General features: G+C 47.4%; 2 pseudogenes; one reads left to right on the top strand and one right to left on the bottom strand.

Moving 5' to 3' along the window:
- The first annotated feature begins 37,536 nt into the window (after positions 1–37,536).
- LOC125532844 (uncharacterized) lies at positions 37,537–43,253 on the top strand (annotated as a pseudogene).
- Positions 43,254–66,292: 23,039 nt separating this feature from the next.
- LOC147990935 (uncharacterized) lies at positions 66,293–67,093 on the bottom strand (annotated as a pseudogene).
- Positions 67,094–72,089: the final 4,996 nt, after the last annotated feature.

The following is a 72,089-nucleotide window of genomic DNA, read 5'->3' as shown; positions in this document are numbered from 1 at the left end:
GCATGAAGGATTGGCGGCCTTGGTGTTAGACCCAATAATAAATGGGTACCATTTCACACGAGTCCTCATGGACGGTGACAATGGTCTAAATCTGATATATCAGGACACAGTCCGCAAAATGGGGATAGACCCGACACAAATAAGCCACAGTAATACTACCTTCAAGGGAGTAATACCAGGCCAAGAGGCCCGCTGTACGGGCTCTCTACTGCTAGAGGTTGTATTCGGTTCTCCCGATAACTTCTGAAGCGAAAGGTCAACTTTCCACGTCGCTCCATTCCGAAGTGGCTATCAAGCACTACTCAGAAGAACGACTTTCGCTCGTTTTAATGCAATACCGCATTATGCTTTTCTCAAGCTTAAGATGCCCGGTCCACGTGGCATCATCACAGTTAGCGCAAATACTGAACGTTTTTTACGTACGGAGGAGGGTGCGGCGGCTTTAATAGCCACGAACTAAACGGCCTCACCAACCAGAAAAATGACTGGTCGTCAAGACCACGGACACGGTTAGACGAGTCCGGTGCTCCACTACATATACATGAGATTGGCCTGATGATCAAACCCTCCTAGACAGTACCAGGGGCTTCCCGCGCGTAATCAGGGCCAGCCCGGCTCAACTTGACTTATCTTGAATTTGGATAGTTCATTGATAATAACCAATTCTTGTTTTGGAACGGCAACTTTCACCTAAGTTCTTCCCTTTTACAGATGACAATCGTGCTACACCCGTCCAGGATATGGCACAACGGAGACACAGGCACAGACGTGCAACAGGGACCTGCCCAAAGGTTTCTTTTTAGATTAAGACCCTGCATAAACCTTTTTTACTGTCTCTTGTTGCTCACATCCTCTAGATACTACACACAACCGAGAAGGATGCTGACATTATTGGCATGTGGCCACGTCAGGATATTGCACGTACCTGGACACACGGGGTTTATTATTAAGGGCATTGTTCAGCCCGATATATGTTATAAACACCGAACACCTTAGGGAGTGTTCGGCGTCACGAGTTTGGCCTGAAGGAAATATGCCCTAGAGGCAATAATAAAGTTATTATTTATTTCCTTATAATCATGATAAATGTTTATTATTCATTCTAGAATTGTATTAACCGGAAACATAATACATGTGTGAATACATAGACAAACAAAGTGTCACTAGTATGCCTCTACTTGACTAGCTCGTTAATCAAAGATGGTTATGTTTCCTAACCATGAACAATGAGTTGTTATTTGATTAACGGGATCACATCATTAAGAGAATGATCTGATTGACAAGACCCATTCCATTAGCTTAGCACCCGATCGTTTAGTATGTTGCTATTGCTTTCATCATGACTTATACATGTTCCTATAACTATGAGATTATGCAACTCCCGTTTACCGGAGGAACACTTTGGGTACTACCAAACGTCACAACGTAACTGGGTGATTATAAAGGAGTACTACAGGTGTCTCCAAAGGTACATGTTGGGTTGGCGTATTTCGAGATTAGGTTTTGTCACTCCGATTGTCGGAGAGGTATCTCTGGGCCCTCTCGGTAATGCACATCACATAAGCCTTGCAAGCATTGCAACTAATGAGTTAGTTGCGAGATGATGTATTACAGAACGAGTAAAGAGACTTGCCGGTAAAGAGATTGAACTAGGTATTGGATACCGACAATCGAATCTCGGGCAAGTAACATACCGATGACAAAGGGAACAACGTATGTTGTTATGCGGTCTGGCCGATAAAGATCTTCGTAGAATACATAGGAGCCAATATGGGCATCCAGGTCCCGCTATTGGTTATTGACCGGAGACGTGTCTCGGTCATGTCTACATTGTTCTCGAACCCGTAGGGTCCGCACGCTTAAGGTTACGATGACAGTTATATTATGAGTTTATGCATTTTGATGTACCGAAGGTTGTTCGGAGTCCCGGATGTGATCACGGACATGACGAGGAGTCTCGAAATGGTCGAGGCGTAAAGATTGATATATTGGAAGCCTATGTTTGGATATCGGAAGTGTTCCGGGTAAAATCGGGATTTTACCGGAGTACCGGGAAGGTTACCGGAACCCCCCGGGAGCTAAATGGGCCATGATGGGCCTTAGTGGAAAAGAGAAGAGGCAGCCCTACATGGGCTGTGCGCCTCCCCCTTCCCCTAGTCCTATTAGGACTAGGAGAGGTGGCCGGCCCCCTCTCTCTCTTTCCCCCCTCCGCGAATCCTATTCCAACTAGGATTGGGGAGAGGGGAATCCTACTCCCACAGGGAGTAGGACTCTCCTGGCGCGCCACACCTTGGCCGGCCAGCCTCCCCCCTATAGTCCTTTATATACTGAGGCAGAGGCACCCTAGAATCCACAAGTTGATCCACGTGATCTATTCCTTAGCCGTGTGCGGTGCCCCCAGCCACCATATTCCTCGATAATACTGTAGCGGAGTTTAGGCGAAGCCCTGCTGCTGTAGTGAACCAAGATCGTCACCACGCCGTCGTGCTGACGGAACTCTTCCCCGACACTTTGCTGGATCGGAGTCCGGGGATCGTCATCGAGCTGAACGTGTGCTCGAACTCGGAGGTGCCGTAGTTTCGGTACTTGATCGGTTGGATCGTGAAGACGAACGACTACTTCCTCTACGTTGCGTCAACGCTTCTGCAGTCGGTCTGCGTGGGTATGTAGACAACACTCTCCCCTCTCGTTGCTATGCATCACATGATCTTGCGTGTGCGTAGGAAATATTTTGAAATTACTACGAAACCCAACAGTGGCATCCGAGCCTAGGTTATTTATGTTGATGTTATATGCACGAGTAGAACACAAGTGAGTTGTGGGCAATATAAGTCATACTGCCTACCAGCATGTCATACTTTGGTTCGGCGGTATTGTTGGACGAGACGACCCGGACCAACATTACGCGTACGCTTACGCGAGACCGGTTCCCCCGACGTGCTTTGCACACAGGTGGCTTGCGGGCGACTGTCTCTCCAACTTTAGCTGAACCGAGTGTGGCTACGCCCGGTCCTTGCGAAGGTTAAAACGGAGTCTATTTGACAAACTATCGTTGTGGTTTTGATGCGTAGGTGAGATTGGTTCTTGCTTAAGCCCGTAGCAGCCACGTAAAACTTGCAACAACAAAGTAGAGGACGTCTAACTTGTTTTTGCAGGGCATGTTGTGATGTGATATGGTCAAGGCATGATGCTAAATTTTATTGTATGAGATGATCATGTTTTGTAACCAAGTTATCGGCAACTGGCAGGAGCCATATGGTTGTCGCTTTATTGTATGCAATGCAATCGCGATGTAATGCTTTACTTTATTACTAAGCGGTAGTGATAGTCGTGGAAGCATAAGATTGGCGAGACGACAATGATGCTACGATGGAGATCAAGGTGTCGCGCCGGTGACGATGGTGATCACGATGGTGCTTCGAAGATGGAGATCACAAGCACAAGATGATGATGGCCATATCATATCACTTATATTGATTGCATGTGATGTTTATCTTTTATGCATCTTATATTGCTTTGATTGACGGTAGCATTATAAGATGATCTCTCACTAAATTATCAAGAAGTGTTCTCCCTGAGTATGCACCGTTGCCAAAGTTCGTCGTGCCCAGACACCACGTGATGATCGGGCGTGATAAGCTCTACGTCCATCTACAACGGGTGCAAGCCAGTTTTTGCACACGCAGAATACTCAGGTTAAACTTGACGAGCCTAGCATATGCAGATATGGCCTCGGAACACGGAGACCGAAAGGTCGAGCGTGAATCATATAGTAGATATGATCAACATAACGATGTTCACCATTGAAAACTACTCCATCTCACGTGATGATCGGTTATGGTTTAGTTGATTTGGATCACGTGATCACTTAGAAGATTAGAGGGATGTCTATCTAAGTGGGAGTTCTTAAGTAATATGATTAATTGAACTTAAATTTATCATGAACTTAGTCCCTGATAGTATCTTGCTTGTTTATGTTGATTGTAGATAGATGGCTCGTGCTGTTGTTCCGTTGAATTTTAATGCGTTCCTTGAGAAAGCAAAGTTGAAAGATGATGGTAGCAATTACACGGACTGGGTCCGTAACTTGAGGATTATCCTCATTGCTGCACAGAAGAATTACGTCCTGGAAGCACCGCTGGGTGCCAGGCCTGCTGCTGGAGCAACACCAGATGTTATGAACGTCTGGCAGAGCAAAGCTGATGACTACTCGATAGTTCAGTGTGCCATGCTTTACGGCTTAGAATCGGGACTTCAACGACGTTTTGAACGTCATGGAGCATATGAGATGTTCCAGGAGTTGAAGTTAATATTTCAAGCAAATGCCCGGATTGAGAGATATGAAATGTCCAATAAGTTCTATAGCTGCAAGATGGAGGAGAATAGTTCTGTCAGTGAGCATATACTCAAAATGTCTGGGTATAATAATCACTTGATTCAATTGGGAGTTAATCTTCCGGATGATTGCGTCATTGACAGAATTCTCCAATCACTGCCACCAAGCTACAAGAGCTTCGTAATGAACTATAATATGCAAGGGATGAACAAGACTATTCCCGAGCTCTTCGCAATGCTGAAAGCTGCGGAGGTAGAAATCAAGAAGGAGCATCAAGTGTTGATGGTTAACAAGACCACTAGTTTCAAGAAAAAGGGCAAAGGAAAGAAGAAGGGGAACTTCAAGAAGAACAGCAAGCAAGTTGCTGCTCAGGAGAAGAAACCCAAGTCTGGACCTAAGCCTGAAACTGAGTGCTTCTACTACAAGCAGACTGGTCACTGGAAGCAGAACTGCCCCAAGTATTTGGCGGATAAGAAGGATGGCAAGGTGAACAAAGGTATATGTGATATACATGTTATTGATGTGTACCTTACTAGAGCTCACAGTAGCACCTGGGTATTTGATACTGGTTCTGTTGCTAATATTTGCAACTCGAAACAGGGACTACGGAATAAGCGGGCACTGGCAAAGGACGAGGTGACGATGCGCGTAGGAAACGGTTCCAAAGTCGATGTGATCGCGGTCGGCATGCTACCTCTACATCTACCTTCGGGATTAATATTAGACCTAAATAATTGTTATTTGGTGCCAGCGTTGAGCATGAACATTATATCTGGATCTTGTTTGATGCGAGACGGTTATTCATTTAAATCAGAGAATAATGGTTGTTCTATTTATATGAGTAATATCTTTTATGGTCATGCACCTTTGAAGAGTGGTCTATTTTTGATGAATCTTGATAGTAGTGATACACATATTCATAATGTTGAAGCCAAAAGATGCAGAGTTAATAATGAAAGTGCAACTTATTTGTGGCACTATCGTTTAGGTCATATCGGTGTAAAACGCATGAAGAAACTCCATACTGATGGACTTTTGGAACCACTTGATTATGAATCACTTGGTACTTGCGAACCGTGCCTCATGGGCAAGATGACTAAAACACCATTCTCCGGTACTATGGAGAGAGCAACAGATTTGTTGGAAATCATACATACCGATGTATGTGGTTCGATGAATATTGAGGCTCGTGGCGGATATCGTTATTTTCTCACCTTCACAGATGACTTAAGCAGATATGGGTATATCTACTTAATGGAACATAAGTCTGAAACATTTGAAAAGTTCAAAGAATTTCAGAGTGAAGTTGAAAATCATCATAACAAGAAAATAAAGTTTCTACGATCTGATCGTGGAGGAGAATATTTGAGTTACGAGTTTGGTGTACATTTGAAAAATTGTGGAATAGTTTCGCAACTCACGCCACCCGAAACACCACAGCGTAATGGTGTGTCCGAACGTCGTAATCGTACTTTACTAGATATGGTGCGATCTACGATGTCTCTTACTAATTTACCGCTATCGTTTTGGGGATACGCTTTAGAGACGACCGCATTCACGTTAAATAGGGCACCATCAAAATCCGTTGAGACGACGCCTTATGAACTATGGTTTGGCAAGAAACCAAAGTTGTCGTTTCTTAAAGTTTGGGGCTGCGATGCTTATGTGAAAAAGCTTCAACCTGATAAGCTCGAACCCAAATCGGAGAAATGTGTCTTCATAGGATACCCAAAGGAGACTGTTGGGTACACCTTCTATCACAGATCCGAAGGCAAGACATTCGTTGCTAAGAATGGATCCTTTCTAGAGAAGGAGTTTCTCTCGAAAGAAGTGAGTGGGAGGAAAGTAGAACTTGACGAGGTAACTGTACCTGCTCCTTTATTGGAAAGTAGTACATCACAGAAAACTGTTTCTGTGACACCTACACCAATAAGTGAGGAAGCTAATGATGATGGTCATGAAACTTCAGATCAAGATACTACTGAACCTCGTAGATCAACCAGAGTAAGATCCGCGCCAGAGTGGTACGGTAATCCTGTTCTGGAAATCATGCTACTAGATCATGATGAACCTACGAACTATGAAGAAGCGATGGTGAGCCCAGATTCCGCAAAGTGGCTTGAAGCCATGAAATCTGAGATGGGATCCATGTATGAGAACAAAGTATGGACTTTGGTTGACTTGCCCGATGATCGGCAAGCAATTGAGAATAAATGGATCTTTAAGAAGAAGACTGATGCTGATGGTAATGTTACTGTCTACAAAGCTCGAGTTGTCGCGAAAGGTTTTCGGCAAGTTCAAGGGATTGACTACGATGAGACCTTCTCACCCGTAGCGATGCTTAAGTCCGTCTGAATCATGTTAGCAATTGCCTCATTTTATGATTATGAAATTTGGCAAATGGATGTCAAAACTGCATTCCTGAATGGATTTTTGGAAGAAGAGTTGTATATGATGCAACCAGAAGGTTTTGTCGATCCAAAAGGAGCTAACAAAGTGTGCAAGCTCCAGCGATCCATTTATGGACTGGTGCAAGCCTCTCGGAGTTGGAATAAACGCTTTGATAGTGTGATCAAAGCATTTGGTTTTATACAGACTTTCGGAGAAGCCTGTATTTACAAGAAAGTGAGTGGGAGCTCTGTAGCATTTCTGATATTATATGTGGATGACATATTACTAATTGGAAATGATATAGAATTTCTGGATAGCATAAAGGGATACTTGAATAAGAGTTTTTCAATGAAAGACCTCGGTGAAGCTGCTTACATATTAGGCATAAAGATCTATAGAGATAGATCAAAACGCTTAATTGGACTTTCACAAACAACATACCTTGACAAAAAATTTGAAGAAGTTCAAAATGGATCAAGCAAAGAAAGGATTCTTGCCTGTGTCACAAGGTGTGAAATTGAGTAAGACTCAATGCCCGACCACTGTAGAAGATAGAGAGAATATGAAAGATGTTCCCTATGCATCAGCCATAGGATCTATCATGTATGCAATGCTGTGTACCAGACCCGATGTGTGCCTTGCTATAAGTCTAGCAGGGAGGTACCAAAGTAATCTAGGAGTGGATCACTGGACAGCGGTCTAGAACATCCTGAAATACCTGAAAAGGACTAAGGATATGTTTCTCGTATATGGAGGTGACAAAGAGCTCATCGTAAAAGGTTACGTTGATGCAAGATTTGACAGTGATCCGGACGATTCTAAATCGCAAACCGGATACGTGTTTACATTAAACGGTGGAGCTGTCAGTTGGTGCAGTTCTAAACAAAGCGTCGTAGCGGGATCTACATGTGAAGCGGAGTACATAGCTGCTTCGGAAGCAGCGAACGAAGGAGTCTGGATGAAGGAGTTCATATCCGATCTAGGTGTCATAGCTAGTGCATCGGGTCCAAAGAAAATCTTTTGTGACAATACTGGTGCAATTGCCTTGGCAAAGGAATCCAGATTTCACAAGAGAACCAAGCACATCAAGAGACGCTTCAATTCCATCTGGGATCTAGTCCAGGTGGGAGACATAGAGATTTGCAAGATACATACGGATCTGAATGTTGCAGACCCATTGACTAAGCCTCTTCCACGAGCAAAACATGATCAGCACCAAGGCTCCATGGGTGTTAGAAACATTATGGTGTAATCTAGATTATTGACTCTAGTGCAAGTGGGAGACTGAAGGAAATATGCCCTAGAGGCAATAATAAAGTTATTATTTATTTCCTTATAATCACGATAAATGTTTATTATTCATGCTAGAATTGTATTAACCGGAAACATAATACATGTGTGAATACATAGACAAACAAAGTGTCACTAGTATGCCTCTATTTGACTAGCTCGTTAATCAAAGATGGTTATGTTTCCTAACCATGAACAATGAGTTGTTATTTGATTAACAGGATCACATCATTAAGAGAATGATCTGATTGACATGACCCATTCCATTAGCTTAGCACCCGATCGTTTAGTATGTTGCTATTGCTTTCATCATGACTTATACATGTTCCTATAACTATGAGATTGTGCAACTCCCATTTACCGGAGGAACACTTTGGGTACTACCAAACGTCACAACATAACTGGGTGATTATAAAGGAGTACTACAGGTGTCTCCAAAGGTACATGTTGGGTTGGCGTATTTCGAGATTAGGTTTTGTCACTCCGATTGTCGGAGAGGTATCTCTGGGCCCTCTCGATAATGCACATCACATAAGCCTTGCAAGCATTGCAACTAATGAGTTAGTTGCGAGATGATGTATTACAGAACGAGTAAAGAGACTTGCCGGTAATGAGATTGAACTAGGTATTGGATACCGACGATCGAATCTCGGGCAAGTAACATACCGATGACAAAGGGAACAACGTATGTTGTTATGCGGTCTGGCCGATAAAGATCTTCGTAGAATACGTAGGAGCCAATATGGGCATCCAGGTCCCGCTATTGGTTTTTGACCGGAGACGTGTCTCGGTCATGTCTACATTGTTCTCGAACCCGTAGGGTCCGCACGCTTAAGGTTACGATGACAGTTATATTATGAGTTTATACATTTTGATGTATCGAAGGTTGTTCGGAGTCCCGGATGTGATCACGGACATGACGAGGAGTCTCGAAATGGTCGAGACGTAAAGATTGATATATTGGAAGCCTATGTTTGGATATCGGAAGTGTTTCGGGTAAAATCGGGATTTTACCGGAGTACCGGGAAGGTTACCGGAACCCCCCGGGAGCTAAATGGGCCATGATGGGCCTTAGTGGAAAAGAGAAGAGGGAGCCCTACATGGGCTGCGTGCCTCCCCCTTCCCCTAGTCCTATTAGGACTAGGAGAGGTGGCCGGCCCCCTCTCTCTCTTTTCCCTCTCCGCGAATCCTATTCCAACTAGGATTGGGGGGGGGGGGAATCCTACTCCCAAAGGGAGTAGGACTCTCCTGGCGCGCCACACCTTGGCCGGCCAGCCTCCCCCCTATAGTCCTTTATATACTGAGGCAGAGGCACCCTAGAACACACAAGTTGATCCACGTGATCTATTCCTTAGCCGTGTGCGGTGCCCCCAGCCACCATATTCCTCGATAATACTGTAGCGGAGTTTAGGCGAAGCCCTGCTGCTGTAGTGCATCAAGATCGTCACCACGCCGTCGTGCTGATGGAACTCTTCCCCGACACTTTGCTGGATCGGAGTCCGGGGATCGTCATCGAGCTGAACGTGTGCTCGAACTCGGAGGTGCCGTAGTTTCGGTACTTGATCGGTTGGATCGTGAAGACGAACGACTACTTCCTCTACGTTGCGTCAACGCTTCCGTAGTCGGTCTGCGTGGGTACGTAGACAACACTCTCCCCTCTCGTTGCTATGCATCACATGATCTTGCGTGTCCGTAGGAAATTTTTTGAAATTACTACGAAACCCAACATGGCCCTATATGTATCAGCTCCGAATCATGTCTTTGGTCAAATATTGGGTTTGCTTGGCTCCCACGTTTTGGTACCTTACATTCCGCTATATCGGAAAGTAGCACTGGGAGAACTACTGCGATTGTGCCCTGGTTCATCCGTATGAGCACCTCAGTAGAGAAAGCCTAAAACTGACTGTCATGATATAGCGAGAGACTGGTCAACCACTCGATGACTTAGCGGAATCTTCGGGATTCCTCCACATTAACGAAGGGCCGTTTCCCGTTCATGTACGTACGCGCCCCGTATTCGAACTAGCGCAGAAGTACCAGGGGCTATATATTAGCCCCACCGTCAAACTCCTATGGCTAAGTGAAAGTGTTAAAGCAATATAGTCTGATTGCCTCGTTCGCTGCGCTACCACCTCCTTAATGGACCAAGACGTTGGATCAAGTGTGAACACGCATTTTTTCTTGCGAACACCCCCGCATTATGTGCGTGGGGGCGGAAGCCGACGAATGCAAACTTTCAGGTTATATACATAAACGGCCGCACAGGAGGCATCATAATACTTTCGGGTAAAAGTACAAACACAGCCTTGATAACTCAATAAAACATTGTTTTTACAATGGGAGTACATGTCACTAGAACATAATATTCTTCGAGCACTGAGCCTCTATCGAACGAGCGCCTTCAAGAACTTCTTCAAAGTAGTGCTCGGCAGCCACTCGGCCTATGGCCGAACCCTGTGTGGCAATAGTGGTGGCCTCCATCTCTGCCCAGTATGTCTTGACATGGGCAAAGGCCATTCGCGCAACCTCTATGCACGCCGATCTCTTTATAGCATTGATGTGCAGCACAACACCAAGGAATTGTTGCACTAAACTAAAGTAGCTATTCGGCCTTGGCCCTCCCGGCCACAGATGATCCACAACAGACCTCATGGAAAGTTCGGGCAACCTATGGAGCTCGGCCCACTCGGCCATTCGCTCATTCAACAGCAGCGGACGGGCTGGAGCATCAAACTGTGACCAGAACAGCTTTTCCACTTCGTGATCTTTTTGATCCTTGAAGTACTCGGCCGCATCAGCAGCACTTGCAGCCAAATCCACGTAGGCGTCCGCAGAACTCCATAGTCGGTCAAGAGGAGCATACTTCGGATCTCCGAACTTAGTCCGCAACAAGAAGGGCTACCCAGACACGATATCCGCAGCTTGATGCAGCTCCTCCTTCATCGCTCTAATTTTGGAGCGGGCTTCCTTGGCAGCTACCAGGGCCTTCTCCAGGTCCGTCGCCCTCGCTCAGCTTTCTTTTTCAAGAAGTTGGTAACGGTCAGCGGCATCTTTCAACTCTACAGCCATTTTGGCTATTCTTTCTTTGCTCTGGCAATGCGCGGCCTGTTCGACCCTCAACTCTTTGACCGCCTTTAGAGCGGCCACATTGATACTCCTTGCTTGTTCCTTGGCTCGGGCAAGCTCCGCCCGAAGGGTCTCCATGGTGGCAGCTCCATCTGCAGTGACAACATATTAAGGATACTGGCATCATGCTCCTCTTATTATGTGACGATCACCAGATAAATCACTTACCCCGTGCCTCGTCAAGCCCCTGGTTGAGAAGCACGATATCGACATCGGCTGCATCAAGTTGCCGCTTTAGCTCGGTAAACCCATCAGTCCGGCTAGCCAACGGAGCCTCAGCCACTTGCACATAAAGGAAGTTGGGTTATTACCTAGGACTATGATCCTCGGTATGCCGCCGTTCTCGACAACAACCAAAGTCTCAGGGGCTACTATCTGCATAGGGCACACATAACATGTGCGGTACTATCAAAAACATACACTATTTCACGTACCTCAAAGCCTTTCAACAGACTCATAAAAGCTTCATGCAATCCGCTTTCAGCGAACGAAATCCTTTCAATTACCGTACCCATTAGTGTACGATGCGCTTTGAGACAGCCGCTTTCCCCAGAAGATCCTTCAGTGCGTCCAACCGCACATGGTACGGTTTCGGACTCATGCTGTCGCTCTCCTTAGGAGCCGGATACTGAGGATTCCGGGTAGCCAAGGGGTTATCCTTTGGCCTTGGCGGATCAGGAGATACCCTCCGCGACGACACTTTAGGGTCGCCCGCCTCATGAGGCGGGGTGTCAGGGGGAGGCATTTCGCTCTCCATCATCTCCGGAAGAAGATCCCCCGAAGACGAACTCTGTCGAGAAGGGCTACGATCCGGACTACAATTTATAAGCATCGGTTATTGTCTTCGGAAGTAAGGTAGGATATTTTCACTATTAAGTACTTTTTGATTACTTACATCTCGGTAGAGGGCTGATCCCCACGTGGACATTGTGCGGCAAGAATACCCCCCGAGGCAGGTCCCTCTGGCGAAGATTTCTTCTCCCGTTTGGAAACCTTAGTTTCCGGATCTTCAGAGGTAGTCCTCTTCCTTCCCCGGGGAGAGAGAATGTCAGATTCTTTCCCTTCACGGAGGCGCTCATCCCCTCGGTTGGGACGAGTAGCGAGTGAGGCCCGCTTTCAGCTTCTTACCCCCCCTTCATCTTCCTTTGAGGGCACCTGATAAGGCACCGGCTCAAGCATTTTGTCTAGTACCGGATCGTCCAAGCCCTTAAGAAGGGGGCCCGAACACCTGATCATCTTCGCCTTTGTTATCCAGTCCCGCTCAAAGAGCGACTCTTTAGAATGATGTCATGATAAATAAAAGGACAGCGTGTTCGGCCATGGGATTACTTACTTGGGTATCAGGGCGGTTGCAGCTCAAACCCACATCCTCGGTGGTGTCCGGACACTCTATTTGGGGTCCGAAGAATGATTTGTACATCTCCTCGAGCGTCATGCCGAGGAAGTGCTAAATAGCTCGCAGTCCTTCCGGGTTGAATTCCCACATACGGAGGGGCCGACGTTTGCAAGGCTGGACTCAACGAACCAGCATAACTTGCATTACCATAACCAGGCTGAAGTCTCTCTCAAAGAGATATCAGATACGGCTCTGCAATATTGGCACATCCTTTGCCGGGCCCTAGCTTAGCCCCCGGCTGATCCATGACATCAGTTGCGGTGGGGGCCCGAGCGAAAGGTAAGGTATCGGTGTCAAAACCGGCGGATCTCGGGTAGGGGGTCCCGAACTGTGCGTCTAGGCGGATGGTAACAGGTGACGGGGGACATGATGTTTTTACCCAGGTTCAGGCCCTCTCGATGGAGGTAAAACCCTACTCCTGCTTGATTGATCTTGATGATATGAGTATTACAAGAGTTGATCTACCACGAGATCGAAGAGGCTAAACCCTAGAAGCTAGCCTATGGTATGATTATGTGTTGTTGGTCCTACAGACTAAACCCTCCGGTTTATATAGACACTAGAGGGGTCTAGGGTTACACAGAGTCAATTACAAGGAAGGAGACGTACATATCCGTATTGCCAAGCTTGCCTTCCACGCCAAGGAGAGTCCCATCCGGACACGGGACGAAGTCTTCAATCTTGTATCTTCATAGTCCAACAGTCCGGCCAAAGGATATAGTCCGGCTGTCCGGATACCCCCCTAATCCAGGACTCCCTTAGTAGCCCCTGAACCAGGCTTCAATGACGATGATTCCGGCGCGCAGATTGTCTTCGACATTGCAAGGCGGGTTCCTCCTCCGAATACTTCATAGAAGATTTTGAACACGAGGATCATGTCCGGCTCTGCAAAACAAGTTCCACATACCACCGTAGAGAGAATAATATTTCCAAAAATCTAATTTGCTGACGTACCCCGTAGTGTGACATCACACCATAGCCAGGTCTTTATTCGAATCGTTTTTCATAACCCATCTCAGCGTGTTTCGCGAGGCGGTTTCCTTGGAACGTCTTGTCGTAGCAGAGATCGTGCCCCCTTTATTACGGGATTCTCATCAATACGGACGTGGGTAACCCAACCGTGCCTATTGGTAGGACTCCTAGATCTTAGGCAAGTCCCAAACGGCCATGAGGAGGACGCTTGATATTCACCCTGTTTATAAAGGGGACAAGGCTTTTTCTTTTTTCCCTCTTGTGCTCAATCAAATCCTCCCCCTACCTTGAGTTCTAACACCCAAAACTCAGGTCAGGTGCTTCGGACCTTCAACTATGTCCGGATCCAACCTTCAAGGTCGGTAGATGCCTTCCTCCGTCATGGAGGAGGACATCAAGAGGTTGAGAGAGGCCAGATATCTGACCGCTGAAATTTCGCATCGGCTGCCAACCCGAGGGCAGGTCGTCCCTACTCCCGAACCCAACGAGAGCGCCGTGTTCATCTCCCAATTCCTCCGAGGACTAGGCCTCGCTCTGGATCCCTTTGTTAGGGGTCTTATGTTCTATTATGGGCTAGATTTTTATGATCTAGCCCCGGATTCCCTTCTTCACATGTCATCATTTATTGTCGTATGTGAGGCCTTCCTCCGTATCACCCCTCATTTCGGCATGTGGCTCAAGACCTTCGATGTGAAGCCGGAGATGATCGAGGGGAAGCACGTAGCTTGCGGAGGCGCTTTAGTAAGCAAAATTGTTGACGCTCCATCGCCTGAGGGTAGCTTCGTAGAGGTGTCCGGATTGTGGCAGCGGGAGTGGTTCTACATCACAGCTCCCCGAAGTGCCAAGTGGGTAGCTGCCCCTACCTTTCGCTCAGGCCCCCCACCACAACGGACGTCATGGATCAGCAGGGGGCTGAGTTGGGGTCCAGCCAAGGACGTGCCAATACTGCAAAGCCGTATACGAGACCTCTTTGAGAGAGATTTCAGTCTGATTATGGTAGTGCAAGTTATGCTAGTTCATCGAGTCCAGCCTTGCAAACGCCGGCCCCTTCGCATGTGGGAATTCAACCGAGAAGGACCGCGAGCTATTCAACACTTCCTTGGCATGACGCCCAAGGAGATGTACAAATTGTTCTTCGGACCACAAATAATGTGTCCGGACATCACTGAGGATGCAGGTCTGAGCTGCAATCGTCCGGATACCCAAGTAAGTAGCCCCGCATCCGAACACACTGTGCGTTTATTTATCGCAACGTTGCCCTAAAAAAGCCGCTCTTTGACCAGGATTGGATAGCAAAGGCAAAGTTGATCAGGTGTTCGGCCCCCCTCCCTGAGACCTCACCAAATCCCGTGCTAACCAGGATGTTGGAGATCGCGCCTTATCAAGCGCCCTCAGGAGAAGATAAAGGGGGGAACAAGAAGGCTAGCGCCTCCGCGAAGGAGGTTAACCGGGGAAGAGGAACTGAAACTTCCTCTCCCTAGGGAAGGAAGAGAACCGCCTTTGAGGACCTGGAGACAATGGTCTCCAAACGGGGGAAGAAAACTTCGCCGAAGGGTCCTGCCCTGGGGGATACCCCGGCCGCACTATGCCCTCAAGGGGATCAGCCCTCCACCGAGCTGTAAGTAAAAGGGTACTTAATAATGAAAATATCTCGCTTTACTTCTGAGGAAAATAATCGAAGCATTTATCTTGCAGTTCGGATCTTAGCCCTTCTCAGCAGAGCTCATCTTTAGGGGATCTTCTTCCAGAGATGATGGAGAGCGAAAACGCCCCCCTGCCATACCGCCTCACGAGGCGGGCGACCCCGAGGTGTCGTCGCGGAGGGTTTCTCCTGACCCGGCAAGGCCAAAAGGTAATCCTATGGCAACCCGAAGTCCTCAGTATCTGGCTCTTGAAGAGAGCAATCGAAAGAGTCTGGCACCGTCTGGTGTGCAGTCGGACGTACTGAGGGATCTGCTAGAGCAAGCGGCTATCTCAGAAGAGCACCGCACGTTGATGGGTACGGTGATTGAAAGGATTTCGTCCGCCGAAAGCGGGTTGCATGAAGCCTTTATGAGTCTACTGACGGGTTTTGAGGTACACGAAATGATGTACATTTTTGACAGTACCACACATTTTTAGATGTGCCCTGTGTAGATAGTAGCCCCTGAGACTCTGGTTGTCGTCGAAAACGGCGGCAAAAAGAGGATCATAGTCCTAGGTAATAACCAGAACGCCTTTATGTGCAGGTGAATGAAGCTCCAGTGGCTAGCCGGACTGATGGGTTTGCCGAACTAAGGCGGCAACTGGATGCGGCAAATGCCGACATCGCGCTTGTTAACAAGCGGCTTGACGAGGCACAGGGTAAGTGATTTTTCTGGTGATTGTCACATAATAAGAGCAGCATGATGTCAGTATCTTTAATATGTTGTGACTGCAGATGGAGCTGCCACCGTGGAGACCCTTCGGGCGGAGCTTGCCCGAGCCAAGGAGCAAGCAAGGAGTAGTAATGCGGCTGCTTTAAAGGCGGCCGAAGAGTTAAGGGCCGAACAGGCCGCGCATTGCGAGAGTAAAGAAAAAATAGCCAAGATGGCTGTAGAGTTAAAACCTGCTACTGACCGGTACCAGCTTCTGGAAAAAGAAAACCGGGTGAAGGTGACGGACCTGGAAAAGGCCCGGGTGGCTGCCAAGGAAGCCCGCTCCAAAATTAGAGCGACGAAGGAGGAGCTGCATCAAGATGCGGATATTGTATCTGGGAAGCCCTTCTTGTTGCAGACTAAGTTCGGGGATCCGAAGTATGCACCTCTGGACCGACGATGGAGTTCTGCGGACGCCTATGTGGATTTGGCTGCAAGTGTTGCTGATGCGGCCTAGTACTTCAAGGATCGGAAAGATCACGAAGTGGAAAAACTGTTTTGGTCACAGTTTCATGATCCAGCCCATCCGCTGCTGTTGAATGAGCAAATGGCCGAGTGGGCCGAGCTCCATAGATTATCCGGACTTGCCATGAGGTCCATTGTGGATCATCTGTGGCCCGGAGGGCCAAGGCCGAATAGCTACTTTAGCTTAGTGCAACAATTCCTTGGTGCTGTGCCACACATCAATGCTGTAAAGAGGTCGGCGTGCATAGAAGGCTCGTGGATGGCCCTTGCTCGTGTCAAAACATACTAGGCGGAGATGGATGCCACCATTGTTGCGGCACAGGGTTCGGCCATAGGCCGAGTGGCTGCCGAGCACTACTTTGAAGAAGTTCTTGAAGGCGCTCGTTCGATAGAGGCTCAGTGCTCGAAGAATATTATGTTTGAGTGACATGTATTCCCATTGTAAAAACAATGTTTTATTGAGTTTATCAAGGCTGTATTTATACTTTTGCCCGAAAGTACTATGATGCCTCCTGTGCGGCCGTTTATGTATATATGTATATAACCTGAAAGATGGCAGTCGTCGGCTTCAGCCCCCACGCATATAATGCGGGGGTGCTCACAGAAGATGCATGTTCACACTTCATCCAATGTCTTGGTCCATTAAGGAGGTGATAGCGCAACGAACTAGGCAATCGGACTATAATGCTTTAACACTTTCACTTAGCCAGAGGAGTTTGACAGGGGGGCTACTATATAGCCCCTGGTGGCTCCGTGCTCATCCGAATTCGGGGTGCGTACATGCCTGGCCAGGAAATGGCCCTTCGTTAAGGCGGAGGAATCCCGAAGATTCCGCTAGGTGATCGAGTGGTTGACCAGTCTCACGCTATATCATGACAGTCAGTTTTCGTCTTTCTCTACTGAGGTGCTCGTCCGGATGAACCAGGGCACAATCGCAGTAGTTCTCCTGGTGCCGCCTTAGCCGATAGAGCGGAACGTAAGGCAGCAAAACACAGGAGCTGGGCAAACCCAACATTTGACCAAAGAATGATTCGAAGCTAATGCATATAAGGCCAAACTCGCGACGCCGAACACTCCCTAAGGTATTCGGTCTTTATGATGTAAACTGGGCTAAACAGTGCCCTTTGTAATAAGCCCATGGTGTCCAAGTACGTGCAATATTCTGACGTGGCCACATGCCACTACGTCAGCATCCTTCTCAGTTGTACTGAGAATCCGGGGGATGTGTATCAACAAGAGACATTAAAAAAGGTTTACGCAGGGTCTTAATCTAAAAATAATCCTTGGAACGGGTCCCTGCTACACGTCTGCGCTTGTTTCTTCGTTGTGCCGTATCCTGGACGGGTGTACCACGATGGTCATCTCTAAAAGAGAGGAACTTAGTTGAAAAGTTGTTGTGCAAAAGGTAGGTTATACTAAATAAACCATGTACAGTTCAAGATGAGTAAAGTTGAGCCTAATTGTCACTTGTTTACACGCGTTGAGCCCCTTGTATTGTTATAGGGGTATAGCCATCAAACCTGTATCAATTATATATAGCTACACCGAACTCGTCTAACCGTGTCCGTGGTCTTAACGACCTGTCAGATGCTTTAGTTGGTGAGGCCATCTAGTGTGCGGCTGCCAAGGCAGCCGCACGGTCTTCCGCGCGCACGGAGTGCTCAATATTTCCATTTACTGTAATGATGCCACGTGGACCGGGCATCTTAAGCATGAGAGAAGCGTAATGTGGTATTGCGTTAAAGCGAGTGAAAGCTTCGCGTCCGAGTAGTGCTTGATAGCCACTTTGGAACGGAGCGACGTGGAAGGTTAACTTTCCGCTGCGGAAGTTATCGGTAAAGCCGAATATAACCTCTAGTAGCTGGGAGCCTGTGCAATGGGCTTCTGGGCCTGGCGTTACTCCTTTAAAGGTAGTATTGCTATGGATGATTTTTGTTGGGTCTATCCCCATTTTGCGGACTGTGTCCTGATATATCAGGTTTAAACTATTGCCGCCGTCCATCGGGACTCGTGTGAAGTGGTATCCGTCAATTATCGGGTCTAACACCAAGGCAGCCATCTTGCATGTCGGATACTTGCCGAATAATCCCGATGGTCAAAGGTGATCGGTTTGGACGACCAGTGGCAGAACCCCACGGTGATAGGCGCTGGGGCATGTGTCTCTAGGAGTGCCGCTTTGTTTCTCCCCTTCATCACGTGTAACACGTTTACTATTTTGACTTTTGGTGGGAATTTATTCTGTTCCCCAGTGCTTTGCTTGCGAGGCTCGTCCTCGTCTTCGCTTGGTGTATCCTGCCCCTTGTGTTCGGCATTGAGTTTGCCGGACTGCTTGAAGACCCAACATTCTCTATGGGTATGATTTGCAGGTTTATTGGGGGTGCTGTGGATTTGACATAGTTTGTCCAGAATCTTGTTCAGGCTGGACAGTTCATCTCTGTTACCTTTGGAGGGCAGCTTTTGCTGACCTGGCTGAGAGCTTCTGAATCCGGCGTTTACCACTGTGCTCTTCGGGCAGTCTTCTTTATATTCCGGCACTTGTTTTTGCTGCGTCGTGGCTTCCCGTTTCCATCCCTGACTTTGGATGTACTTGGGTCGCTGGTGCTACATCGGGCTAACCAGCTGTCCTCGCCCGCGCAAAAGCGGGTCATGAGTTTTGTTAATGCTGCCATTGTTCTCGGCTTTTCTTGGCCGAGGTGTCTGGCAAGCAATTCGTCTCGAATGTTGTGCTTGAAAGCTGCTAAGGCTTCGGCGTCCAGACAGTCGACTATTTGGTTCTTTTTAGTGAGAAACATGTTCCAAAGCTTTCGGGCTGACTCTCCGGGCTGTTGAGTTATATGACTTAAATCGTCTGCATCCGGTGGTCGGACATAGGTCCCTTGAAAATTTGCCCAAAAAGCATCCTCGAGCTCTTCCCAGCTTCCAATGGAGTTTTCGGGGAGGCTTTTAAGCCAGTGCCGAGCTGGCCCTTTGAGCTTGAGGGGTAAGTACTTGATGGCATGGAGATCGTCTCCTCGAGCCATGTGGATATGGAGGATGTACTCCTCAATCCATACCCCAGGGTCTGTCGTTCCATCATACGCCTCTATGTTTATGGGTTTGAATCCCTCTGGAAATTCATGGTCCAGCACCTCATCGGTGAAACATAGGGGGTGTGCGGCACCCCTGTATTTCGGTGTACCGTGGTGTTCGGATTTTTGTTGTGTTGCATTGCGTGCTGGAGCGCGCTTGCTTGGCCCGTAGATGGATCTGGTTGCGTCGTCCTTTTGATGCGAGCCCTCACGTGGATCGCGTACTGGCTTGTGTGCGGTGTCGTTTGCCGCTCTATGTTGGCCACGAGGTCCTCTATCCGACCGGATGGCTGTTTTGTTTTTTGATTGCGGGGGATCTAAGGCCTCCTCATCGAATTCAGGTAGCAGCTTTCCCTTCGGGTAGCTCTTAGTGTGGCGACTACCGCCGTACTTTGCTGCAGTGTTGAGTACTTCACTCCATCTAATTCTGAGTGTGTCTTGTGCAGCCCTGAGTCTTTGCTTCTGCTTTTTCAGACTCCTCGCAGTGGCAACAAGCCTTTCATGGGTATTCTGTTGCTTCGGGTGCCTGTCCGGTGTGATGTCATCCGGACTATTATCTTCGCCGGAGTCGGGTTGTTCGGTTTGATTCTCCGCGTTGCCGTGGTCGGACGGTGGTTCAATGCCGTGTTTGTCGTCCGCTGGCTCACCCTGCTCTATCGCTGGGTCTATATGATCGCTGTTTCTGCCGAGGCGGGATTTGGAGCGGCGCTTACGCCGGCGCTTTGATTGCTTCTCGAGGGAACGGTCCTTCGCTGCGTCCTTCCGTTCCTCGTCGTCTTTTTCTTTGGGTGTGTCCACCATGTATACATCATATGATGAAGTGGGCGTCGAGTGTCCTGTGGGCAGTGGCTCCTGTTCGTCTCCTGCATCGTCGTCCATACCGTCGATGTCTTCGGAGTCGAAGGCGAGCATGTCGGTCAAATCGTCGACAGTGGCTACTAAGTGGGTGGTGGGTGGGCGGCGAATTTCTTCGTCGTCCGCATCCTGATCTGGCCGGCCATAGTTCGTCCAGGACTCTCCTGACATGGAGAGAGACCTTAATGAGTTTAGTATGTCGCCAAAGGGCGAGTGCTGAAAGATATCCGCGAAGGAGAACTCCATGATCGGCGCCCAGTTGGATTCGATAGGCACGGGCGCAGGCGGTTCAGAGTCCGTGGCCGGGGAAGAATCTGGCAGTTCGGCGTCACGGCTCCCGTGAAGGGTAAGGTCAGTATTTGGCTCGATCGCCGCTGAAGATGCGGCCTCCGTGGCGGGGTCTATCCACCCGTCCTTGGATGGCGCAACTGGCTCCGAATTGAGGGTCGGAGTGGTCGCCGGTGCGATCTCCTGAACACTGTCCGATGGTAGAGCTAAATCATGCTCATCGTGACCGTGTGGCGCACTCAGCAAGGGCTCAAATCCGTCGAAGATCAAGTCTCCGTGGATGTCGTCCGTGTGGTTTATGCTTCCAAACCTGACCTGGTGGCCAGGGGCGTAACTCTCGATCTGCTCCAGATGGCCAAGCGAGTTGGCCTGCAGTGAGTAGCCGCCGGATACAAAGATCTGTCCAAGGAGAAAAGTCTCACCCCAGATTGCATCGCTATCAATGATTGAAGGAGCCATCCAGCCTAACGATGACGACACAGAGGAACTCTCAATGAAAGCACCAATGTCGGTGTCAAAACCGGCGGATCACGGGTAGGGGGTCCCGAACTGTGCGTCTAGGCGGATGGTAACAGGAGACGGGGGACACGATGTTTTTACCCAGGTTCGGGCCCTCTCGATGGAGGTAAAACCCTACTCCTGCTTGATTGATCTTGATGATATGAGTATTACAAGAGTTGATCTACCACGAGATCGAAGAGGCTAAACCCTAGAAGCTAGCCTATGGTATGATTGTGTGTTGTTGGTCCTACGGACTAAACCCTTCGGTTTATATAGACACTGGAGGGGGCTAGGGTTACACGGAATCAGTTACAAGGAAGGAGATCTACATATTCGTATTGCCAAGCTTGCCTTCCACGCCAAGGAGAGTCCCATCCAGACACGGGACGAAGTCTTCAATCTTGTATCTTCATAGTCCAACAGTCCGGCCAAAGGATATAGTCCGGCTGTCCGGATACCCCCTAATCCAGGACTCCCTCATAGGGGCTGCTACCCACTTGGCACTTCGGGGAGCTGTGATGTAAAACCACTCCCGCTGCTACAAACTGGACACCTCTGGGAAGGAACCCTTTGGCCATGGGGCATCAGCGCTTTTGCTTATTAAAGCCCCTCCGCACTCTGCGTGCCGCCCCTCGATCATCATCGGCTTCACATTGAAGGTCTTGAGCCACAGGCCAAAGTGAGGGGTAATGCGAAGGTAGGCCTCACATACGACAATAAACGACGAGATGTGAAGAAGGGAATCCGGGTCCAGATCGTGGAAATCCAGCCCATAATAAAACATAAGCCCCCTCACAAAGCGAACCAGAGCAAGGCCTAGTCCTCAGAGGAAGTGAGAGATGAACACGACACTCTCGGTGGGTTCGGCAGTAGGGATGACCTGCCCTCGGATAGGCAGCCTATGTGAAATTTCGGCGGTCAGATATCTGGCCTCTCTCAGCTTCTTGATGTCCTCCTCTGTGACAGAGGAGGGCATCCACTGACCTTGAAGGTTGGATCCGAACATGGTTGAAGGTCTGAAGCGCGTGACCTGAGCCTTGGGTGTTGGAACTCGAGGCGGGGGAAGGATTCGATTGAGCACGAGGGGGAAAAAGGGACAGGCCTCGCCCTCTTTATAAAGAAGGTGAATATCAAGCGTCCTCCTTGTGGCCGTTTGGGACTTGCCTAAGATCTAGGATTCATGCCAATAGGCATGGTTGGGTTACCCATGTCCGTACTAATGAGAATCCCGTAATAAGGGGGACACAATCTCTGCTTTGACAAGACGTGACAGAAAAACCGCCTCGCAATATGCGCAGTGTTGGTTGAGAAAAACGGTTCAGATAAAGACCGGGCCATGACGTGATGTCGTGCTGTCAAAACGTGTCATCAGATTAGATTTATGGAAACATTATTCTCTCTACGATGGGGTGTGGAACTTGTTTTGCAGAGCCGGACACTATCCTTGAGTTCAAAATCTTCTATGGAGTATTCGGAGGAGGAACCCGCCTTGCAATGCCGAAGACAATATTGCGCACCGGACTCGTCGTCATTGAAGCCTGGTTCAGGGGCTACTGAGGGAGTCCTGGATTAGGGGGCTTCGGACAGCCGGACTATACCCTTTGGCCGGACTGTTGGACTATGAAGATACAAGATTGAAGACTTCGTCCCGTGTCCGGATGGGACTCTCCTTGGTGTGGAAGGCAAGCTAGGCATTACGGATATGTAGATCTCCTCCCTTGTAACCGACCTTGTGTAACCATAACCCCCTCCGGTGTCTATATAAACCCCTGTTCAAGAATTCATCCGATTAACCAGTTAACTTGCCGATTAATCCCTACTCATAGGGTCCCCGAGTAGCCGATTACCCGATAAATCGTCCGATTAATTGATTAAATGGCCGATTAACTTGCCGATTAGCCTATTAATCCCCTACTCACCAGCCGACCGAGCAGCTACCAGTTAACGATTTCCTCAACAATGATATAAACCAAAGGGTTTAGTCCGTAGGACAACATACTATCATACCATAGGCTAGCTTCTAGAGTTAGCCTCTACGATCTCGTGGTAGATCAACTCTTGTAATACTCATATCATCAAGAACAATCAAGCATGACGTAGGGTATTACCTCCATCAAGAGGGCCCAAACCTGGGTAAACATCTTGTCCCCTACCTCATGTTACCATCCGCCTTAGACGCACAGTTCGGGACCCCCTACCCGAGATCCGCCGGTTTTGACACCGATAGATGGGCCCGGGCACAGACGCCGTGCCTAACCCTCTCACGTGAAGGGTCCTGAAGAAAGATGACTGGCGTGCGGCTCCCGCGGTGGGTGACAATCAAGCAGGTGATAGTCATAGATGGATTAAATATGGAAGGCAAACTAGCTCAGGTAAATGCATGAACGATACGTGCCACTGGGTCAGGCCCGAGCAGCTTGGGGATGATGCAGCCCGAGGGGCGCCCCCAGCAAGGTATAAACGATACGGGATACATGCCACAGGGATGGACCCACGTGGCCTAGGAATGATGCAGCCCTGATGGCGCTCCCAGCTAAATAAACTTGGAAAATGTCACCCGGTTCCGTTGCAGAAGGGGTGTTGAGGCAGCTGAAGATGATTGGCGCAGGGGTTGCTCCTCACGAGCCACTGGGGCCCTGAGCCTCGGGAGGCTCTGGAGGCTCGGGCGGCCTCCTGAGGACCAGCTCCATCTCCACTAGGACTGCATGGTGCCTGGCCTCCTGACCCGCCATGATGCTCAGCAGGTTACGCTGGAAGGCAGCAGCCACGCTCGGCAGGCCGAACGACATGCGAACATAGCTGTGAGGTGGACCTTCACAGCGCCCACCACGCGAAGGCCAGAAGCACTCCTGAGATGCGGCTCGGTTGAGCCCTGGTATGTCGATGTAGACGCGCAGCTCACCACCCTCGCCTGGGTGGGGAGCAGCGCCAGGCGGGCAGCGGTCACTGCGTATTACTCTTGATTCCTGAAGCTCCTGAGATACCTTGGTGATGAACTCCTGAGCGGCGTGCGCTCCTTGCCTGGTTTCCTCCTGAGGGAGACGTGCCGCGAAGCATGCCTCCAAGTGATTCCCTAGTGCCTCCCTCATGATGTTGGCAAGGTCTGAGGCCCTCCAGGAGAGAGCCCCCGAGCCCTTCCCGAGGAGGGCGCTGGGCGTGCCTTCCTATGCGATGGAGGGAGGCGCCCCAGGTGCGGGCGCTGATCCTGACGAGGTACCACTTGCGGTGCCACCCTCCTGAGGTCCGACATGGAGTAGCTTCTTCTTCTTCTTGGGGACGACCTCAGGAGGGTACCGAGCTGCATTGTTGTCAGGGTCTTTGATTGCCGCTTCTTGGAAGGCGTGCTCGAGGGAGCACACCGCATCTCTTTCTTCGCAGGGGACCGTGATGATCCCGCCGCTCCCTGGCATCTTGAGGACGTTGTAGCCATGGTGCATCACTGCCATGAACTTGGCGAGGGTCGGATACTCAAGGATGGCATTGTACGGCAGACGGATGTGGGCGACGTCAAAGTCGATGAGCTCGGTGCGGTAGTTGTTGCATTCTCCAAAGGTGACGGGAAGGCGGACCTACCCTATCGGCGTGGTGGAGCCCTCAGTCACTCCTGAGAAGGGCTTAGTGGGATGAAGCTGATCGTATGGCACTTGAAGGTTGTCGAACGTCTCGACGGACAAGACGTTGAGCCCTGTGCCGCCATCGATGAGGGTGTTGGTGACTTGCACGTTGTTGATGACGGGTGAACAAAGTATTGGGAGAGCGCCATCGATAGCCGCGCACTTGAGCTGATCTGCCGAACTGAAAGTGATGGCACACTTGGACCACCTGAGCGGGCATGTGGCCTCGAGCTTGGGGAGGACCGTGTTCACCTCGCGAGCAAACTGCTTGAAGATATGCTGTGAGGCTGGGGCTTGAGCTCCGCCCAAGATGCAGGCGATAGCACGCGGCTCCTGAAATCCCCCGGCCCCCTCGTCTTGATGGTGGTCGTCGTTCCTTCTTGGTGGTGGTGGCAGCAGAGGAAGACCGGGGTTGCCATGAGGGCGATCTTCGCGAGGCTGATCCCTTAAGGTACCCTCGCGAGACTGATCTTGCCAGTGGTCCTCACGAGGTCGGTCGCGCCACTCCTAGCATGGGCCACGGTCATCCCAACGTCCTCCGCCATGTCCTCCTCCTCGACCGAAGCCTCCGTCATTACGCTCGGGGCGTTGACCGAAGCGTCTGTCGCGAATGGCCCTGAGCTCTTGACAGTCGTCAGTATCGTGGCTGCGTATGTTGTGGAAGGCGCAGAACGGGCGTCTGCCCTTGGGTGACTCAGGATGGTCCTTGCCGCGCTTCGTGTCCGGCTCCGCCGCGAGCACGGCGACTCCCTTACGCTTCACATCCTTGGCCTTGGATTTCTTCTCCTCCGGGTCGGTAGCTGGGAGCTCGAGGAGGGAAAGGCGCCCTTCCTCAGCCCTTGCGCACTTGGTCGCCAGATTGAACAGCTCCAGGGATATGCACAGCTCCTCATGGATGGCGAGCTCCTCCTTCATCTTGACGTGACGGACGCCATCAGAGAACGCAGAGATGATGGCTTTGTCCATCACCTTGGGGATCTTGAGACGAACATTGTTGAAGCACTGGATGTATTTCTGGAGGGTCTCCCCTGGTTGTTGCTTGACGTGGCGCAGGTCGCCCGCGGCCGGGGGGCGGTCGCAGGTGCCCTGGAAGTTGGCGACGAAGTGGTCGCGCATCTCGTCCCAGGAAGAGATCGAGCCTGGAGGCAGGTTCAGGAGCCACGAACGAGCGCCGTCCTTGAGCGCCTTGGGGAACCAGTTTGCCATGACTTCCTCGTCGCTGTTGGCCGCCTCGATGCTCAGCTCATAAAGATGCAAGAACTCTGCGGGGTCGGGGGTGTCGTCGTAGCGAGGAGGTAGATCCGGCTTGAACTTGCCTGGCCAGGCGATGCTACGCAGCTCGGGGTGAAGGTGCGGCAGCTGGCCATGGTCACCGGGGCCTGCTGTGGAGGTGGAGCTTGATCTTGATCTTGGCGCCCGTGCGCCGCCACGACTAGCGGCGCAAGGCCTTGCCGCGGCAAGCGATCCTGATGTGGCGGTGTGGGGAGCGGTGGAGCATTCTCTTGCAGCTGATGAACTTCTTGACAACTTCTTTCTTCACGAGTGGGTGCTTGACGTAGCGGGTCGCGCCACGGAGCCGCACGCCTTGGCGTCAAGACGCCGTCTTGGTGCAGGGGTGGTAGAAACGCTGCATGAGCTGTGTTGCCCATAGCTGGCGATGGACGAGGCAGCGAGAGGGACGGTGCTGGGGAGCCCCCTGCGATGTTGACAAGCTCGGCGATCCGGTCCAGCCAGTCCTCGTAGAGGTTGTCGACTGGGCGATAACGCAGGAGCTCGCGCGCCATGAGTAGTGCGCCCATGGGGCGCGACGAGCATGGGACGAGGAACCAGCGGGGGTCAGCGATGGAGTGGCGGTGCGACCGTCCTGCTGCACCGAGGGGTGCAACGAGGATGCTTGTTGCTCGATCCCCGCCGGGCCGGTGGCAGCATTGGCGGTGGGCGACGGAGAACGATGAGGAGGCCCGCCGACAGGAGCCATCTGGGCGACGCGGGCGGCGAGGGCAGCCCGACGCTCAGCTCGGGCGCGACGAGCGTCTGACATGGTTGCGACAAAGTGATGGGACACGGGTCAGCGAAGGAAAAACTCTGGCGCACCCCTACCTGGCGCGCCAAAATGTCGGATTTTGGGTTTCGGCAAAACCCTTAAGGTTCAAACACTGGGGTGCGCGCGAAGATCTCTCCCTCACTGATCACGCCCTCAAACACTTCGCGATCTCTAGGCTAGGCACACGAACTCAAAACACACGAGACACAAGATTTATACTGGTTCGGGCCACCATTGTGGTGTAATACCCTACTCCAGTGTGGTGGTTGTGGATTGCCTCTTGGGCTGAGGGTGAACAGTACAAGGGGAAGAACATCCTCCTGACGAGAGGTGTTCTTGTGCTTGGTGGGTGTGAGGATGGGTTGGATCTAGTCCAAGGTGAGATGGATCAGGCTCAGTTCAAGACCCCCTCCTTAGCTATGGTGGTGGCTAGTCCTATTTATAGAGGCCCTGGTCCTCTTCCCAAATATTGAGTGGGAAGGGAGCCAACAATGGCCAATTTGAAAGGGGACAACTAGTACAGCTTATCCTGACAAAAGTAGTCTTCGCCTGCCAAAGGCTCTGGTGGTGACGCCGTCTTGGGCTCCACGGTGACCTCCGTCTTACCGTCCTACTGGTCTTGGTCTTGTTGCACCGATATGGAAGCCTTTTCCTGATGCCTTGGAACTCCTCGTCTGCACTTGCCTCCTTAGCACCAAAGAGGAAACAAGGACATTGTGTGTGTTGGCGCCCAGCTGGCGCTTGCCTGGTCTCGATCGTCATGGCTCAGGTCATTGGAACCTCGCGAGGTTTGCCTTGCCTTGATCTCTCCGCCCCTCGCGAGCCAGCCTGGTGAGGCCGCTCTAGAGGAGGTCTTGCATCGTCCGCCTCGCGAGGCTTGGCCCCTCGCGAGGGTCTTGAATCTTTGCTGGTGAAGATGGGTCGTACAGGCCCGCTCGCAGAGCCACGCCATGGGCCGCAGGCAGGCAAGTCTGGGGACCCCCATTCCCAGAACGCCGACACCTTCCAGCATCAAAGGAAGATATTTCATGGCTACATCATCATTACCGCCACCAATCTTTACAGCTACTCGGTAGTCCTCTAGCCAAGTGTCAGGTTTGGATTCACCAGTGAACTTACTTACCCCAGTCGCCAACCTGAAGTTGGGACGGATTTCCGCGGCCCTGATGGCACTGCTGAAACATTTAGGCCCAGATACATGCACTCGGCTGCTTGTTGGACGATCTCTGTCCTGTCCTTCTCTATGAGCTCTGTTCCGGTTGACCAGACCTTGTACCAAAATTGACCTTGCATCAAATCTGGCCTCTTTGGGGTCGACTGGAAGTCTTCGCTCGTCACCATATGGACACCGGTCATCGGGTCACCGAGGTGCACACGATCCGCCCCTCAGAGGGGGCGTGGGCACTCGACGATGGTCTTCACGGCCAAACCGATGACCATATTGCTCGTGGTTCTGACCCATGTACTTCTCTTGACGATGCCCTAGGCCCTCACGCTGCAGAGGCGGTCTTCGGCTGTGGGCCAACTGGACGGTGTCCGCCACCACAGGCCTGCTATGTATCCTGTTGCGCGACTGGGGAACTGCGGTGTTTTGCTCTCCTGCTGCCCAGAGCAGCGCTCGAATCTGCATCAAACCCCTTCCAGCCTCTGATTGGGACAACTGGATCGAATCTGCTATGCGGGCCGTAGCAGTAAGATTTTGAATTGGAGTGTGGTCTACCTGAGGTTCGGGTGGGAACAATTGCCGCTGTCGTCGACTGGATTCAGGAATCAGTCGTCGAGCGCGTTTGTCGAGTGAATGCTGAAGGTTCTCTAGTCAAGCGTGCTCAGCCAACATGGCCAGGGCACAACCTCCAAGGCCCGAGCCTCAGAGGTTTCCCCAACGATGGGAGTGTGAAGTGCCTCCGTATTGCAATGATGCAGCTCCTCCCTCTGCTGCGAAGTAAGGGCTTGAGGACGATATTTTTCGTGAACATGCGACGGATCACCGCCACCGTCGCCGCCGTCGTTGTGGCGGAAACCAGGCAGGATGCACAGCGAGTTGACCATTAGGATTTCTGCCACAGGGCCGCTGCTGTCACACTCGGATTCGTCGGGCTCGATTGCCACGACTTGAGGGGTGGCCAACTGACGAGCCACCGCATGCTTTACCCACCGCTGAAGCCATGATTGACCGGATTGCTTGCGGCGACAAGCAGCAGGGAGCGAAGACGTTACGGGAGCCGGCCGATACTGGGTCAACGGTTGCCGCAGAAGGATGCCGCGGACACATGTCCGAAAGTGGGTCGCCCCGCGGATGCGGAGCGCCTCGACGTCGAGGGGAGCCTCTTGAAGCCAGGCGGAGTCGTCGGCAATGAAAACGAGCGCACCGAGACGGATCTCGCGGCCCTCCGCCAAACCACCGCCAGAAACCATGATGATGGGGATCGGAAAAACTGCAACCTCACCGGAAGTCGCTAAGACACCAGCCCAACAGTGGGCGCCAACTGTCGTGGTTCTAAGTCTGATAGTAGATTAGGGGGTACGTAGGAGGAGGCAAGATCCTAGGTACGATGAGGTTGTGCATGCAAGATTTACGAGTGCAAGCCCTTCTCAGAGGAAGTAAAAGCCCTATGTCTCGGTTCCCGGAGGCGGTCGACTGGATTATGCGTGAAATTACAGGGGGTGCAAACCCTTGTCTCAGTGGAGGGGGTGGCTTACACTAGTAGAAAAAGGACCTAATGTGAGACACATTAGTGCCGGTTTGATTTTAGCCCGGTACTAATGGTACCATTAGTGCCGGTTCGAACGGCTATGCATTAATGCCGGTTCGTGTTGAACCTTTAGTACCGGTTCGTGCCACGAACCGGTACTAAAGGGGTGATGGCAGGCTGGCGTCAGGCCGGGGCCCCACGATCACCTTTAGTACCGGTTCGTGTCACAAACCGGTACTAAAGGGGTCTGACCTATAGTATCGGTTTGTGACACACCGGCACTATAGGGCAATTTTCAAACTCTAACCCCCCCCCCCCCGTGTGTCGCCATTTCAGTTCTGAAAAAATCAAAAGAAAATGATAAAAACTTCAAAAAATAAAATCCTTCGAGAGGTAGTTATATTACTACATCTACTAGTTAGGAAAATTTAAAACTTAAATTTGGACATGTTTTGCAAAAAGTGTAGGGAAATGTAAAACGACTATAACTTTTGCATACGATGTCGGAAAAAACCGTATAATATATCAAAAAATTCAGCACGAAAATCCGCATCCGATGGAGACCGCCTACGACTTGTTTGCAATTTTTTAGAATCCTCAAATTACAAAACGAAAAAGAGATATGGTCAAATTTCAGTTTTTTTAAAAAAAATTGGTTAAATCTGGTCAAACTACTTATTCAAGAAGTATTAATGTTACTACATAATTATTCAAGAATATTAGTGTTACTAAATAATTATTTCAATTTTTTAAATTTTGGTCAAATCTGGTCAAACTATGGTCAAACTGTGGTCAAACTATGGTCAAACTTATTCAAGAAATATTAGTGTTACTAAATAATTACTGTTTTTTAGAATAATAGTTTCAAACTCAAACGGTGAAACGTGTGACCTAATGCTCAAGCTAAACTGCTGAGAGTTAATAGGATTGACAGCTTACATTTGTCAGGAAAACAACAAGTGCAGACTTGGAATGTAGGGGGAATAGAACTCCGAAGTTAAGCGTGCTCAGGCTGGGGGAGTGAGAGGATGGGTGACCGGCCGGGAAGTCAGGCGATTTGGAATGAGTGATCCACACTTGAGCACTTAAGAGAGGTGATTAGAGACTAAATCATCAAATAATTCAGAAAAATTAAAAATTTAAAAAAAAATCAATTTTTTTCCAAAATTTTCAAAAAAAAAAACCCTTTAGCGAGCTCATGCCATGTGGTGGCACTTTAGCGCTGGTTCGTGCCGAACCGGTACTAAAGGGGGGGGGGGCTTTAGTGCCCACCCTTTAGTGCCGGTTATGGAACCGGCACTAAAGGCCCTTACGAACCGGTGCTAAAGCTCCATTTTCTACTAGTGTTATATAGAGTGCGCCAGGACCCTGGCCAGCCCACGTTACAAGGAGTTCAATGTACATTAAGGTGAGACGTTACTAGTAACGTTAGCAATAAAGACATATAAATGATTATTAACGCTACGGGGTTAACGCCTGACCGTTTACATCCTGACTGACTTTAGACCTTCTGTACTCTGAGTGGTTTCTTGTACGGTCGAATGACGATATACTGGTCGAATGGAATTGGGTTATCCAAGTGGAGTTGTTGGTCGAGTGGGTTGCACTCTGAGGTGATTCATGTCGAGTGGGTTGCACTCTGAGGTGATTCATGTCGGTGGATGCTGATGTGCTTTGAATGCCATTGATCTTAGGGTAGTGTCCTTGGGAAGGGCATCTAGGTCAGGCCTATTACCCTACCCTAGGTAGATGTCATCTTCAGGGAGGGCGGTCTGCCAAAAGCAGCCGGCGAGACCTCGCGGGCGGCAACAGAGGATGCGGCGAGAGGGGGGAGGAGCGGCAGAGGGGGCGGCCAGAGGGGGGAGGTGTTGGGGAACGCAGTATTTCAAAATTTCGCCTACGATCGAGCAAGATCTATCTAGGAGATGCATAGCAACGACCGGGAAGAGCGTGTCCACGTACCCTCGTAGACCGAAAGCGGAAGCGTTAACTAATGCGGTAGATGTAGTCGAACGTCTTCGCGATCCAACCGATCAAGCACCGAACGCACGGCACCTCCGCGATCTACATATGTACAGCTCGGTGACGTCACTCATACTCTTGATCCAGCTGAGGCCAAGGGAGAGTTTCGTCAGCACGATGGCGTGGTGACAGTGATGATAAAGTTACCGGCGCAGGGCTTTGCCTAAGCACTACAACGATATGACCGAGGTATGTTTCTGTGGAGGGGGGCACCGCACACGGCTAAGAGAAACTTTGGTGTGCCATTGGGGTGCCCCCTCCCATGTATATAAAGGGGAGGGGGGAGGAGGCCGACCAATGGGAGGAGGCGCACCAAGGGGGGGCAATCCTACTCCAAGTAGGATTCGCCCCCCCTTCCTATTACAACTAGGAGAAGGGGGAAGGAGAGGGATGAGAGAAGGAAAGGCCCCCCCTAGTCCAATTCGGTTTGAGCTAGGGGGGCACGCGCCACCTCTTGGTCTTCCTCCTCACTTCCACTACTAGGCCCATCAGGCCCAATAACCCCCGAGGGGTTCCAGTAACCCCCCGGTACTCTGGTAATTACTCGATACACCTCAGAACCATTCCGGTGTCCGAATATAGTCATCCAATAAATGAATCTTTATGTCTAGACCATTTCGGGACTCCTCGTCATGTCCATGATCTCATCCGGGATTCCGAACTATCTTCGGTACATCAAAACACATAAACTCATAATATCGATCATCATCGAACGTTAAGCGTGCGGACCCTACGGGTTCGAGAACTATGTAGACATGACCAAGACTCATCTCTGGTCAATAACCAATAGCGGAACCTGGATGCTCATATTGGCTCCTACATATTGTACGATGATCTTTATTGCTCAAACCGCATAACAACATACGTTGTTCCCTTTGTCATCGGTATGTTACTTGCCCGAGATTCAATCATCGATATCATCATACCTAGTTCAATCTCGTTACCGGTAAGTCTCTTTACTCGTTCCATAAAGCATCATCCTATAACTAACTCATTAGTCACATTGCTTGCAAGGCTTATAGTGATGTGCATTACCAAGAGAGCCAAGAGATACCTCTCCGACAATCAGAGTGACAAATCCTAATCTCGATCTATGCCAACTCAACAAACACCATCGGAGACACCTGTAGAGCATCTTTATAATCACCCAGTTACGTTGTGGCATTTGATAGCACACTAAGTGTTCCTCCGGTATTCAGGAGTTGCATAATCTCATAGTCATAGGAACATCTATAAGTTATGGAGAAAGCAATAGCAATAAACTAAACGATCATAGTGTTAAGCTAACGGATGGGTCATGTCAATCACATCTTTCTCTAATGATGTGATCCCATTTATCAAATGACAACTCATGTCTATGGTTAGGAAACTTAACCATCTTTGATTAACGAGCTAGTCAAAGAGGCATACTAGTGACACTTTGTTTGTCTATGTCTTCACACATGTACTAAGTTTTCGGTTAATACAATTATAGCATGAATAATAAACATTTATCATGATATAAGGAAATATAAATAACAACTTTATTATTACGTCTAGGGCATATTTCCTTTAGTCTCCCACTTGCACTAGAGTCAATAATCTAGATTATATAGTAATGATTCTAACACCCATGGAGTCTTGGTGCTGATCATGTTTTGCTCGTGAGAGAGGCTTAGTCAACGGGTCTGCAACATTCTGATCCGTATGTATCTTGAAAATCTCTATGTCTCCTTCCTTGACTTGACCGCGGATGGGATTGAAGCGTCTCTTGATGTGCTTGGTTCTCTTGTGAAATCTGGATTCCTTTGCCAAGGCAATTGCACCAGTATTGTCACAAAAGATTTTCATTGGACCCGATGCACTAGCTATGACACAAAAGATTTTCATCTGGATTCCGTCGTATCTACTTTTCCAAACACTTTTGCCCTTGTTTTGGACTCTAACTTGCATGATTTGAATGGAACTAACCCGGACTGACGCTGTTTTTAGCAGAATTGCCATGGTGTTATTTATGTGCAGAAACAAAAGTTCTCGGAATGACCTGAAACTCCACGGAGATTATTTTTGGAAATAATAAAAAATACTGGTGAAAGAATCAAGGCCAGGGGCCCCACACCCTAGCCACGAGGGTGGGGGTGCGCCTGCCCCCCTGGGCGCGCCTCCTGCCTCGTGGGCCCCCTGGAGCTCCACCGACCTCAACTCCAACTCCATATATTCGTGTTCGAAGAGAAAAAATCAGAGAGAAGGATTCATCGCGTTTTACGATACGGAGCCACCGCCAAGCCCTAAACTCTCTCGGGAGGGCTAATCTGGAGTCCGTTTGGGGCTCCGGAGAGGGGAATCTGTCGTCGTCATCATCATCAACCATCCTCCATCACAATTTCATGAAGCTCACCGCCATGCGTGAGTAATTCCATCATAGGCTTGCTGGACGGTGATGGGTTGGATGAGATTTATCATGTAATAGAGTTATTTTTGTTAGGGTTTGATCCCAAGTATCCACTATGTTCTAGGATTGATGTTTCTACGACTTTATTATGCTTAATGCTTGTCACTAGGGCCCGAGTGCCATGATTTCAGATCTGAACCTATTATGTTTTCATGAATATATGTGAGTTCTTGAACCTATCTTGCAAGTCTATAGGCACCTACTATGTATTATGATCCGGCAACCCTGAAGTGACAATAATCGGGACCACTCTCGGTGATGACCGTAGTTTGAGGAGTTCATGTATTCACTATGTGTTAATGCTTTGGTCTGGTACTCTATTAAAAGGAGGCCTTAATATCCCTTAGTTTCCAATAGGACCCCGCTGCCACGGGAGGGTAGGACAAAAGATGTCATGCAAGTTCTTTTCCATAAGCACGTATGACTATATTCGGAATACATGCCTACATTACATTGATGAATTGGAGCTAGTTCTGTGTCACCCTATGTTATGACTGTTACATGATGAACCACATCCGGCATAATTCTCCATCACCGATCCAATGCGTACGAGCTTTTCACATATTGTTCTCCGCTTATTTGCTTTTCTGTTGCTATTGTTACAATCACTATAAAACACCAAAAATATTACTTTTGCTACCGTTACCTTTTGCCACCGTTACCACTACTATCATATTACTTTGCTACTAAATACCTTGCTGCAGATATTAAGTTATCCAGGTGTGGTTGAATTGACAACTCAGCTTCTAATACTTGAGAATATTCTTTGGCTCCCCTTGTGTCGTATCAATAAATTTGGGTTGAATACTCTACCCTCGAAAACTGTTGCGATCCCCTATACTTGTGGGTTATCAGACGCTCTGCTTAGAACTTCACCAACTGACAGCTCCATCATTCAATAAAAATACATATCCAGTTTGTGACTTAGAGTCATCTGGATCAGTGTCAAAGCTTGCATCGACATAACCGTTTATTACGAGCTCTTTGTCACCTCCATACACGAGAAACATATCCTTAGTCCTTTTCAGGTATTTCAGGATATTCTTGACCGCTATCCAGTGACCCACTCCTGGATTACTTTGGTACCTCCCTACTAAACTAATAGCAAGGCACACATCAGGTCTGATACACATCATTGCATACATGATAGAACCTATGGCTGAGGCACAGGGACTGACTTTCATTTTCTCTCTATCTTCTACGGTGGTCGGGCATTGAGTCTGACTCAACTTCACACCTTGTAACACAGGCAAGAACCCTTTCTTTGCTTGATCCATTTTGAACTTCTTCAAAACTTTAACAAGTATGTGCTTTGTGAAAGTCCAATTAAGCGTCTTGATCTATCTCTATAGATCTTGATGCCCAATATATAAGCAGCTTCACCGAGGTCTTTCATTGAAAAATTCTTATTCAAGTATCCTTTTATGCTATTCAAAAATTCAGTATCATTTCTGGTCAACAATATGTCATCCACATATAATATCAGAAATGCTACAGAGCTCCCACTCACTTTCTTGTAAATACAGGCTTCTCCAAAAGTCTGTATAAAACCATATGCTTTGATCACACTGTCAAATCGTATATTCCAACTCCGAGATTCTTGCACCAGTCCATAAATGGATTTCCGGAGCTTACACACTTTGTTAGCACCTTTTGGATCGACAAAACGTTTTGGTTGCATCATATACAACTCTTCTTTAAGATATCCATTAAGGAATGCAGTTTTGACATCCATTTGCCAAATTTCATAATCATAAAATGCGGCAATTGCTAACATGATTCGGACGGACTTAAGCATCGCTACGCATGAGAAGGTCTCATCGTAGTCAACTCCTTGAACTTGTCAAAAACCTTTTGCAACAAGTCGAGCTTTGTAGACAGTAATATTACCGTCAGCGTTAGTCTTCTTCTTGAAAATCCATTTATTCTCTATGGCTTGCCGATCATCGGGCAATTCAACCAAAATCCATATTTTGTTCTCATACATGGATCCCATCTCAGATTTCATGGCCTCAAGCCATTTTGCGGAATCTGGGCTCATCATCGCTTCCTCATAGTTCGTAGGTTCGTCATGGTCAAGTAACATGACTTCCAGAACAGGATTACGGTACCACCCTGGTGCGGATCTTACTCTGGTTGACCTACGAGGTTCAGTAGTAACTTGATCAGAAGTTTCATGATCATCATCATTAGCTTCCTCACTAATTGGTGTAGGAATCACTGGAACTGATTTCTATGATGAACTACTTTCCAATAAGGGAGCAGGTACAATTACCTCATCAAGTTCTACTTTCCTCCCACTCACTTATTTCGAGAGAAACTCCTTCTCTAGAAAGGATCCATTCTTAGCAACGAATATCTTTCCTTCGGACCTGTGATAGAACGTGTACCCAACAGTCTCCTTTGGGTATCCTATGAAGACACATTTCTCCGATTTGGGTTCGAGCATATCAGGTTGAAGTTTTTTCACATAAGCATCGCAGCCCCAAACTTTAAGAAATGACAACTTGGGTTTCTTGCCAAACCATATTTCATATGGTGTTGTCTCAACGGATTTCGATGGTGCCCTATATAACGTGAATGCGTTTGTCTCTAAAGCATAACCCCAAAACGATAGCGGTAAATCAGTAAGAGACATCATAGATCGCACCATATCTAATAAAGTGTGGTTACGACGTTCAGACACACCATTACATTGTGGTGTTCCAGGTGGCGTGAGTTGTGAAACTATTCCGCATTGTTTCAAATGAAGACCAAACTCATAACTCAAATATTCTCCTCCACGATCAGATCGTAGAAACTTTATTTTCTTGTTACAATGATTTTCCACTTCACTCTGAAATTCTTTGAACTTTTCAAATGTTTCAGACTTATGTTTCATCAAGTAGATATACCCATATCTACTCAAATCATCTGTGAAGGTCAGAAAATAACGATACCCACCACGAGCATCAACACTCATCGGACTGAATACATCAGTATGTATTATTTCCAATAAGTCTGCTGCTCGTTCCATTGTTCCGGAGAACGGAGTCTTAGTCATATTGCCCATGAGGCATGGTTCGCAAGCACCAAGTGATTCATAATCAAGTGATTCCAAAAGCCCATCATCATGGAGTTTCTTCATGCGCTTTAGACCAATATGACCTAAACGGCAGTGCCACAAATAAGTTGCACTATCATTATTAAACTTATATCTTTTGCCTTCAATACGATGAATATGTGTATCACTACTATCAAGATTTAGTAAAAATAGACCACTCATCAAGGGTGCATGACCATAAAAGATATTACTCATATAAATAGAACAACCATTATTCTCTGATTTAAATGAATAATCGTCTCGCATCAAACAAGATCCAGATATAAAGTTCATGCTTAACGCTAGCACCAAATAACAATTATTCAGGTCTAAAACTAATCCCGATGTTAGATGTAGAGGTAGCATGCCGTCTGTGATCACATCGACTTTGGAACCATTTCCCACGCGCATCGTCACCTCGTCCTTAGCCAATCTTCGCTTAATCCGTAGCCCCTATTTCAAGTTGCAAATATTAGCAACAGAACCATTATCAAATACCCAGGCGCTACTGGGAGCATTAGTAAGGTACACATCAATAACATGTATATAAAATATACCTTTCAAGGATGGCTCCCACTCCCGCTCCTCCCACCCCCGCTCCATCCTCCTCGTCGGCCTCCGGCCAAGCCCGATCCATCAAAAACCCTCCGGCCGCCCCCTCGCCTGAACTAACGCTAGCCACCAACCCCCTAGATGAGCTCCTTGATGTCTACTACACAACCTTCTTCTTGTAGACGTTGTTGGGCCTCCAAGTGCAGAGGTTTGTAAGACAGTATCATATTTCCCTCAAGTGGATGACCTAAGGTTTATCAATCCGTGGGAGGTGTAGGATGAAGGTGGTCTCTCTCAAACAACCCTGCAACCAAATGGCAACGAGTCTCTTATGTCCCCAACACACCCAATACAATGGTAAATTGTATAGGTGCACTAGTTCGGTGAAGAGATGGTGATACAAGTGCAATATGGATGGTAGATATAGGTTTTTGTAATCTCAAAATATAAAAACAGCAAGGTAACTAACGATAAAAGTGAGCATAAACGGTATTGCAATGCATTGAAACAAGGCCTAGGGTTCATACTTTCACTAGTGCAAGTTCTCTCAACAATAATAACATAATTGGATCATATAACTATCCCTCAACATGCAACAAAGAGTCACTCCGAAGTCACTAATAGCGGAGAACAAACGAAGAGATTATTGTAGGGTACGAAACCACCTCAAAGTTATTCTTTCCGATCAATCTATTCAAGAGTTCGTACTAGAATAACACCTTAAGACACAAATCAACCAAAACCCTAATGTCACCTAGATACTTCAATGTCACCTCAAGTATCCGTGGGTATGATTATACGATATGCATCACACAATCTCAGATTCATCTATTGAAACCAACACAAAGTACTTGAAAGAGTGCCCCAAAGTTTCTACCGGAGAGTCAAGACGAAAACGTGTGCCAACCCCTATGCATAAGTTCACGAGGTCATGGAACTTGCAATTTGATCACCAAAACATACATCAAGTGGATCACGTGATATCCCATTGTCACCACAGATAAGCACATGCAAGACATACATCAAGTGTTCTCAAATCATTAAAGATTCAATCCGATAAGATAACTTCAAAGGGAAAACTCCATTTTCATCAATATAATCCACTTTTCCATATCAAATAATCATCATAAATTTGAGACTCTTCCAAACCCACTTTCATCAATATAATCATCATAAGTAGGAGGCATGCTATCATCATAAAAAATTTGCATATCAAAACTTGGGAGGCTAAAAATATCATCTTCATTAAACATAGCATCCCCAAGCTTGGGACAAACATTAATTGCAGCAAATATATTCTCAAACTTCTCATTCTCATCAAACATAGCATCCCCAAGATTGGGCCTTTTCATATTATAAGAATAATCACTCTCATCATTAACAGTATGGATAGCACCAATAGTATAGCAATTATCATCATCACAATGAGTAATAGGAGCAACATCATTTGGGAGGGATACCTTTCTACCTTTGCTTCTCCATCTTCTCTTTTTGTTCTTCACATCATGTGTGGGTTTAACCCTCTTTTTGAGCTTCTTATTTATGATATTGGTTGGATAGAAGGCTCCTCCTCGTTATCTGATTCATCATAAGAACTAATAGGAGGATATTGGGAAGTCTCTTTCCTTTCATTAGTATTCTCTTCATCTTCTATTTGTTTTCTTGCCTCTATGTAATTGGCAATATAAGGATTTTCAATGCAATTCACCACACAATACATAAAACTTTCTTCTAGATCAATATTGAGGAATTTCTCAAGGTTATATTCTGGAATATGCTTAGTTATACGTTTCATTTCTTCATAACCCAAAAGCAAACTAAGTTCATTATGATGTGCAAGGGAAATCAAATCATCACAATTTTTGGACACGATTCGATCATGAAACAATTTGCATCAGAGATTTAAATGACCATGTTCATTGAAAAGTTCACAAGTATGGCTAAGAAATTTTAAATTTTCAGCACAAGCATCCAGCCTTTCTTGCAACCATTTAGTTTCCAGATACTTATGCCTCTTGCAAAATATATTTTCCCTAATAGCTGTGTACTTGAAAACTCTATGCACTCCACAAAAGTTGACATGCTTATAAGAGACATTTTCATCATGAATAGTGCAATCATCATTAGTACTATGGATATTCAAAGAGTTCATACGAACAACATTGCAATCATGCTCATCATTCAAAGATTTAGTGCCAAACATTTTAATGCATTCATCTCTAGCAATTGAGCGCAATTATCGGAATCCTTATTCTCATGAAAGATATTAAAAAGATGAAGCATATAGGTACCCTCAATTCCATTTTTTGTAGTTTTCTCTTATAGAATAAACTAGTGATAAAACAAGAAACTGTCGATTGCAAGATCTAAAGATATACCTTCAAGCGCTAACCTCCCCGGCAACGGCGCCAGAAAAGAGCTTGATGTCTACTACACAACCTTCTTCTTATAGACGTTGTTGGGCCTCCAAGTGCAGAGGTTTGTAGGACAGTAGCAAATTTCCCTCAAGTGGATGACCTAAGGTTTATCAATCCGTGGGAGGCATAGGATGAAGATGGTCTCTCTCAAACAACCCTGCAACCAAATGGCAAAGAGTCTCTTGTGTCCCCAACACACCCAATACAATGGTAAATTGTATAGGTGCACTAGTTCGGCGAAGAGATGGTGATACAAGTGCAATATGGATGGTAGATATAGGTTTTTGTAATCTGAAAATATAAAAACAGCAAGGTAACTAACGATAAAAGTGAGCACAAACGGTATTGCAATGCGTTGAAACAAGGCCTAGGGTTCATACTTTCACTAGTGCAAGATATCTCAGCAATAATAACATAATTGGATCATATAACTATCCCTCAACATGCAACAAAGAGTCACTCCAAAGTCACTAATAGCGGAGAACAAACGAAGAGATTATTGTAGGGTACGAAACCACCTAAAAGTTATTCTTTCCGATCAATCTATTCAAGAGTTCGTACTAGAATAACACCTTAAGACACAAATCAACCAAAACCCTAATGTCACCTAGATACTTCAATGTCACCTCAAGTGTCCGTGGGTATGATTATATGATATGCATCACACAATCTCAGATTCATCTATTCAAACCAACACAAAGTACTTGAAAGAGTGCCCCAAAGTTTCTATCGGAGAGTCAAGACAAAAACGTGTGCCAAACCCTATGCATAAGTTCACGAGGTCATGGAACTCGCACGTTGATCACCGAAACATAGATCAAGTGGATCACGTGATATCCCATTGTCACCACAGATAAGCACATGCAAGACATACATCAAGTGTTCTCAAATCCTTAAAGACTCAATCCGATAAGATAACTTCAAAGGGAAAACTCAATCAATTACAAGAGAGTAGAGGGGGAGAAACATCATAAGATCCAACTATAATAGCAAAGCTCGCGATACATCAAGATCGTACCATCTCAAGAACACGAGAGAGAGAGAGATCAAACACATAGCTATTGGTACATACCCTCATCCTCGAGGGTGAACTACTCCCTCCTCGTCATGGAGAGCGTCGGGATGATGAAGATGGCCACCGGTGAGGGATCCCCCCCTCCGGCAGGGTGCCGGAACAGGGTCCCGATTGGTTTTTGGTGGCTACAGAGGCTTGCGGCGGCGGAACTCCCGATCTATTCTGTTCCCTAATGTTTTTAGGGTATATGGACATATATAGGCAAAAGAAGCCGGTCAGGGGAGCCACTAGGGGCCCACGAGGGTGAGGGCGCGCCCAGGGGGGTAGGGCGCGCCTCCCTGCCTCATGGCTTCCTCGAAGCTTCCCTGGCGTCTACTCCAAGTCTACCGGATTGCTTCCGTTCCAAAAATAACTCTCCCGAAGGTTATATTCCGTTTGATATTCCTTTTCTTCGAAACACTAAAATAGGCAGGAAAACAACAATTTGCGCTGGGCCTCCGGTTAATAGGTTAGTCCCAAAAATAATATAGAAGTGTTTAGTAAAGCCCATAAACATCCAAAACAGATAATATAATAGCATGAATACTTCATAAATTATAGATACGTTGGAGACGTATCACTCCTCCCCTCGGTGGCCCCACCACCCTCGCCATTCTTCGACCTACCTTATGTCAAGGCAGGGCAAGTTGTGCTTCGCTGCTTCCTGGGCTACAGCAGTGCCATGGGATTGGAGTTCGAAGATGACTGCAGCTAGTACCTCTGCCTCGACATCACCACCCCAGCCCTCCACCTCGCCTCACCGCTCTACATCACCTTCGGCTACTCTAACCGCCACCTTGATGACATAGTTGTCGCTACTCTGCTTCAGGCCGCCCTGGGTGGCTCTGTTGCTCACTTCTTCATCACCCGATGCTCTCCCCTGGTCTTTCGCTTCCATGTTGCTTCTGCGCATGTTGCCGAGATCATCCTCGCCCAATCCACACTCTGTTTCCGCAACTACTCCTTCTCTTTTGCTAGAACCCTGCCCCCGCTCCCACCTCCGCCTCGCACTATTGCGACGTGCATGACGATCACACAGCTGCTCCAAATCCCCAACGATCTAGGCCTCCACTTCGAAAGTGTTGCTTGGGCACAATGTCAATCGATAGTCTCCATTCCTCCAACAAACCAGCCGCACGGATGCCGCATGTACGCGCGCGTCATCTAGTTTCCTTTCGCTCTCGATGCCTCCACGATGGGCCTCATCCTCGCCGACCTCTTTGGCGGCGTCCACCACCATTTCAACGTCACAGATGATGGAGACTCCTGCTTCTCCTTCACTGTTGCATCGCCTGACATCGCCACGCTCATCGCCTCCATGGGTGAATTCCGCAAGCTGGGCATGCTGATCCGCTTCCCTCGGCCACATCCTTTGGGGGGTGCCTGATGCTCGCCTTCTAGGGTTGCTTTGCCATCGTCTGTTGGAACAGCATCTCCCTCGCCGTCGGCGGTTGATCCTGCACTGCTGCCACCTGCACCTACAACTCTTGATCTACCCAAGGAGCATCGTCAACGGCCTGGTATTAGCTTATGTTATCGTATGCTTAATGTTAATCGCTTTACCCAGCTTACACCACACGTGCATTACACTCAGCACACGCACCTGTTTTGGATTACCTTCTTGCCAACTACTGTTAGACCTAATGAACTATTAGTCGAGTCTGCCCTAAACCACTTCTTTTCGGTCAAACAAGATTTTCTAGCAGTCAAAGTTCATGAGCACATTTTCAAGTCTGGCATCTTCTCCCGCACAATCAAAATTCAAATCCTCAAGCATGGGTCCCTTGATTTTGAAGGGTTTCGACTCTTTCTCTTTGACCAGCTTGAACTGGTCGTCGCTCACTGTAGTCGCTTCCTTCATAATTATACCAAATTTGCATACCCTACCCTGCCTCCTCGATCGGACTCCATCCTTGGCCCTTTTGATGACCAGCATCTGCAGATCCTTGCGCCACAGCAACCCCCCACCATCGCACGCTCGCTGCACGCACGCCCTGATCCGCATGAACCTGGGGCCCGCTTCATGTATAATGATGGTTCTGCGGCGACCCCAGACACACCAAATCTTACAAAAGATCCGTACGCTGGACCTGATTCGGCGCATGCGGGCGAAGATGGTGCGCGCCCCGAGGACCCTCTCTCTGTCTCTCTGTCTGTGCCATTTTTGAACGACCCGTTTGCCCGCCCCGCATCTAATCCGGGCACCGCCCCCTGTCTCCCCACGCGCAGCCCCGGTGATCGCATCAACGAAGAATCTTGAATTGGGAACCGACAAGACAGAGAGATCTTGCGTTCGCACGCCGCTGTAGCTCCCCCATGCTGCTTCTAATCAGCATATAGGCCTCATCATCACGCCTAATCTCACACTACGGGCTACGCCGGCCGCTCGATCACCACGCCACAGCTTGTCGTCCCCTCTCCCTCTGACACACGCAACGGGCCCAACCGCCTGATGGTGGACTTGTCACCCACGTGGTCCAACAACAACACGACAATCTCATACAAAGATGCTCTCCTCTCTTCTCCTCTCGCCCCTAGCCATCTACATCCTCAGTCCCCCTATATAACACTTCGCCGCCTCCTTCCTCCTCATCTACGCTCTCACACTCCTCCACCCTCCAAAAGAAAGCGGTGTTGCTTCCGGTGCCTTGCTCTTGATCATTGTGTAGAGGCCTGTCGCGACCCCGTCCACTGCGCTCGCTGCTGGGGGTGCGGCCACCGTAGCCGTGGATGCAGGTATAGGAGAATCTGGCCTGTTTTCCCTCCTCTTCCCGATGATTTCTCTTCTCAACCTAACCCAGCGTTCTACACTCGCAGCATGGACTCCGCCGGATCCGCCTCGACGGCGGCTCGCGCTTCACGCACGCTCATGATCGGCGACATCCCCATCATCCTTTCTGAACCTTTCCCCGCGCTCTGCGTCCCCTCTCCCTTCGTCCTCAATGGCTTTCCTGTCAATGCCACCGGGGCTCCCCTCCCCCCCTCACCGCCACGCACCTCTGCGCCTCGACCCACACCCGCCTCCCCCTCCCCAGCTACCAATCACATACACACCTCTCCGTTCGACACACAGGAACTGCGGGAACCTCTCTCCGACGTCCTCCTCGCCTCCCAATACACTAGATCCCCATCTCACGTCTCTGAAACCGACTCCGATGAAGAACCGCCCCGCCCGTTTCATGAGGATGGACTGCTGCCGCCCTACGGGGATATGCCTCTAGTCGTAGCTCCACCATGCCTAGTCCACTGCCCGCACCGCTTTGCCTTTATCCACCTCCAGAACCAGGACCCCAATCCCACCCCCCTCATCCGCCGAGCCATCCAGCACACTTGCGGCAACCCCACCTTTATCATGGGCGGATCGTGGCGTGGGATTGCCTACCTCACCTTCCACACACCCGCTGCACGCAATGATGTGATCAGCCACAGCCCAATAGAGTTTGAAGGAAATGTTGTCACTATTGAGCCTGTCGAGCACGTCGACCGCTCCATTGTCGTGTTCACTGACCTAGCAGAGGTCGAGGTCTCAGAGTTTCCGCATGAACTCTGGCACAATGATGGCATACGATTCGCCCTGGCTTTCCTTGGCGACGTTTGTGCCGTGGATGACTTCTGTCTCCATGGCATCGACTACACATCGGTTCATGCCCTTGTGCTCCTCCAATCTGCAAGCCAGCTCCTCCTGGCATTGTCATCCAGCTCACACCCATCAATGAGATCAAAATAGCCAAAGTGGTGGAGGTTTCTCGCTGGCACCACGGTGATGAAGCCAATCCCTTCGGTGGTGAATCCTCTAACGGCGACTCTGCGCCGCTCTCTCAGCGTGCCTCTCCACGTCCACTCTTCCCTACTCATCTCGCCCCTGTTGTCTCCGCGGTCCGTACGGGGTGGCGCACCGACCCCACCTACGGCGGATCTAGGCCTGTCACTCCCCGTGCACCTGTCGCGTCCCCTGGCTCTGACACAGACAGATTAGCTCTGGCCTCACCTCTCCCACTCCATGGAACTGTGCGACAGCCACTCGTGATTTCCGATGATGACTCAGCTACTTAGGACGACATGCACGCCCCGCTCCTGCATGGCGTGTCCCCAGACTCTCTGGACACGGGACATACACCTCCTCCTGTTGCCCAGACCCCACCTGTCATCTACCCGGCTGCTCAGGTGGGCTCTGTGGTGCCGCCTAGCCCATGCGCTGGGCTGCCTGCCGCCCCACTGTCCGCGGGCCCGCTGGTGTCGTCCAGCGCGTCCGCGTTCGCCGTGTTTCTACCACCTACAAATGCATCTGCTGCCCCCCCCCACCTTCACTTTCACTGCTAACGAGTCTTCTCGTGCTACTGGTAATCGCTCACCCCCTCCTACGCTCAATCAACCAAATCTTGTATCCTCTGTTTCTCTGCTCCTGATCGAGGTCGCCATGGACGCAACTCTCCCTCTACAGGACCTGGACACCCATGAGTGCACCATTCGCAAGGAGCGCCACAAAACGGCACGCGACCAATCCTTCTCCAAAGACAAGCTGCGTCGGAGCGCGAGGCTGGCTGGCAAGGAGGCCAAATACTCCCCCATCCTCGCCAAAGCCGTCAAGGCCAAGGCGGCTCGCCACTCTGCTATAGACGTTGATACGGCCATTGACCGCGCCATCCAGGAGGCACGCCTCCACGAGTCCGATGCCCCTCCTGCCTCTGTCAAAGATCTTGCGGCCATTGCACTGCTTTGTGGCGCCGATGATGGCCAGTTGGATGCCATCATTGGATCTGAGGCCTCTGCCTCTGGTGACGACGAGACTCTGTGATCTGCACTCTTAGCGTCCTTGGCCTGGCGGAGCACTCCCGGCCGTCTCCGCCACCCTTAGCTTCGTCGCATGTCGCTGCCGTCACGCTGTTCTTTTGGTTGCCGCACCCTATGTCGCTAGTTCCAGTGCTACTCGTGCACTCGCCTGTAGCTTTTGTGTATGAACGTATGTTGTACCTCGCCTCTGGTCGTTGGTGCTTGAATGAACTCTATGAGTAATGACGCCTTTTTAATTTGCTCCTGGAATGTACATGGTCTTGGTGATAATGATAAATGCTCTGATGTTCTCTCCAAATTAATAGAAACTAAGCCGCACATAACCCTCTTGCAAGAATCAAAACTCGACACTCTCCCAGACCTTAAACTAAAATCCTTCCTGCCATGACAACTCGACCAAGTTTTCTCGCTACCAGCTGTCGGAACCGCGGGTGGCACTATCTCTGCCTTCAACTCTGCCTCTTTTCAAGTCATCTCCTACTCACACCTAACCTTCTCTTCCACCCTAATCCTACAATCAACTGCCTGCGCCCAGCACATTGCCATCACAAACATCTACGCCGCATCGTCATGATCTCTCAAGCAAGCCTTTTTAAACGAGCTCTCATTTATCTCACAACCCGGTGACACTCCCTGGATTATCGCTGGTGATTTCAACCTCATCCCCTTCCCCTCTGAAAAAATCACCCCGCATTCCACCACATCGAAGCCAATGCTTTTAACCAAACCTTAGATGATCTAGCTCTCATAGAACTGCCCCTGCTTGATCGCAGGTTCACCCGGTCAAACAATAGAGCCACCCCCACATTAGAACGGCTAGATCATGTTTTCTTTAACCTTGCTTGGGTGGGAGCCTTCCCTAACACCCCGCTAACCTCTCGTGCATGTTGCACGTCCAATCACGTCCCACTCCTCATCCACGTCACCACCACCATCCCATGATCCATTTTTTTCAAATTTGAGGCTGGCTGGGCGAACTTCCGAACCTGTGGCGAGATTATTAGCCAAATTTGGGCCTCTTAGCCCTCATCGCCATCCAACGCAGCCGCCTCCCTCATTGTTGTGCTCAAAAAATCTCGTACACATCTTAAAAAATGGGCGCATTCTCGTATTCCCACCCCTCCCCGAAGCTTGTTGCCATGCTGCAATCACCGCCCTAGACCTCGTGCAGGAAAATAGACCTCTATCTCGACCAGAGTCTCTCACTCGCGAAATCATTGTCTCCATACTCAAATCTACCATGCAGGAGAAAATGATGTACTGGCGTTGGCGTGCCAAGGTCTCGCGCGCCATCAACGGCGGCGAGAACACTAAGTTCTTCCACATGTCCGCTTCTCAACGGCTACGGAAAAATAAAATCTTTACCCTCACACAGGATGGCTCTGAATACTCTGCTCACCAGCAAAAAGCTGAAATCTTACGTGACTTCTTTGTCTCTTTAATTGGTACTCCAGCTCTGACAACATGGGTCTTTGACCTAAATTCTGTATATCCACAACCAGTGCTCGGGCTCCACGTCCTAAATGAGCCTTTTTCAGAAGAGGAAATCAAGCCTGCTTTCTTCACAATGAACCCCCAAGCCAGCCCTGGAACGGACGGTTTTGGACCCTCTTTTTATAGATCCTTTTGGCATTTAGTCAAAAATGTAATCCTGTCTTTCTTTACCCTTTTTCATCAAGGATTTGCAGACACAGAACGCTTAAAACCGTGCCCACATTGTCCTCCTCCCTAAGAAGGATGCGCCAAGCACACCTGACGCCTTTAGGCCTGTCTCTCTGCAAAACTGTCCAATCAAAGTTGTTGCTAAAGTTATCACATCCCGCCTAAAGCTGCTCATCCCTCTGCTAGTTCATGGCAACCAGACTGGCTTCATCTCTGGCAGAAACATCGCCGAATTTTTTTTCTTTGCAGCCGATCTCATTAGCTCTTGTCATTCACGTAAAAAACCTACTATGGTCTTTAAGCTGGACTTCAGAAAGGCTTTTGACTCAGTGGCTTGGCCTGCACTCGACAAAATCCTGGCAATACGTGGGTTCTCCCCAACCTTCCGTTGTTGGACCCAAAATATTCTCCACACAGGCAAAGCGGCCATTCTTCTGAACGGGATTCCGGGAAAATGGATTCAATGCAAAAATGGATTGAGACAAGGTGATCCGGCTTCTCCCTACCTCTTCCTCATCGTCGCCGACCTTCTTCAACAACTCATCCTCCAGAACTCTGATCCTTCCCTCCACCACCCCATCTTCTCCCACCTGCCTCCCATTGTCCTCCAATACGCTGATGACACGCTCATCATTGCAGCCGCCTCCCCTGCCGCCGCCTCAACCCTTAAAGTAATCCTAAACAACTTCGCACACGCCACGGGCCTCGCCATCAACTTCTCCAAAACCACCTTAGCCACCCTACACACAGATGAAGCCAAGACTGCTACCATCGCCCTTGCCATGGGGTGCTCATGCGCCTCCTTCCCGCAAACTTACCCCGGTCTTCCTCTCACCCCAACCAAGCCTCTCACCAATGTTTTCAACCCTCTGGTAGAACGAACTAGGAAATTACTTACCGGCTGGGGTGCCAAACTTCCCGATAAAGGCGATCGGCTCATCCTCATATCTGCAGTCTTGGACTCAATCCTCACCTATTTCATGTCCATGTTTCGCATCCCAAAGAAAACAATCAAAACTTTGGACTCTCTCGGGAGGGGTTTTTTTGGGCAGGAGAATATGCTTGCTCAGGTGCTCAATGTCTTATTTCATGGAAAAATGTTTGTTTACCTAAAAACGGTGGTCTAGGGCTCAAAAACTTGCATGTTCAAAACAACTGCCTCCTTATGAAATTTGCAGCCAAAGCACTCTCCTCTGCACAAACACCCTGGCTTGAGTGGCTTGATCTCCAACACCCTAATGCTCTAGTTTCCTCTTCCCCGCAAACCTCTATTCTATGCCGCACAATTTCACAGCAAATCCCTACTCTACAAAATATCTCTTTCATGCTAACAAATAGTGGCTCACATACTTATTTCTGGCTAGACACTTGGCTGGTTTCCCAACCCCTTGCCATCTCCTTCCCCCACCTATTCTCACACTCCACCTTACAGCTGGTTAAAGTGGCTAACATTTTGCGTTTCGGCATCCAAGCTAACCTCCGTAATTGCCTCTCCCTCACGACAGAACAAGAGCTTGTGTCGCTTGTGGCTATTTTGCAGGATTTCATGCCCTCGGCGGTGGAAGATCAATGGTTCCTATGACATGACATTGGCTTCTCCACCAACCATGCATACGGTGCCCTCATGGCTCGGCCAGATAACGATCTCCTTGCTCCTCTCATATGGAGTGCCAAGGTTCCTCGGAAGATCAAAGTCTTCGCCTGGCTACTCTTCAAAGACTGCCTCAACACCAGAGTTAACCATGCACACAAGCATATAATCGATTCAGAAAAATGCCCTCGGTGTGCTAGGCTACCCGAAGACTCCAGCCACCTCTTCATCACGTGCCCTCTTGCCAATAGGATTCGGCAACGGCTTGGGCTCCTTCCACAATCCAACGACACCACAGACCTATGGGACGTTTCTACTCCTCCTCACCTCCCGACTACGGCGTGGCCTTCGGTTCTCTTGCCCTTACTATGGATGATATGGGAAGCATGCAATGATATGGTATTTAGAACGGTTGATCAATGCTCTGTAATAACCCTTAGGAACCTTATTTCTTCTTTGGACCTTTGGTCTCATCGTCTTGTGCAATCACAAGACAAGGAGGACGTCTTCTCGTGGCATTCCTACCTCTCTGCACATTGCATCGTGCCTATGTAATTCTGTACTCACTGCCATGGCAGCCCTTTGAGCAATATATTTAGGTGAGGGAGCTCCCCCGGTGATTCTCAAAAAAATGCCTTTCACTTTGCCATCCTTCTTATCCGCCAAATACTTGGGGCAGTTCTGCTTCCAGTGACCGGTCCCTTTGCAGTAGAAGCACTCAGTCTCAGGCTTAGGTCCATACTTGGGCTTCTTCACTTGAGTAGCAACTTTCTTGCCATTCTTCTTGAAGTTCCCCTTCTTCCCTTTTCCCTTCTTCTTGAAACTGGTGGTCTTGTTGACCATGAACACTTGATGCTCCTTCTTGATTTCTACCTCTGCAGCCTTTAGCATTGCGAAGAGCTCGGGAATTGTCTTATCCATGCCTTGCATATTATAGTTCATCATGAAGCTTTTGTAGCTTGGTGGCAGTGATTGAAGAACTCTCTCAATGACACTATCAACCGGAAGATTAACTCCCAGCTGAGTCAAGTGTTTGTGGTACCCAGACATTCTGAGTATGTGCTCACTGACAGAACTGTTCTCCTCCATTTTGCAGCTATAAAACTTATTGGAGACTTCATATCTCTCAATCCGGGCATTTGCTTGAAATATTAACTTCAACTCCTGGAACATCTCATATGCTCCATGACGTTCAAACGTCGTTGAAGTCCCGGTTCTAAGCCATAAAGCATGGCACACTAAACTATCGAGTAGTCATCAGCTTTGCTCTGCCAGGTGTTCATAACATCTGGAGTTGCTCCTGCAGCGGGTTTGGCACCCAGCGGTGCTTCCATGACGTGATTCTTCTGTGCAGCAATGAGGATAATCCTCAAGTTATGGACCCAGTCCGTGTAGTTTCTACCATCATCTTTCAACTTAGCTTTCTCTAGAAATGCATTAAAATTCAACGAAACAACAGCACGGGCCATTTATCTACAACAACATAGACATGCAAAATACTATCAGGTACTAAGTTCATGATAAATTACAGTTCAATTAATCATATTACTTAAGAACTGCCACTTAGATAGACATCCATCTAATCATCTAAGTGATCACGTGATCCATATCAACTAAACCATGTCCGATCATCACGTGAGATGGAGTAGTTTTCAATGGTGAACATCACTATGTTGATCATATCTAATATATGATTCACGCTCGATCTTTTGGTCTTAGTGTTCCAAGGCCATATCTGCATATGCTAGGCTCGTCAAGTTTAACCCGAGTATTCTGCTTGTGCAAAACTGGCTTGCACCCGTTGTATGTGAACGTAGAGCTTATCACACCCAATCATCACGTGGTGTCTCAGCATGACAAACTGTAGCAACGGTGCATACTCAGGGAGAACACTTATACCTTGAAATTTAGTTAGAGATAATCTTATAATGCTACCGCCGTACTAAGCAAAACAAGATGCATAAAGGATAAACATCACATGCAATCAATATAAGTGATATGATATGGCCATCATCATCTCGTGCCTTTGATCTCCATCTCCAAAGCACCGTCATGATCACCATCGTCATAGGCTTCACACCTTGATCTCCATAGTAGCATCGTTGTCGTCTCGCCAACTATTGCTTCCACGACTATCGCTACCGCTTAGTGATAAAGTAAAGCAATTACATGGCGATTGCATTTCAAGAAACAACCATATGGCTCCTGCCAGTTGCCGATAACTGTGTTACAAAACATGATCATCTCATACAACAATTTATATAATCACGTGTTGACCATATCACATCACAACATGCCCTGCAAAAACAAGTTAGATGTACTCTACTTTGTTGTTGCAAGTTTTACATGGCTGCTACGGGCTTAGCAAGAACCGTTCTTATCTATGCATAAAAAACCACAATGCAGTATAGTGATTGCTTTTTGTTCTTCAAAAAGAACCATGTTCATTGAATCCGATTCAACTAAAGTTGGAGAAACTGACACCCGCCGGCCACCTGTGTGCAAAGCACGTTGGTAGAACCAGTCTCATGAACGCGGTCATGTAATGTCGGTCTGGGCCGCTTCATCCAACTATAGCACCGAATCAAGAAACAACTAGTGACGGCAAGCAATATGTATATACCCACGCCCACAACTCCTTTGTGTTATACTCGTGCATATAACATCTATGCATAGACCTGGCTCGGGTGCCACTGTTGGGGAACGCAGTATTTCAAATATTTGCCTATGATCACGCAAGATCTATCTAGGAGATGCATAGCAACGAGCCTCCACGTACCCTCGTAGACCGAAAGCAGAAGCGTTAAGTAACGCGGTTGATGTAGTCGAACGTCTTTGCGATCCAACCGATCAAGCACCGAACGCACGGCACCTCCGTGATCTGCACACATATAGCTTGATGACGTCCCTCGTACTCTTGATCTGGCTGAGGCTGAGGGAGAGTTTCGTCAGTACGACGGCGTGGTGACGGTGATGATGAAGTTACCAGCGCAGGGCTTCGCCTAAGCACTGCAATGATATGACCGAGGTGTGTTTCTGTGGAGGGGGGCACCGCACATGGCTAAGAGAAACTGTGGTGTGCCTTTGGGGTGCCCCCCTCCCACGTATATAAAGGGGGGAGGGAGGAGGAGGCCGGCCAAAGGGAGGAGGCGCGCCAAGGGGGGGCAATCCTACTCCAAGTAGGATTCAGCCCCCCTTTCCTATTCCAACTAGGAGAAGGGGGGAGGAGAGGGAGGAGAGAAGGAAAGGGGGGTCGGCCCCCTAGTACAATTAGGTTTGGGCTAGGGGGGCACGCGCCACCTCCTGGCCTTCCTCCTCACTTCCACTACTAGGCCCATGAGGCCCAATAACCCCCCGGGGGGCTCCGGTAAACCCCCCCCCCCCCCCCCGGTACTCCGGTAAATACTAGATACACCTCGGAACCATTCCGGTGTTTGAATATAGTCATCCAATATATCAATATTTATGTCTTAACCATTTCAAGACTCCTAATCATGTCCATAATCTCATCCGGGACTCCAAACTATCTTTGGTACATCAAAACACATAAACTCATAATACCGATCGTCATTGAACGTTAAGCGTGCGGACCCTACGGGTTTGAGAACTATGTAGACATGACTGAGACTCATCTCTTGTCAATAACCAATAGTGGAACCTGGATGCTCATATTGGCTCCTACATATTCTACAAAGATCTTTATCGGTCAAACCACATAACAACATACGTTGTTCCCTTTGTCATCGCTATGTTACTTGCCCAAGATTCGGTCGTCGGTATCATCATACCTAGTTCAATCTCATTACCGGCAAGTCTCTTTACTTGTTTCGTAATGCATCATCCCGTAACTAACTCATTAGTCACATTGCTTGCAAGGCTTATAGTGATGTGCATTACCGAGAGGGCCTAGAGATACCTCTCCGACAATCAGAGTGACAGATCCCAATCTCAATCTATGACAACTCAACAAACACTATCGGAGACACCTATAGAGCATCTTTATAATCACCTAGTTATGTTGTGATGTTTGATAGCACACTAAGTGTTCCTTTGGTATTCGGGAGTTGCATAATCTCATAGTCATAGGAACATCTATAAGTTATGGAGAAAGCAATAGCGATAAACTAAACGATCATAGTGCTAAGCTAACGGATGGGTCATGTCAATCACATCATTCTATAATGATGTGATCCCATTTATCAAATGACAACTCATGTCTATGGTTAGGAAACTTAAACATCTTTGGTTAACGAGCTAGTCAAGAAGAGGCATACTAGTGACACTCTGTTTGTCTATGTATTCACACATGTACTAAGATTCCGGTTAATACAATTCTAGCATGAATAATAAAAATTTATCATGATGTAAGGAAATATAAATAACAACTTTATTATGGCCTCTAGGGCATATTTCCTTCAGGAGGAGCAGCGGAAGGGGCAGCGAGAGGGGGTAGGAGCATTACCTGCAGCGGCGGTGGCGGTGGCGCGAGGTGGCTGGGGGAGAAACCCTAACTGCGGCGGTGTCGAGCGGAGGGGATGATCGAAAGTGATGAGGGGTGCAGGGGGCTGGCGCGGGTTTTCTTTTGTTGTAGTAGTAGTGTTGTGCAAGGGTCGGCGCTACTGCTAAGTCCACTAGTTGTAGAGCCGATGGTTAGCCCATGCTACAGCTAAGTGGGCTATTGTTTTGGCCCTGCGGCCCACGTGACAGCAGTGTGGCCAATGCTAACTAACGCTGCTGCTAAGCCATACCAGTAGCACGCTTTGTACCAAGCGCTACTGGCAGTTACCAGTAGCGTGGGGCCCAAACAAACACTACTGCTAAACTTCTATGTATAAGCATTTTCTTAGTAGTGGTAGAGTATAGCTTTAACAGATGTCACGTGTTAACACTTTACTAATGGCCTTTTCTCTTTCAAACACTTACAATGAAAAAGTCACTGATAAATGGATTGATTAGGTGCTGATAACGATTTCTTGAGGTAAGGTAGTTGTTAACATGAATGATGAGATTGGATCATTCCCAACGATAATAGACACTTTAATACATCATAATCAGTCGGTTACCCGAGCTCCTGGTCCCTCATGCTAGGGTTCCTCCGGCCCCCCTAGCCCCCTCCCGATGCCACCGACCGTCGGTCGCGTGCACCCCGTCCCGCCCCTCCCAATCCCGCCCCTGTGTCGCTTCCCCGGGAGGTGGCCAGGGCGGCGCGCACCCACCCCTCCCTCTCGTCCGTCCTCATGCTCCCGCTCCCCCGCCGCCGGCAGCGGGCGCCCCCGGCACTAGCCCGGGTGGTGTTGGCGGCGGCGGTACCTCATGTCCCCCAGCATGCGGCTCCCCTTCCTGAGGCAGGAGACGGCGGCGGTGCTGTTCGGCTTGGCGGCGGCCCGGCGACCTAGTGGCGGACGAGGTGGCGGTGCTTCCACTTGGCGGCGAGGCAGCGTGGAGGCGTGTTGTGGCCGGCAGCGCGCCCCCGGCGCAGATCTGGCCCCTACGGGACCCATCTGGGTCCTAGCGGGCTGTCCAATGGCGCGTCTTCGACATCTTCTGCATGGCGTGGAGGAGGAGGAGCTCGGACCAGGGGTGTGGCGCCGACGGCGTGCCTTCTGTAGCATGACGGGGGCAGCTTTACAGGCACCTGAGTGCCCGGCCGAGCCTAGTATGCTCCTGCCGTCACGTCCAGTCGGTTACCATTGTTGACAGTGGAGGTTGGGCCCTCTCGCATGCCGACGATGCTGCTGTCCCTAGTCTGACCTCCTCTTCTTTGTTGTGCAGGCCCCCTTCACGGTACCATGGTGAGACGGCGTGGAAGCTTCAAGACCGTTTTGGCATAGGGTGGTGGTCTATTTGGTGGCGTGCTCTGGAGTGCCCAAGGTGAAGGTTGGTGAAAGTGCAACTATCCCTGGGTGGCTTTGGTAATTCCTAACAACATATAGTTCATTGAGCTAATGCTATTTGAAGATAAACATTTCAGGAAAGCTCAATGATCGGCATGGCATGGATGAGAAAATTGGATCCCTCAAAATTCTAAGGACAAAGAATTGGCTCAAGCTCAAAGCATGGGACTCTACATTTTTTAGTTTAAGTGGTCCAAGATCACATTGAGTCCATAGGAAAAGCCAATACTATTAAGAGGGGATGAGGTGTTGCTTAATGAGTTTCGTGCTCAAAGTGCTTAGTGATATGCTCCAAAAACCCCCAACTACTTTCTCACATCCACATATGTCTCAAACCAAAAGTCCAACTTGGCCCCACCGAAATTTTATATTCGGCGTCACCGAGTTCAGTTAACATAGCCACTGCCAGAAACCCTAATCTTTTTGGTCGCACCGATAGGATCTCGGTCTCACCGAGATGGGATTGTAATCTCTCGGTTTCCCTTCGTAATGTTTCGGTCAAACCGAGATGAGCGATCGGTCCCACCGAGATTGCAATGCAAACTCTCTGGTTCCCTTTCGTAATGTTTCGGTCCTACCGAAAGAGTGAATCGGTCCCACCGAGTTTGCCTGACCAACTCTCTATTAGTCTATTAGCAAAATTGGTCTCACCAAGTTTGTGTAAACGGTCTCACCGAGATTACGTTATGCCCTAACCCTAACAGAATCGGTCCCACCGAGTTGACATGTCGGTCCCACCGAAAATCATAACGTTCACATTTTGAACTAAATCGGTCTGACTGAGTTTTACGATTCGGTCCCACCGAGTTTGGTGATTTGTGTGTAACGGTTAGATTTTGTGTGGAGGCTATATATACCCCTCCACCCACTCTTCATTTATGGAGAGAGCCATCAAAACATGCTTACACTTCCAACATATATGTTCTGAGAGAGAACCACCTTCACTTGTGTTGAGGTCAAGATATTCCATTCCAACCATATGAATCTTGATCTCTAGCCTTCCCCAAGTTTCTTTCCACTCAAATCATATTTCCACCAAATCCAAATCATGTGAGAGAGAGTTGAGTGGTTGGGAGACTATCATTTGAAGCACAAGAGCAAGGAGTTCATCATCAACACACCATCTATTACCTTTTGGAGAGTGGTGTCTCCTAGATTGGTTAGGTGTCACTTGGGAGCCTCCGTCAAGATTGTGGAGTTGAACCAAGGAGTTTGTAAGGGCTAGGAGATCGCCTACTTCGTGAAGATCTACCTGAGTGAGGCAAGTCCTTCGTGGGCGACGACCATGGTGGGATAGACAAGGTTGCTTTTTCGTGGACCCTTCATGGGTGGAGCCCTCCGTGGACTCACGCAACCGTTACCCTTTGTGGGTTGAAGTCTCCATCAACGTGGATGTACGATAGCTCCACCTATCGGAAGCACGCCAAAAATCTCCGTGTCTCAAATTGCGTTTGCTCCCTCCAAACTCCTCCCTTTACCTTCATATGCAATTGTTTTACTTTCCGCGGCTATACTCTTAGAATTTCATGTGTAGGTTGATTGCTTGACTTGTGCTAAGTTGCTACAATCTGCCAAGAACAAAAATTGGGAAAAGGCTAGATTTTTATTTGGTCAAGTAGTCTAATCACCACCCCCCTCTAGACATACTTTCGATCCTACAAGTGGTATCAGAGGTTTGGTCTCCATTTGCTTTGATTTCCATAGCTTTTGGTGGTCATAGCCTTGGTTTCACAACCTAGGAGAGTATGGCGTCTAGCGAGGGAAATTACCACCGTAGAGGTCCTTACTTTGATGGTACAAATTTTGCTAGTTGGAAGCATAAGATGAAAATGCATATTCTTGGACATAACCCCGCCGTTTGGGCTATTGTGTGTATTGGCTTGCAAGGTGAATTCTTCGATGGGAGAGAACCAAACTGTGAAGCTACCGCGGAAGAGTTGAATATGCTACAATAAAATGCTCAAGCTTGTGATATCCTCTTCAACGGATTATGCCCCGAAGACTTCAACAAAATCAGCCGTCTTGAGAATGCAAAGGAAATTTGGGATACTTTGATTGATATGCACGAAGGTACCGAATCCGTCAAGGAATCCAAATTGGATGTGCTTCAAAGTCAGCTTGACAAGTATAAAATGAAGGATGGTGAAGGCGTCGCTGAAATGTACTCTAGGTTTGCTCTCATCACAAATGAGATTGTCGGCTTAGGAAGTGAAGAGATGACCAATAGATTCATCATCAAGAAGATCCTAAGAGCCTTGGATGGAAAATATGATACCGTGTGCACATTGATCCAAATGATGCCCAATTACAAAGATCTCAAGCTAATGGAAGTTATTGGAAGAATTGTTGCTCATGAGATGTCACTCAAGGATAAGGAAGAGCTTCACAACAAGTCAAGTGGTGCTTACAAAGCCTCGTGTGATGCTCCCACATCATCAAGTGAGAAGCAAATCTTGAATGAAAAATTGAGTCTAATGGTGAAGAACTTCAACAAGTTCTACAAGAGTAGAAGCAAGGAAAGAAGTCCCAAGTCAAGGTCCTACAATGACAAAAGATCTTCTAGTCGTGAGCGTAATTGCTACAATTGTGGAAGACCCAAACACTACTCCAATGAGTGTACGGCTCCCTACAAAAGAAGAGAAGATTCTCCCAAAAGAAGGAGTAGAAGAGAAGAATCACCATCAAGAGAAAGAAGGAGTAGAGATGATCGTTATGAACGAAGACCCTCTCGGAGAAGCAAGGACTCGGAAAGGTAGGACAAGTCATCAAGGAGCTACACAAAAAGAAGACATCAAGCTCATGTTGGTGAATGGGTATCCGGTTCCAACTCCGACAATCACTCTGAAAGAAGTAATCACTCCAACTCCGATTATACTCAAGATGAAGGTGTTGTCGGACTAGCACTTGTGACAACCAACTACTACGACATATTTGACTCACCAAATGAAGGAATTGGGAGATGCTTCATGGCTAAAGGTCCAAAGGTAACACACCCCGAGTATGTTGATTTCAATAGTGATGAAGATGATTTGCTAGGAGATGATGATTTACTTGTTGACAACTCTAGTTATGAAAACTATGATGAGCTTGCTATTAATCATGATAATCAAGATAAAACGAATGACGATGATAAGAAGGAGATTGAGCGTCTAACTAAAGAACTAAACACTCTTAAGTTAGCTCATGAAACTACCTTGGAAGATCATCGAGAACTTTTAAAGAATCATGATAAGCTACTCTTTGAAAAGCTCAACCTTGAGCAAGAACATGAGTTTTTAAAGGCAATCAATGATGATCTTCGTAAGAAAAGTTCTTCTTAGATTGCCAAGCGTTTACTCTTGTCTACTTACGTGCCACAAGTTAAATGTAGTAACAAGAACAAGAAAGATTCTTCATCTAGTAGCAACAACAATCATGCTAAATCCAATGTTGTTGCTTCTAGTAGCTCTCTTGATTCCACTAATGATTCTCTTAGCCAAGTTACACTTGATCAAGAAAATATCTTATTGAAGGGAATTATAGAGAAAGGTGTTTACAAGAGCCTTGCCGGAAGTAAGCAATTTGAGGAAATTGTGCGCAAGCAAGGAAGGCACCAGAAGAATCAAGGTGTTGGTTTTGAACTAAAGTTCAATGCCAATGGAGTTGAGTGGGAAGAAGATCAATACCCCAAGACAAAGTTTGTTCCTCAACAAGAGAAGTATGATCCTACTTCTTTCAAAGGAACACAATCTCAAGATGATCTTCCACCACAAGACCACAAGCAAAAAGGCAAGGACAAGCTTCAAGGGGAGATTGATGCATTTGAAGGAGCTCCTAAGGCCTTGGTCAAGTGGGTTCCCAAGACTACATCAAGTTCTACTTCATCAAGTACGACTACAACTCCAAGGATTCCCATCAAGATGGTGTGGATCCTGAAGAAGAAGAACTAGAGAGTTCTTGAGGGTGACTCTGCCAACATAATTCACTCATATCATTTTGGCGAAGACAAGTGCAAACAACTTCCATATCTTGCACTAGTTCAAGGAGTCACAAACCCTCTTGTTGGTAAGACAAGGGACAAGGTAACATAATGCTTTCATGGACATCATCTTGTGTACACATCACTCTATGTCTATGGATATCCTTTTTGTTCCTTGTGGGACTAACCCGTGTAGGTATTGAAAGTGCAACTCACTCCAAAGGATTGCTCCGAATGATCTAAATCAACATTGAGCATCCACATCTTCAACACCTACATGAAGTCATCATCGACAAAACCCAAGGTTAGTTCATCCCTCTTAGGGGGGATATCACATCTAGGGGGAGCTTTACTCTAATCAATGAGCCAAAGCAACTCTAATGATGTGAACACAACAATGCTTTATGTAAAAGTGGCAACCCCACTTGTGCTTAAATGATGAGTATGACCTATGATCAAATGTTCTCATTTGACTCCTAAGTCAATATACTCATATATAGATGACCTAGTCATCGCCAATTGCTTGATAGATGCTAGAGTGTTTGTGCATGCTTTGTCACATATTTCTTTTGCCATCTTATTGTGTGAGCATGTTGGTTGCATATTTTTCTCATTCAAGGACATCCATTTGTTGCTTTGATTGTTTGGCTTTTTCTCTTTGCCAAATGGATGGACAAGAATGCCTAAGAGCTCCCTCTAGCTATCTATGATTTTCTCGTCCCAAACTCTATTCATGCTACATCACAAAGTTTGATCAAGTCAGATTCGAATCACTTTGTGTGAGGAGCACTCGAAGTTCTCGATTCGTCATAGACTTAAAATTCCAAAACCTCTTTGTGCATTTCGGTCTGACCGATTCATCCTTTTTGGTCCTACCGAGATCACTTAGTTCATCTAGGTTTTCAATCTCGGTGCAACTGATTAGAACCTTTCGGTCACAACGAGTTGCAGTAACTGCTTGCAGTTTTGCATCTCGGTGCCATCGAGTCGTTCCACTCGGTCACAACAACAGGGTCAAGTTATATATCCCGCCGTTGTCGTTGTAGCAAGTTCACCGCCGAACTAGGGTACGAACTTGATCTTTGTGCTAATACATAACTCTGATTCCTAGCACATTGCTTTGCCATGATTCTTGCCATGAATGAAATCATCCTTTCCAGCAAAAACATCCCGTAGATTAGTTTTGATTTGAAAATTTAGGGTTAGGTCTCTGCCGAATTCATCTCGGACCGACCGAGTTGTAGAAATTGGTCTCACCGATTTGGCTTAGGCCAGAGCACACGCGTTTTTGGTCTGACCGAAAATTGCAAATCGGTGTGACCGAGTTTAATTCTCCGTGGAACCCTAGCAGTCTTGGTACCACCGAACTGTGACTCGGTCTGACCAAGTTCACTAGTTTAGGTTCCAAAAGCTTCTTCGGTGTAGCGACCAGACCTCAGACAGTCTGATCTCTGTGCATCAGTGTCATCCCTGGATCGGTAATGCTGACACGCACAGTACTTGAGGATTTATAACAGAGTAGCAATCACATACTTATTACATTGAATGTCTCAAAAGAGATCTTATTACACATAAATATGGCTTAAGGCCATTTAATACGATAACAGAGGAAGGCTTGGAAGATAAAGTGAGTCCATCAACTCCAACGGCATCACCGAGTGAAAGACAACGACCTCTGGCTCCTTACTCGTCGTCTGAAAAGTCTGCAACATGATACGTTGCAGCCCGAAACGGGTCAGCACATGGAATATGCTGGCATTGTAACACAAGAGAGTAATGAACAGAATAATGCTATCACTACATGCATATATGGCTGGTGGAGGCTGTATGGTTAATATGTTTTGCGGAAATCCAATTTTTTCCTACAACAAAGGCATAAATTTTATTTAACTATCATGGTGGTTGTTAAACATTGAGAAGGTTCACCCAACTCAATCCCAATTAATCATCAACATTAAACCCAACCAAATTATATTAAGATTGATGAGATCCACATGATAATCCAAGAACTAGATACTCAAGATGTCCATAACCGGGGACACGGCTTACCATGATTAGTTTGTACACTCTGCAGAGGTTTGTGCACTTTTCCCCACAAGACTCAATCTCCTCCGTTGGATTTCTCGCACTACATAATGTTTGAGAAACGGATGACCGAGACACAGTCTTTTCGAAGAGGTCTCCTTAACCGATAGATAGGCATGTACACCTACAATCCCCTACATCTGCTAGCCCATCATGGAAAAGTTTCCCACAACTTACTCAACTATGCCAGAGCCCATAATGGCATGTGGCTGCACACAGAAGTTTCTAGCATGAATAATCTTTTGATCCCTTTGAGCCTGGGTGGCAGTCCATAGGAGAATCGCATGGTACCCCGGGATTTCCAAAAATACAGGCAACACTGGGTTCCCCAGGTGCCTCAATCCACCCAAATGTGTATTAAAGTTTCCACCTTAAGTTAACCATTAATTAACAATACTCACATCTGTCATGAATACACTCAAACCCAACCCACGTCTACGAGCATAGCATAGCAATATAAGCAACATATAAGTAACTCCCAAAGGTTTAGTAATAAACGGGAGAATATGTACTACCTCATCTACTTCCCATAACCCACATATTAATCAGATCCTAATCATGCAATTGTCTAAGGATTGATCTAATGCAAGAACATTGGGTACTAAAGAGGTATGATCAAAGTGTTACTTGCCTTGCTGATGATCCGTGAAACCTAGAGACTCGTAGTAGCACGCTTCGCACTCCGGGTACTCTATCGCAATCAAACAAGCATACAATAAGCAATCAAACAAATATGCACAGGTAAAACTCAAATAAGAGGATCTAACCAGAAAGTTCAACTTAAGAACTCCAGTTTGCAAAAAGAATCAAATCAAATGAAGCAACGAAACTCAAACTGTGAAAGAAACAAGCTTCGATTACTAATCTGGACTAAAGTCAAATTTTAAAGTAGCAAAAACTTGTTTAAGTTGATTAAACAGAAAGAGGGCTTCGATACGAAAATCTAGGCGCTTGAATCGCCTGATTCCGATAAACGAGCGAAAAGATGAACTAAAACGAAAATCGGATCAGAAATCACGATCGAAAATAATCGCGAAAAATCCGAGAAAAAGAAAAGTGACGAACAGGCTAACAAACGAACATTCAATGTCTGCGGCTAAATGGTGAAAATCGTTCGTTAAAACAAATGAACGAACGGGCATTCGCTAAATAAATAAACCGACGGCAAACCGACGAACCGATCTAAAAAACGAACTAGGGTTTATAAAAAAATCGGAAGGTTTTAAAACAAAAACCGGCGGCGGCTACCTCGAGTCTGGCGAGATTCCGGCGAGGCGGCGGCGGGCTCCGGCGGGGCAGCTCGCGGGCGGCGGGGCTGGGGCGGCGGCGGCGAGCGGCGGCGATGGCTCAGGCTAGGGTTTGCGAGGGGGTGCGGGCGACTAGGCTGTCGGGGTCCCGGCGTGGCGGCTTAAAAAGGCCGGCTCGAGGTCTCCTGGTCGGGTATGGCCCGGAGTCGGTTACACTTCTTTTAAAAAAACAATCCATCGTGCAGAAAAAGAAAGAAAATAAATACTAAACGGACTCCAAAAATCCCGAAATAAATTTTCCCCATCCTCTAAATATATGCCGAGCAAGTTGAACATTTATTTGGGCCTATAATACAATTTTGAAAAACGCATATTTTTCCTAATTCAAATAAAATAGCGATAAAACTCCGAATAAAATTCTTATTTGATTTTAATATTAAATCTCCAATATTTATTTATTTTGAGGAAGTCATTTTATCCTCTCTCTTTTATATTTTATTTTTTTTGTAAAAAGAAATATTCGAAGAGAAAATAATTAAAATCAAACGATTCTCATTTCAAAATTCGAGAAAACTCAAATATGAAAATAACGAAATTCCCAACTCTCTCCGTGGGTCCTTGAGTTGCGTAGAATTTCCGGGATCAAGCCAAAATGCAATAAAATATGATATGCAATGATGACCTAATGTATAACATTCCAAATTGAAAATTTGGGTTGTTACAAACCTACCCCCCTTAAGATGAACCTCGCCCTAGAGATTCGGGTTGGCTAGAAAATAGGTGAGGGTAATCCTTCCGTAGGTCTTCCTCTTGTTCCTAGGTGGCTTCATCTTCAGTATGGTGGCTCCACTGAACTTTACATAACTTGATAACTTTGCTGCATGTAACTCGGCTGGCAAAATCAAGAATTTTGATTGGTTTCTCCTCGTAGGTCAAATCGGTATCCAACTGAATCGCTTCCAGTGGCACTGTATCTCTCAGGGGAATATCATCCATCTCTGCGTGGCACTTCTTCAACTGAGAAACGTGGAACACATGGTGAAGTCCTGACAATCCTTCGGGCAATTCCAACTTGTAAGCAACTTCTCCCATACGTTCCAAAACTTTCTATGGTCCCACAAAACGTGGTGCTAACTTTCCCTTAACTCCAAAACGCTTCACTCCTCGGAGTGGTGATACGCGAAGATACACTATGTCTCCGACTTCATAAACTATCTCCTTGCGTTTAGAATCCGCATAACTCTTCTGCCTGGACTGGGCTACCTTGAGTCTATTGCGAATCAGCTTAACCTTCTCTTCAGACTCTTTAATCAAATATGGTCCAAACAACTGTCGGTCTCCAACTTCATCCCACAACAATGGTGTCCTGCACCTCCTTCCGTACAATGCTTCGAAAGGGGCCATCTTCAAACTGGCTTGATAGCTGTTGTTGTAAGAGAACTCTACGTAAGACAAATTATCATCCCAACTAGATCCATAATCTAGCGCACAAGCTCTCAACATGTCATCCAAAATCCGATTGACTCTCTCAGTCTGTCCATCTGTCTGCGGGTGAAAAGTTGTACTGAACTCTAGCCTGGTTCCCAAAGTTTCATGCAACTGATTCCAAAACTTTGAGGTAAACTGGGTTCCTCTATCTGATACAATGGTCCTCGGAACTCCATGCAAACATACGATCCTGGTCATGTAGATCTTTGCCAACTTAGCACTGGTGTAAGTGGTCTTCACTGGGATGAAATGAGCTACTTTCGTCAAACGATCGACTACAACCCATATCGAGTCATAGCCTGAACGAGTCCTGGGCAATCCCGTGATTCTGAGCTTCCCAAGTACTAAACGCAAATGCTCCTTATGCTCCTCTTCATTCCTCGAGTAGACCAAAATATCATCAATGAACACCACGACGAACTTATCCAAAAACTCCATAAACACCTTGTTCATCATGTTCATAAAATAGGCAGGTGTGTTAGTCAGGCCAAATGACATAACGGTATACTCATATAGCCCGTACCTTGTGGTAAAAGTTGTCTTAGGTATATCCTGCTCTCGAATCTTCAGCTGGTGGTACCCTGATCGCAGATCGATCTTGGAAAACACCTTAGCTCCTTGCAGCTGATCAAACAAATCATTGATCATTGGCAGTGGGTACTTGTTCTTGATCGTTACTTCATTCAATCCACGATAATCAACAACCATCCTCAACGATCCATCCTTCTTTTCCACTAGAAGCACTGGGGATCCCCAAGGTGACGAACCTGGGCGAATATAACCTTTATCTAGTAACTCCTTAATCTGCTTCTTAATTTCCTCTAAATCCTGTGTGGGCATCATGTACGGTCTCTTAGAAATTGGCCCTGTGCCTGGAAAAAGCTCAATAAAAAACTCAAGGTCTCTATCCAGTGGCATGCCTGGCAACTCTTCTGGAAATACATCCGGGAAATCCTTCACCACTGGTACTTCCTCCTGTACCACTCCTGATAAGGAATTTACTTGAGTCCTATTCGGCACATGTCGGGATACATACTTGATCCTTCTTCCTTCTGGGGTGGTGAGCAAAATCGTCTTACTGGCGCAATCGATGTTTCCTCCATACATCGATAGCCAATCCATACCCAGAATCACATCCAAACCTTGCAACTCTAAAATTATCTGATCTGAAGGGAAAACATGCCTACCTATGGTCAATGGCATCTGAAAACATCCTTGGCTTGCCATATACTCTGCTCCTGGCGAGCTCACTAACATAGGTGTACTAAGAACTTGGGTGGGTAGCTTATACTTATCCACAAATCCCCTTGATATGTATGAATGTGATGCACCAGTATCAAAAAGAACGACTGCAGTAAATGACTTAACCAAAAACATACCTATTACTGCATCTGGCTGGGCTTCAACCTCCGCCACGTTAACGTGGTTCACTTGTCCCCTGTTGAAGGGGTTGGGCTTCTTCCCAGAACTTCCATTGCCATTTCCATTCTTAGCTCCAGGACATTCATTGGCGTAATGTCCAGTCTTCTGGCGCATGTAGCAAGTAACGTGGCTTAGGTCTTCCTTGGCGGGTGTTGCTGTGTTGGAACGGTTCTGGCCGTTGCTTCCTCCATTACCATTCCCATTATTGGGGCCACTATGGTTGTGCGAACTCCCTCCAGTGTGATTGTGACCTCCATGGTTATGCTGAAAGGGTCCTCCCAAGTTCGGGGTAAAAAGGGGTCTCTGCTGAGCTCCAGAATTATACTTCCCTTGTCCATACTTCCTCTTGCGGTTGTCAATCTGCTGCTGCTTCCCTTCAATCATGAGAGCTTTATTTACCAACTGTTGGTAGTTATTAAAGGTTGCTACCATCAACTGCATGCTCAACTCATCATTCAGTCCTTCCAGAAACTTCTCATGTTTAGCTGCATCCGTAGCAACGTCATCTGGGGCATAACATGCTAGCTTGCTAAAGTCATCCACATACTGGCCAACGGTGCGTCCTCCTTGGTGTAAGGTGCAGAACTCACACTTCTTCATGGCCATAGCTCCTGCTGATACATGGGCGGTGCGAAAAGCCTGCTGGAACTGGTCCCACGTAACATTGTTGATGGGATAGGTGACAGTGTAATTCTCCCACCATGCTGCTGCGGATCCATCAAGCCGATGTGAGGCAAGACGCACTCTTTCCGCATCTGTGCATCCTGCAGTGGTCAACTCCCTTTCCAATCTTGCGGAGCCAATCATCTGCAACTATTGGCTCGGTGCTACTGGGGAACACTGATGGATTCAACCTTAGAAAATAGGCTAAGTGATCATCAGGTGGTGGTGGTGGGTTGTTGTTGTTGTTGTTGTTCCCATGATTCTGATTCTGGACTAGTATCTGCATCAATACATTTTGCTGCTGGATCAACTGAGTGAGCTCCGGTGGGAAAGCAAATCCATTGTCGCGTCTCGGAGGCATCTGATGGGTTTAGAAAAGATGAGAAAATAGAGTAGAATGAGGTCTAGGGGGAAAACATACCCATATGCACATGAGACAAACACAATCATATCACTCAATCAAACAAGCAAGGGCATACAATCAGTCTAGAACTAACGTTACAAAAGCTCTCGGACTATACTATATACATGGTGGAATACTACTACTGTTTTGGTGGTCGAATAGAAAAATTGATCGGTAGAAGACTCCATAATATCCGGTCCAGCTTCATCAACAAAGTCATCATCGCTATCGTCGGGGTCCGAGTCGGTGTCGTCGATGATGATGTAGTTCTCCGGGCAAGTGGAATCGTCATCTTCTCCTCTTGGCGCGGGGTCTCCCATGAAGACTCCTAGCTTCCTTGTCAGGTCGTCATTCTTCTCCACTAGTACGACAATTTCCTCCTCATAATCTTCGTGAGTTGCCTTGAGTTCTTCTTCAAGCTCGGTGATCCTTGTCATTGCCTTCTTCAGATCTATCATGCCTGTGCACACCTGGTTCTCCTGGCGACTTATGTTCTGGTTTAACTCCTGGATGAAAGCAGCAATTGATCTATCCTTCCTGGTGCTGATCATCTCCCATTGCTCATCTCAGCGCCCACAAATCTGGTAGATAGTATCCTTGAGATCCTTGTGGTAAACTTCTCCAATGCGTCCCATGGTGATGTGGGCTGTCATACTCTTTCCTGGACTCCGGGTTGGTGCTTCAAAGGAAAACTCTATGGGCTCAGTGACTGGCATAAATGTCCTTCCTGGAACTTGAACTTGAATCATCCAGCGCTCCTCTTCTGGTAAAGTGGAGTTGTAAGTCCCGGTGAAGCTTGGTATTCCGATGTTCAGGTACCTAGTGACTTCCTTCAAGTGGCGTCCAAAAGGTGTGTCTTCATCCGGTTGAGCAAACTTGTTCCTTGCGTCCGCCATCCTAAAGAGTAGAAAATGGAGAGAAGTCAGAAATGAGAAGAGAGTAGTGATCTAGGGCTTTAGCTTAGTGGTCATGTCCTACAGTCAGCGTGTGCTCTGATACCATCTTGTAGCGACCAGACCTCAAACAGGCTGATCTCCGTGCATCAGTGTCATCCCTGGATCGGTAATGCTGACACGCACAGTACTTGAGGATTTATAACAGACTAGCAATCACACACTTATTACATTGAATGTCTCAAAAGAGATCTTATTACACATAAATATGGCTTAAGGCCATCTAATACGATAACAACGGAAGGCTTGGAAGATAAAGTGATTCCATCAACTCCAACGACATCACTGAGTGAAAAACAAGGACCTATGGCTCCTTACTCGTCGTCTGAAAAGTCTGCAACATTATACATTGCAGCCCGAAACGGGTCAGCACATGGAATATGCTGGCAATGTAACACAAGAGAGTAATGAACAGAATAATGATATCACTACATGCATATATGGCTGGTGGAGGCTGTATGGTTAATATGTTTTGTGGAAAGCCAATTTTTTCCTACAACAAAGGAATAAATTTTATTTAACTATCATGGTGGTTGTTAAAAATTGAGAAGGTTCACCCAACTCAATCCCAATTAACCATCAACATTAAACCGAATCAAATTATATTAAGAGTGATGAGATCCACATGATAATCCAAGAACTAGATACTCAAGATGTCCATAACCGGGGACACGGCTAACCATGATTAGTTTGTACACTCTGCAGAGGTTTGTGCACTTTTCCCCACAATACTCGATCTCCTCTGTTGGATTTCTCGCACTACACAATGTTTGAGAAACGGATGACTGAGACACAGTCTTTCCGAAGAGGTCTGCTTAACCGATAGATAGGCATGTACACCTACAATCCCCTAGATATGCTAGCCCATCATGGAAAGGTTTCCCACAACTTACTCAACTATGCCAGAGCCCATAATGGCATGTGGCTGCACACGGAAGTTTCTAGCATGAATAATCTTATGATCCCTTTGAGCCTGGGTGGCAGTCCATAGGAGAATCACACGGTACCCCGGGATTTCCAAAAATACAGGCAACACTGGGTTCCCCAGGTGCCTCAATCCACCCAGATGTGTATTAAAGTTGCCACCTTAAGTTAACCATTAATTAACAATACTCACATCTATCATGAATACACTCAAACCCAACCCACGTCTACGAGCATAGCATAGCAATATAAGCAACATATAAGTAACTCCCAAAGGTTTAGTAATAAACGGGAGAATATGTACTACCTCATCTACTTCCCATAACCCACATATTAATCAGATCCTAATCATGCAATTGTCTAAGGATTGATCTAATGCAAGAACATTGGGTACTAAAGAGGTATGATCAAAGTGTTACTTGCCTTGCTGATGATCCGTGAAACCTAGAGACTCGTAGTAGCACGCTTCGCACTCCGGGTACTCTATCGCAATCAAACAAGCATACAATAAGCAATCAAACAAATATGCACAGGTAAAACTCAAATAAGAGGATCTAACCAGAAAGTTCAACTTAAGAACTCCAGTTTGCAAAAAGAATCAAATCAAATGAAGCAACGAAACTCAAACTGTGAAAGAAACAAGCTTCGATTACTAATCTGGACTAAAGTCAAATTTTAAAGTAGCAAAAACTTGTTTAAGTTGATTAAACAGAAAGAGGGCTTCGATACGAAAATCTAGGCGCTTGAATCGCCTGATTCCGATAAACGAGCGAAAAGATGAACTAAAACGAAAATCGGATCAGAAATCGCGATCGAAAATAATCGCGAAAAATCCGAGAAAAAGAAAAGTGACGAACAGGCTAACAAACGAACATTCGATGTCTACGGCTAAATGGTGAAAATCGTTCGTTAAAACAAATGAACGAACGGGCATTCGCTAAATAAATAAACCGACGGCAAACCGACGAACCGATCTAAAAAACGAACTAGGGTTTATAAAAAAATCGGAAGGTTTTAAAACAAAAACCGGTGGCGGCTACCTCGAGTCTGGCGAGATTCCGGCGAGGCGGCGGCGGGCTCCGGCGGGGCAGCTCGCGGGCGGCGGGGCTGGGGCGGCGGCGGCGAGCGGCGGCGATGGCTCAGGCTAGGGTTTGCGAGGGGGTGCGGGCGACTGGGCTGTCGGGGTCCCGGCGTGGCGGCTTAAAAAGGCCGGCTCGAGGTCTCCTGGTCGGGTATGGCCCGGAGTCGGTTACACTTCTTTTAAAAAAACAATCCAGCGTGCAGAAAAAGAAAGAAAATAAATACTAAACGGACTCCAAAAATCCCGAAATAAATTTTCCCCATCCTCTAAATATATGCCGAGCAAGTTGAACATTTATTTGGGCCTATAATACAATTTTGAAAAACGCATATTTTTCCTAATTCAAATAAAATAGCGATAAAACTCCGAATAAAATTCTTATTTGATTTTAATATTAAATCTCCAATATTTATTTATTTTGAGGAAGTCATTTTATCCTCTCTCTTTTATATTTTATTTTTTTTGTAAAAAGAAATATTCGAAGAGAAAATAATTAAAATCAAACGATTCTCATTTCAAAATTCGAGAAAACTCAAATATGAAAATAACGAAATTCCCAACTCTCTCCGTGGGTCCTTGAGTTGCGTAGAATTTCCGGGATCAAGCCAAAATGCAATAAAATATGATATGCAATGATGACCTAATGTATAACATTCCAAATTGAAAATTTGGGTTGTTACAAACCTACCCCCCTTAAGATGAACCTCGCCCTAGAGATTCGGGTTGGCTAGAAAATAGGTGAGGGTAATCCTTCCGTAGGTCTTCCTCTTGTTCCTAGGTGGCTTCATCTTCAGTATGGTGGCTCCACTGAACTTTACATAACTTGATAACTTTGCTGCATGTAACTCGGCTGGCAAAATCAAGAATTTTGATTGGTTTCTCCTCGTAGGTCAAATCGGTATCCAACTGAATCGCTTCCAGTGGCACTGTATCTCTCAGGGGAATATCATCCATCTCTGCGTGGCACTTCTTCAACTGAGAAACGTGGAACGGGCGGCGAGCAGCGGCGGCGGCGGCGCGGGCAGCGACTGCGGCTCGGGCGGCGGCGGCGGCTCGGGCTAGGGTTTGCGAGGGGGCGTAGGCGGCTGGGCTGTCGGGGTCGCGGCTTAAAAAGGCCGGCTCAAGGTCTCCTGGTCGGGTACGGCCCAGAGTCGGTTACACTTTTTTAAAACAACCCGACGTGCAGAAAAAGAAAGAAAAGAAATACTAAACGGACTCCAAAAATCCCGAAATAAATTTTCCCTCTCCTCTAAAAATATGCCGGACAAGGTGAACATTTATTTGGGCCTATAATGCAATTTTGAAAAATGCATATTTTTCCTAATTCAAATAAAATAGCGATAAAACTCCGAATAAAATTCTTATTTGATTTTAATATTAAATCTCCAATATTTCTTTATTTTGAGGAAGTCATTTTATCCTCTATCTTTTATTTTATTTTTTTATAAAAATAAATATTCGCAGAGAAAATAATTAAAACCAAACGATTCTCTTTCCAAAATTCGAGAAAACTCAAATATGAAAATAACGAAATTCCCAACTCTCTCCGTGGGTCCTTGAGTTGCGTAGAATTTCTAGGATCAAGCCAAAATGCAATAAAATATGATATGCAATGATGACCTAATGTATAACATTCCAAATTGAAAACTTGGGATGTTACATTCGGTGTCGCCGAGTTTACAAATCGGTAGATCCGAAATGCTTTCTGTGAAGAACTAAAACTAAGTTTTGAAGTCATCTGTTTTGCAAAACTCCTGTACTTTGTGATGCTCATCTACTCTACCTCATCTATAATATATTCATAGGGTTTGCTGACAGTTTGTTTGTAAGATGTCTGACCAAAGTGACAGCCAGAACAAGTCTGAACAGCAGGTTCAACCAAGTGAGGGCACTAGTCTCTCTAGCACTTCTGATGAGGGCAGCAGGAGCACACCAAGCAACCTGCCCAAGGCAGCCACTAGAACAAGGAAGATGAGAACTTCTGACTCTGAGGATGAAGACTATGTGGCTGTTGAGGATGAGGCCACTTCAAAGAAAAAGGTGCCGAGAAAGGAGTATGGTTCAACTGCCACAGTTAAGCCAGGGATGGATAAGAAGGCACTAGCAAAGGGAGTTCCAATGTCTAAGGCCAGAGCATCTACTGCTGAAACCTCCAAGCCAACTGAAGAGGCAGTTGGAGAGGGCAAGAGAAGGAAGGAAAGGTTCAAGAAGAGCACTGCCAGAGTGCTTGGCAGATCATCAATTATGAAAGATGATGATGAAGAGGAAGAGGATGCTGCACCAGCTCCTAAGGCACAAAAGCTCATGGGAGATGCAATCAGATCAGGGGCTGCTCTAGCTAAGCCCAAAATTGCTCCCAAGGCAGCTGCTCCAGCTCAGAAGCCCAAGAGAAGCACTAGAAACATTCCAGCTAAGGAGAAGAACAAGGCCCCAGTGTCTGACGCTGCTGAAGAAGATGAAGCTCAAGTGCTAAGGAAGCTGAAACCCAAGATCCCTGACCACAATGATGCACATCTTGTGGCAGAAAACATGAAAATCAGGAAGGATGCAGGATTGAGATTATGGAGACTGTCTGATCCATATGCTATCAGGAGAAGAACTGTTGTAGACTACAGGTTTCACACTAAGGAACAACAGGACTTTTATGAGACAGTGTTTCTTGACAAGAAGCCCATTGTGTGTGACATGAAATGGGTTGACTGGGAGTTCATTAAGGAGAATGAGGATCACTTCCCAGGTGTGTATGATAGCTTCTAGGCATGTGGAGTTGACACATTTGTTGCTCAGAAGCTCACGGGGTGGAACGATGAGCTGATCATGCAGTTTTACTCCACGGCTCACTTCTATCCAGATGGAAGGATAGTTTGCATGTCTGAGGGTACCAGGTACCAATCTTCTGTTAGTGAATGGGCTCAGTTGATCAATGCCCCGAAA

The sequence above is a fragment of the Triticum urartu genome, chromosome 1A, assembly GCF_056163025.1.
Source record: "Triticum urartu cultivar PI428250 chromosome 1A, HENAU_Tu73, whole genome shotgun sequence".
NCBI classification, from domain to species: domain Eukaryota; kingdom Viridiplantae; phylum Streptophyta; class Magnoliopsida; order Poales; family Poaceae; genus Triticum; species Triticum urartu.
This window is presented reverse-complemented; position numbering and strand designations above follow the sequence as displayed.